The sequence below is a fragment of the Ziziphus jujuba genome, chromosome 9 (assembly GCF_031755915.1).
Source record: "Ziziphus jujuba cultivar Dongzao chromosome 9, ASM3175591v1".
NCBI classification, from domain to species: Eukaryota; Viridiplantae; Streptophyta; class Magnoliopsida; order Rosales; family Rhamnaceae; genus Ziziphus; species Ziziphus jujuba.
Window position 1 is genome coordinate 1,982,999 of NC_083387.1, and position 56,722 is coordinate 2,039,720.

Sequence of the window (56,722 nt, forward strand, 5' to 3'; positions counted from 1 at the left end):
AACTGCTTATTCTTGTTGTATTTTCCTTTTGATGATCCTTTTCAGATGGCAGAGGACCTGTCAACCCAGAAGGCTTACGGTACTACAACAATCTTATTAATGAACTGGTCGACCATGGTTAGACCCAAGTTTCAACTTCAAATTAACAATTTAAGCTAAATTTGTTTTCTTAATTAGCATTTTTAAGCAAATTCTCACTTCCATAGCAAGAAACTGTATTGCTTTCTCGATTACTAAACAAAACATGTCTATATATATTTGTTCCATCTTCATTGAGCAGGAATCCAACCACATGTTGCATTATTCAATTATGATCTTCCACAGGCACTTGAAGATGAGTATGGAGGGTGGATTAGTCGAAAAGTTGTGTATGCATATGCCTAAATTTCTTCTTCTTTTTCTTTTTTCTTTTTTCTTTTCTTTTTTCTTTTTTTTGTTTTTTTTTTTGTTGTTTTTTTGTTTTTGGGTATACATATTAATCATTGCTTAGGTGTTCTGGTCCAAATATGAATTAGATGAGCTGTTTATATGTGAATTAATGCAGGAAAGACTTCATTGTTTATGCGGATGTGTGCTTCAGAGAGTTTGGGGATAGAGTGCAGTATTGGAGTACAGTAAATGAGCCTAATGTACTTGCTCAGGGAGGTTATGATACAGGAATTGTGCCACCACAACGATGTTCTCCTCCATTTGGAAGGCTTAACTGCACAAGAGGCAATTCCACAACCGAGCCATACATAGCAGTTCATCATATCTTGTTGGCTCATGCATCAACTGTAAGGTTGTATAGGAAAAAATATCAGGTATTTTTGATATTTTTCACATCAAATTAAAATTTTAGCTTTATGGTTTTTCATATAAGATTTTTTTGCAAATTCAAAAGCATATGGTCTTATGACTATTCAGTGTTGTTTTAAAATTCACCATTAGTTCTGGCCGACATAATAAAGAAACTAGTACTATAAGCAAGCAAAAAGAAATGTTATGGGACTAATTTGTTATGGAACAGGAAAAGCAACATGGATTTATCGGGCTATGCATCTATGCCCTTTGGTATAAGCCCTTCACAGACTCTAAGGAAGACATCATTGCAACTCGACGAGCCTACGATTTCCTTTATGGCTGGTGAATGTTATGTCTGAGTCTTCTTCTATGTTTTTGTATATATATTTTGTAGTAATCGTGTCTCAAAACAAAACTGCTATGCTTATCAGAAGTAAAAATAGCTTAACCCTTGAAATGATCATATCTGCAACTTTACTGCAGGGTTCTTGATCCTCTGGTGTTTGGAGATTATCCCCAGATAATGAAGGAAAATGCAGGTTCAAGAATTCCAGCGTTCACAAAAGCCGAGTCTAAAATTGTTAAGGGTTCATTTGACTTCATAGGAATTATACATTACCTCACTGCGTCTATCAAAGACAACTCTCGCAGCTTGGCTGAAGAACATAGAGATTACACTGCAGACGCAGCAGTGACAATAGCTGGTACTACTTGTATTAGAAGATACTCAAGTTTATTTTACCTTGACTTTAACCGAGCTGACAAAGTCATTAATGATTAATGTCCATCCCTAGCTTAACTTTTCGTTTTTGGTTTTGGCTGCAGGGAATTTTAGTTTGACAGACTTTGAGGTAAGAGTTGGAAAATTGACCATCTTGTCATATTTTATATTGATGAGTTGGACGATAACTGTATGGCTAAATATAAGGTTGCTATCTCAGATTCCTATTACTCCATGGGCTCTGGAAGGAGTGCTGGATTATTTGAAACAAGTTTATGGAAATCCACCAGTGTATATTTACGAGAATGGTCTCTCTTTTCTTTCTTTTCTTTTTTTTTTTTTTCTTTTTTTTTTTTTCTCTCAAAGTGGAAGTTATTCAGAATTCAATAATCTTATTAGAATAGTTCATATTACAATGAATAATAACATGGCAATGTGTTTTCAGGTCAGCGAAACCAACGCAATTCATCGTTAGAGGACACACCGAGGGTGGAATATATGAAAGCGTATATAGGTGGTTTGTTGAATGCTTTGAGGTAAAAAATACATATGCCCTGGCCTCATCTATAAAATACATTTTTTTTCCAAGCGCTTAATTGGTTTTCTCTTGTTTTGGTTTTAAGGAATGGATCAAACACAAGAGGGTATTTCACATGGTCTTTCTTGGACGTGTTTGAGTTATTGGATGGGTATGAATCCGGGTATGGGTTATACTATGTTGATTTGGACGATCCAAACTTGAAAAGATACCCCAAGCTCTCGTCCCACTGGTATTCTAACTTCTTAAAGGGCAAAAGCGCTGGTTCAGAAGGACTTAATGAATTTGATAGGAATCCAGAAACAGTCTCCTTTGATTAAGTTGAATTTAATATAAAAACAGAGTGACTATGGAAACAAGAATTCAGAGCTAGTCACCTAATTATGAACAATAATAATGATAGTGGTGATGTTAATTTTGTTTATTTATATGGTGATTAGTGATTTCAAACATGCTTGCTTGAAATTCGTATATGGTGGTCACATAAGGTACCATCTCGTTGGCTTAAAAGAACAATGACAATATGTTTTTGATTAGATGAATGATGATGACCAAGCAAATCCTCCTCCCCCTTCTTCTTCTTCTTCTTCTTCTTCTTCCCTTCTCTCTCTCTCTCTCTCTCTCTCTTAAAGGTTTTACCAAATAACCAGTACAACCTTATTAATATAAGGTATTACCAAATAATATTGACAAAAAATAAAATAGTGTTACCAAATAAAGTTATTTGACCATCAGTTTATCTTTCTCTTTGTTGCCGTCTACGTTGTTTTTTCTAGGGGTGGGCAAAAACCGACCTGACCCGACAAAACCGACCAAACCGAAGAATTTGGGTCGGTTTGGGTTGGTTTTTATTGTTTAGTCGGTTTGGGTCGGGTTATACATATTTAAATGTTAGATTTTCGGTTCGGGTTACGGGTTGGAAGGAATTTTAACCCACCCAACCCGAACCGAACCGTTTCATAACCAAAGAGCCATTTTGCAAAAATTATTTTCATTAAATTATTTCTATGAAATTTTGTAAGCCATTGATCTCTCACCATCTAATTACCACTGTTGGATTTCAAGATGAAAACACAATACACAACAGTGACAGCACTCAACAGAACACAATCTCAGATTCTCACAAAACGAAATTGAAGCCCTAGCATTCGCGTCGCCAATCGCCACTCGCAGGCAACATCCTCCGGCCAGCCACCACCCGATTGAACTCCCAAGCAACGCCACCACTCGTCACCCTCCCAAGTCCCAAGCTCTGCAGGTAAAAATCATTATATTTCTTATTATTATTATAGTGATTATTGATTGATTGAAATTGAAAGGAAATCTTTCATAATTTTATTTTATTTCGAGTTAGCAACTTCTATTTTATTTTTTTTTCGTTCCTTTCTGCTTCCCTTCGGATTGGAAAATTAAATAGATCTTTGCATCTCACACAATTCAAATCTTGTAACACTCAACACTTTCACGAGGCTCACTCTACATCCTAATTACACAAACACTGAAACACCTATGCACAAATTAAACAATTTTCCGGGAAATTGCAATCATCCTTCACAACCCAATTAAGCTAAAAACCCAGAAATGAAAGCAATGAAACACAGAAAACAAAGAGACAGAGACAGAAAGAGATTGACTTAGCTGAAGCAGACAAACGGAGTCTGGGCTCCACGGGACTCGGAGAAGCTCCTCTCATCTCAATCAATACAGCAACAAGATGAGAATGGCACCATCTGATTCTGATTTAGAGAAAAAACAAACACAAGCAGAAAAACAGAAAAATAGTATTTTTATTACTTTCTGGAAACACCAAAAAAAAAAAAAAAAAACAGATTCAGAGAAAGCAAATACAGAGAACTGAAAATGAAAAGTAGAAAATACCCAGTTGCTGTGATCTATTTAAAAGAGTGAGTAGCGGAGCTTTTGCTGGCTTAAAAAGAGTTAAAGACTGCCATAGAAGGCAGTTAATTCATTACTTTTTCATGCTCTTGTCTAAAACCCGGTAATCCAATAAAATATTGAGTATTGACTCAGACTAGTCAAATTTCCTCTTAAAAGATAGTCAAATTTCACTTTTTTTCTTTTCGGTGATGTTTAAGTTTATTCTTTTCTTGTGTAATGGTGTAGGTGCATAATGATTTGGTTGGGGATAAGTGATATAAAAAAGAACAATGATTAAGAAAACTAAGTGGAAACTTTTTGGGTTATGTATAATTTCTTTATCAAATAATAGTAATTTTGAATCTAGAACTTTAAAAATATTTAAAAATTAATTTCTTTGTTGAACAATCTGTCATTGCCAATTTGATTCTTGCTCTTAATGGTTAAAAATGCATACTTGTACTCAATTATGTCATTTGCATGAATGATGGAAAATAAATATTATTTTTTTATTTCAATTCATTTATATTTATGCCCTAAAATCTTGTGCAAATCAGAGTGTTTATATTGTTGTTTGTTTGATTCAAATGGCTTATTTTGTTGAATGGTGGACTTGGCAGTATCTGTCCAATTATTATATAAATTCATCATAATAATGTTCATAATTATGTACAAGCTAAACTTAAAGTACAAGCTGCATATATATATATATATATATATTTTTATTTATATATTTATATATAATTATATATGAGGTTCTTTTCCTCAAGTCACTCAAAATTATTTATGCATAACTAAAACTTTTTGTCTTGATAAATATGAATAAAAACCTTAACCTGCATTTTTTGTTCACAATCGCAGAATATATTGGAAGAAAGCTACTTCTTCAGTCACCTTCAAGGACCAAACAGCTTGCCTGAATCACCTGTTGGACAGGCTTCTCAAACTCTCAGCAGTCAGCACTAATTTGGGCAGTGAATCTAATACCTCTCCAAATGGTAGAACAGATTATGGAATGCTGTTTTTTCTAATCAGTCTTAACACCAGGAGTTTGGATGGAAGAAGTGTATTTTTTTTCTGTTTTTTCTAATTAGTATTGCAATTTTATTTTTTTTATTTTGCTTTGTGGTCTAATATATTTTTTTCCCCTGTTTTGTAGATAAAATCAAACAGCCTATCGTGACTTGCATAAATCGAATAGCATTCCTTTTCTTTGTTTAATTCCAAGATCACAAACAATTGTGTGATTGTCTATTATTTGGAGGTAAGTTACTTAGCCTTTTTCTCGTTATTTTTGCATGTGGGAAGGTCAAAAATTGCTTTTGGAAAGTGTAGTGAAGCATAGGCTGTGAAATTGTTTGCTGTGAAGTTTGGAGATTGTGAAGTGATGTGTGACTTGATTGCTGTGAAGTTGTTAATATAACCTGGCCTGCTGATTTTGACAGCTATATGTATATATATTTGTATATATATATATATATACATATATGTATATGTTTATTTTGTTTTTAATAGGTTCTAGATGGATGAAGGCCACAATGATTTGTATGATATTAATGAATTGGAAGAGTATTTAAATGAATCAGATAAAGCTGAATCTCAACCTTCACAGTTGGATAAACCTTATAAAACGCAAAAGAGAAAACCTTCTAGGGCTCCATCTTGGGTTTGGGAACATTTTGAAAAAATTCCAGATTATGATCCAAATAATCCTAGGTGCAAATGTAAACATTGTGGGGTAGATTATGCATGTAATACCAAGAGATGTGGAACTAGTACATTGCGAAACCATTTGATGAACCAATGCAAAAAATATCCTAATAGGATGGAGGATAAAAAGCAACAAGTTCTTTCATTTGAAAGTGGTAGTAGCAATTTGGTCTCTATGAGTACAACATTTAGTAAAGAGGCATGTAGGCTTGCATGTGCAGAAATGATCATCATGGACGAGTTACCATTTAGCCACGTTGAAGGAGAAGGGTTTAGAAAGTTTTGTAATGCTTTGAACCCTAAGTTTGAACCGCCATCTCGTAGAACAATTTCTAGAGATGTGTTTCAGTTGTACTTAGATGAGAAAAAAATTTTGAAGAGTGTGTTTTCATTGAGGAAGCAAAGGGTTTGTCTTACGACCGACACATGGACTTCCATTCAAAATAACAATTACATGACTCTTACCGCTCATTTCATTGATGATGATTGGAAGTTGCATAAGAGAATTTTAAATTTTTGTATTGTGCAAAATCATAAGGGTGAGACAATTGGTAAGGTTATAGAAAATTGTTTGATTGAATGGGGTATTGAAAGGGTTTTCACAATAACGGTTGATAATGCTTCTTCAAATGATGTGGCTGTTAATTTTTTGAAAGAAAAATTAAATTATTGGAAAGGAAATGTTTTGGATGGTGAGTTTTTACATGTTCGTTGTGCTGCACATATTGTAAATTTAATTGTGACATTTGGATTAAAGGAAATCCATGATAGTATTGCTGGAATTCGTAATGCTATTAGATATGTTCGATCATCTCCTTCAAGGTTAAACAAATTTAAAGAATGTGTAGAGAATGAGAAAATTGAATATAAAGAAACCGTGGTTTTGGATGTGTCTACTAGGTGGAATTCCACCTATTTGATGTTGAACTCGGCTTTGAAGTATCAAAAAGGTTTTGATAGGATGATAGATGCTGATGGACATTATCTTAGATATTTTGAGGAAGATGAAGTAGGAAGGAAGAGAGCCGGACCACCTCTAATTAAAGATTGGGATAGTGCAAGGGTTTTTGTGAAATTTCTTGCTACTTTTTATGAAGTTACCTTAAAGTTTAGTGCCTCTTTGACTGTTACTTCTAATATATGTTTTCATGAATTGAGTTTGATGTATAATGCACTTGTTGAATGGAGTAATAGTCAAAATCATTTGATGGCCGATATGGCAAAGAAAATGTTGATAAAGTTTGACAAATATTGGGGTTCACTTGGAAATGTCAACAAGTTGTTGCTTATTGCCATTGTGCTTGATCCACGATATAAGCTGGAATATGTATCATATCTTTTTGAGGATGCTTATGAAAGTGGTATGGTTGAATCTTTGACTAGGGATGTAAAAGATACTTTAGTTAACCTTTACAACTTCTATAAGGAAATTGATTCTATGAATGGGAGTTCTAAAGTATCAAATTCAAATGATGGTCAATCAATGCAAGCACAACAAAGTGGGATGATGATGGATTCATTGGATGATGGAAGCATAGATGATCGTCGGCGTTTGAAAGAATCACAATTTAAAAAAAGAAAAATGGAAAAAAATGAATTGGAAATAAAGAATGAGGTTGATAAATTTTTGTTTGATCCATGTGAGGATGTGGAGAGTGAGAAATTTGATATTTTGGCTTGGTGGAAAAATAATTGGACAAAATATCGAATTTTATCTCAAATTGCAAGAGATGTATACGCCATTCCAGTTTCTACAGTAGCATCCGAATCTGCTTTTAGTACCGGAGGGCGTATTCTTGATGCATTCAGAAGTTCATTGGGTCCAAAAATGGTGGAGGCTTTGATTTGTTCTCAAAATTGGTTGCAATCAAAGCCTATGACGTATGATTATAGAGTTGAAATACCAATAGAAGATGTCGCATATTATGATTCTATTGAATCGGGTAAGAATTTTTTTTATTATTATTATTTGTAATTTTATTTTTATTATCTATTTTAGAGTTTTTAGAATTTTTTAGTAATATTTACAACTTCGTTTAGCTTACTAATTAATCTAATATCATATTTTAATTTGTTTAGGAGCATCTTGGGTTACAAAACAAAGTTTACCTCCACCTAATTGATATATGATTACTTGGTAAGTTTGTTGTTAATTCCAAATCATCAATTATCTTTTACGTTAGATAATATTTTAGTAATACACTTAAACTTAATGTTTATTGATTGCTAATGCTTTACATTTAATGCTTAATGTTTAATGTTTATTTATAATTTTAATGTTTGTTGAAGGATGAATGGAATTTGGTTTATTGAGGTAGTGAGCTTGTGGTTGCTGCTGGTGGCTTTTCATGCAATGGAGAATGTGGAAGAAAACAATATTTAAACTAATTTTTATTTTTATGGATTATTAGTTTATTTAATTATAAGTTTATTTTAAAATTTTAGATTTCAAATATGGGTTGTATTTTATTTTGTAGCTAATAATGGTTGTAGACTTGTTATATACTTTATTTGTTGATGTATGGTTTATAATTGGGTGGTGGTAGTAGTAGATTTGTATTATAGTTGTATGATTATGTGTTGTATTATTTAATATGTTTGATGCTTAATAATTAACTTATTTGGTATTTTTGTTTAGGTGGATGGATGTATGTTAAAATTATTTAATTTAAAGAATAATTTGAAAAGAATATCTAATTTAAAATATAGATTGATGATTAAAAAGGTGTAAAATTTTTTTTATACAATTTTGGTCCAAAAAATACCAAATTCGAAATATATATATATATATATATATACAATTTGGGCCGAGGCCCAACACGAAGCCCAGACCGGCCCAACCCGCAAACCCAACCCAAACCGATCAAGTATGGTCGGTTCGGTTCGGTTCGGTTTTTGTATTGGGTTCGGTTCGGTTCGGTTATGTAACCAACCCAAACCGAATTGGTCGGTTAGGTTTAAAAAAACCCCAAAAACCGAACCAATCCGCACCGAGCCCACCCCTAGTTTTTTCTATATAATCCAAATTCAAAACAATACTTATAATCTTAAATTTAGTAAATTGAGGTAGCTGAAAGTATATATTTGTTTTGTTAATTTGGATCGTATTCCAACAAAAAGCCACAAATTGTTATCAGCCACAAATACAAAAATGATAATTAGTTATAACATAATATATATATGTGTGTGTGTGATGTCCATCACACAGCTACATAATAAGGTATTTGAATTTGGGCACGGAAAATACTATTACAAAAAGCTCTATAGACAAAGAACTCTCCTCCCAATCTCCATTGAAATGTCAAACCACTGGTTCTTGAAACTTACTATGATAAGTTTAGCAGGAGTAGGACTTTGCCGTGGTGGTAAATATAACAGGGATGACTTTCCAGCAAACTTTGTTTTTGGTTCTGGGACTTCTGCATATCAGGTTATTATTTCAAATTAAACCTTAATTTTGACCAACATATATTATCTCCAATTCTTGCTCGATTTTGGTGATGAGTTATTACAGGAAGATGTGCAACTCATGGTGGATACAGGGCTGGATGCTTTTAAATTTTCCATCTCATGGTCAAGACTTATTCCAAGTAGTATAGCTATACCAAGCCATCTGATACATATATAGCTTTTTGTATGCATGTCTTCTTTTTTATGCTTTGATACTTGATGTTATTTTTCAGAAGGAAGAGGACCAGTCAATCCAAAGGGTTTGCAATATTGCAATATTACAACTAATCTCCCATGGTTAAAACCAAATTTGCCTAGTAACTACATCTTATAGCTAGAAATTTTATTAACATTTCAATAGATATAATTTATTCTCCCATACCTGAAAATAGTGCTTCTAAAATACAGCTACATATTTTACTGGATGAGCAGGAATTCAACCACATATTACGTTACATCATAACGATCTTCCACAGACGCTTGATGACGAGTATGGTGGACGGGCCAATCACAAGATTGTGTATGTTCACTGAAAGGACTATATCATCGTTTTCTTTTCTTTATCTCCTTTTCTAAAATAAGTTGTAATTTTCATTATCTTTTACTGTGTATGAAAGTGGTAAAAAAAACTCTGGAGTTAATTGCCTATGCGAATGGAGGGGAGACTTCATAGCATATGCAGATGTGTGCTTTAGAGAATTTGGTGATAGGGTTTTGTATTGGACTACTGTAAATGAGGCTAATGTGTTTGCCTATGGAGGTTATGATGTAGGGGTTACACCACCCCAGAGATGTTCTCCTCCATTTGAATCACTGAACTGCACCAGAGGCAACTCCACATTAGAACCTCACCTAGTAGCTCATAATATCTTGCTGGCTCATGCATCAACCGTAAGCTTGTATAGGCAAAATATCAGGTAAAATACATATTTTCTACGTGCTAGTTTAATTAATATTGTCTATGCTACTCAATACTATGCTAATATCTTGATTTGAATGATTAAGAAAAACAAGCTTGTTGTCCTATATCCATGTTGATAAGGGCAATGTGGTGTCTGCTTATTAGTCCTTCTAGGTAGAAATTTGGAAACAAACGATTGTTGAGTTTGTGATGCAGAATAAGCAGCATGGATTCATCGGTTTTATTCTCTATACCTTCGCAACTATTCCTGTGACAGATTCTAAAGAAGACAAGATTGAAGTTCAGAGGCTCAATGATTTCTATTTTGGATGGTTGATAACAACTTTTTTTTCTTTCTCCCTTCTTATCTCAATTATATAATATTCATCTCAAATCTGTTTTGTAAGTTTAGACTCCTTGATTATCATGTAAACCAGGTTCAAACCTAATCAAATAGTTGTATTCAGTTTCTTAAACAATAATTTGTTTAATCAGGTCAATTGGAATCCCAAATTTCCATTCTCTTTGGTTGCTTTTATATTAATTTGGATTTTCTTTACTCTGTTTCTTTTCTTCCTTTTGATCAACTTGATGGGAATATTACATTACAGATTCTTAGATCCCCTGGTGTTTGGAGACTATCCCGAAACCATGAAAAGAAATGCAGGCTCAAGACTCGCAGCTTTCACAAATTATGAGTACAAACTGATAAAGGGTTCATTTGACTTCGTAGGGGTGTTATATTACAGCAATGCAACAGGAGAAGACAACCCTGAGAGTCTCGAGGTGCAACCACGAGATTTTAGTGCAGATGTTGCAGCAACCATAAACTGTATGCTTCATTTTCTTACACTTAAAAGTTTTACCATATAATATTGTTTAGATCTTCTCTACTAACAACTTGAGTTTTATGATTTGGGAAATGTTTGAGAAATTTTCTAGATCCGGGCTCATCAACATCTCCAGTAAGATTTGAAATTTGATTTTATTTTTGCTAGCTGGCTACTTGTATTAGTTGATGACACTACTGCTAATATTAACAATATCTCTTTCTTTATTTTTATTTTATTTTATTTGATTCAATTTTCTATTGCACCATGGGGTCTGAGAAGCTTGCTAGAGTATATCAAGGAAGTTTATGGCAACCCTTCCATATACATCTATGAAAATGGTCTGTTCTTCCTTCTACTACATTATATACAGAGTAGATCCATACTGGGTTTTGTTTATCCAAATTGATCTTTTAATAAAATTAATTTAATATATTTTCTAAGAAATGGATCAAATACGAGAGGGTATTTTGCATGGTCCTTCCTAGATATAGTGGAGTTGTTTGGTGGGAATGAGGTGAGCTTTGGCCTATACTATGTTGATTTGGATGATCCAGACTTGAAAAGATATCCCAAGCTCTCTGCAATTTGGTACTCTAATTTCTTGAAGGGGAAGAAACTTCTCTTTAGATGCAGCAGTAAATGAAGTCGCAAAGCCATACTATCTTTCTCATTCACTCATCTAAAATACGTATGTGGCAACATAATGTGATGACTCATTTCACTCATTTTTCTTCCACTTCTTAAATTTTTCTTAAAAAATATCAAATATTATAAATGTTAGATTTTAAATTTAAAAATTTAATTCTTATTATTTTGCCTCTAAAGGATAGAAGCTTTTTATTAAAAAAAATTTTAATTAGAGAATAAATAAACAGATTTAGTTTGAAGCTTTTTTTTTTTTTTTTTTTTTAAAAAAAGAGAAAGATTTAGCTCTATTTTTCAAATTGTTAATATGTTTAGAAAAAAGCAAATGGAACTTCGTACGCAATAGTTAATCTCTAGCTCGTGTCATTAGTTAAATACTAATTAACTTAATTAGGAACATCACAAACACAGAGTCTAGTCGGCTTGTTGCCAGAACTCGGAACTAAGTCTAATTTATCCAACCAAGAAATTAAAAAATATTCTTAGTTGGGTTTTTGCATTCCTAATTAATTACATATGGTACTCTACCAATTAACCTTCAGATTTCAAATCCAAAAGCAACTCCTGCATGTAGTCAGAAAAAATAATAATAAATAAGAAGATAAAAAAATTAAAAAAAAAAAAAAAAAGGGCCAGTCCTGCATGCAATTTAACAGGTTGTCCTTGCGGCGAGGAACAGAAAATGTTCCATAATTAAATATGCCTGCATAATAAAGTCCACGACAGACAAGAGTGCATTTCCTAAAACAACACGTACATACATATAAAATAGCAATGATTGATGATAATTTAGATTTTCTGATTCAAGTTTGGTACTAAAATTCTTCCTTCTTTAAAAAAAATAAATAACAATTAAAATAAAATAACATAAAACCAACCAAAAAAAAAAAAAAAAACCAATAATCACGTTCGCATGAATGCACCCTATTCATTGCACGATTGAAAACTTTAGTCTAAGCGATTTTCAAGCTTTATGGCTCATACAAATGAACAAAAAAACCAAAAAAAAAAAAAAAAAACTGATCATTATAGATACAATTTGTGACATTAATATATTTCAGCTTTTTTTTTTTTTTTTTTGGTTATATCCTTACAGGATCTCTCTTTTCAAATTATTTTTACTCTATTGTTAAATAAAGTTGACTTAATTATTAAATTATTTATGTCTATAATTGATTAGTTGTGAATTTAAAACATCAAAATAAAAGATAAAACTATTGTAAATAAAAAAAAAAAATTATCTTTACCTTGTCGTTACCAATTGGCTTTTCGATGTATAAAGGGCAACCATTTTTAATTCTAAAAAAAAAATGTTAAAAAACCAATCACTTTGTGACGAATATATAACACTGAAACACTGCAACTAATATATTTAGTAAAAAAAGAAAAAGAACCTACTAATGCCACCTCATAACCCCAGCATACCAACTCAACAATATGTTGTTATAACAGATGTCTGACCAAAGATGTCTATAAATTTATGATCGTGCGACATGTCATGCTGACATTACTGCTACGTTTTATTTTTAATTTTTTCATCTTTTTTATCATTTATAATATTTCTCCATTCTTCTAAGAGTTATGAATCCAAAACATTCCATTTATATGTGTGAGTGATTTGGTAATGGAGTCAACATTACTTTAACTGTTGCATTTTACTCGTGTTGCAAGTTGTAACAGGTAGATAGATTCTTCTAAGTACAGACAGATATTCTTCTTTTTTTTTTTTGGTTTCTTTTTTCTTTGTTACTTCTCTAAGTCACATACACAGACTCTCTTTCCCATCTCCATCAGAATGTCAAGCCCCTCGTTCTTGCAGCTTCTTGTGGTAAGTTTAGCAATAGCAGGAGGAATAGTAGGAGTCTGCAATGGTGGTAAATATAGCAGAGATGACTTTCCGACTAACTTCATTTTTGGTTCCGGAACCTCTGCTTATCAGGTGTATTTATTTACTCTAATACTATTATATTTAACATCTTGATTATCTGAGAAATTAAGACTGAAATGTTTATAACATGAAAGGTGGAGGGAGCAGCAATGGAAGATGGGAGAACACCAAGCATCTGGGATACCTTCACTCATGCTGGTCTCTGTTTACTTCAGCTAGCTAGCTTCATGAGTGTTAATGAAAAATGATTAATTACTCTTAATTACATTAACAAACTTATTAATGCGAGAAATGGGTCAGAGAATTAAAAGACTAAAAAAAAAAACTTTCCTATTTGGGATTTCAGGCGGTGCCGGGGGAGCCACTGGAGACATAGCTTGTGATCACTATCATAAATATAAGGTATTTCAATGTACATGAATGAATAAAGATAATGACATTGATATTTTTAAACATAAAATATAAAATATATATATTTATATAAATAAAGTTTAATTTGCAACTAATACTGCAGGAGGATGTACAACTCATGGCTAACATAGGCCTGGAGGCCTATAGATTTTCCATTTCATGGTCAAGACTCATCCCAAGTATGTTAGCTTATCATTAGCTCATATAATTTGTAACACAATAAAAAATAGAACACAAACTATCGATTGATTGTTCTGGTTACATTTTCCATGATGTTATCTTCAAATTTTCCAGATGGAAGAGGTCCTGTCAGCCCAAAGGGCTTACAATTCTACAACAGTCTTATCAATGAACTGCTCAGTCATGGTTGAATTCCACCTTAATCAAAGCTAAAATATATAGTTTGTTTAATCAATTAGCATTTTTCTTTAAAGTACTTTTTAATATCACTAACCAAAAGTTGCCTGTATATACACAATATTTGTGTCGTTGTTTCTTCATGGAGCAGGAATTCAACCACATGTTGCATTATTCAATTTTGATCTACCACAGGCACTTGAAGATAAGTATGGAGGATGGATTAGACGAAAAATTGTGTAATGTGCCTAAATTTATTCAACTTTTTGATCTTCCACTTGTTGCATTGTTCTTGAGTATAGTTCCCAGTCCATTAATGGTAAATTATATGTGGATCTGTGTCACAGGAAAGACTTCACTGTGTATGCAGATGTGTGCTTCAGAGAGTTTGGTGATAGAGTTCAGTATTGGAGTACTGTGAATGAGCCAAATGTGTATGCTCTGGGAGGTTATGATGCAGGAGATACACCGCCTCAACGATGCTCGCCTCCGTTTGGAAAGGTAAACTGCACCAGAGGCAATTCCTCTACCGAACCATACTTAGCAGCTCATCATATCTTGTTGGCTCATGCATCGGCTGTAAGATTGTATAGGGAAAAATATCAGGTATTCTTCAACTCAGAATCATATACTTTTAATTATGAGAAAACTAACTAGTATAATGGAACATTTTAATTTGCCATGAAACAGGAAAAGCAACGTGGATTTATAGGGCTATGCATCTATGCGTTTTTGTACATTCCTCTTACAGACTCAAAAGAAGATGCCTTGGCAACTCAACGTGCCAATGATTTCCTTATTGGCTGGTAATTAAACTACGTCTCTGTCTTAGCCATCATCTTTGGTTTTTTCTATATTGCTGTACCTTAACGTCTCTGATTTTTTTTTTTTTTTTTTTCCAAAAAAAGGGATACTTGTTACTTATTACAAGTTCTACTATATCTTTTAGCAGGTTAAAGTGCCAACTATTATTCCATTTGATGATATTGTCCAACATTTTAGCTATGTGATTTTTGGTGAATGAACATATATATAGCTTATGTATTGACTATCATTTTTATTGCAGGTTTCTTGATCCACTGGTGTTCGGAGAGTATCCCCGAATAATGAAGGAAAATGCAGGCTCCAGAATTCCAAGATTCACAAAAGCAGAGTCCAAAATAGTTAAGGGTGCATTTGATTTTATAGGAGTAAATCATTATATGGCTATGCATGTTGGTGACAACTCTAGCAACATGGCATTAGAACATAGAGACTACTTAGCAGACTCAGCAACAACACCAGTTGGTACGCGAATTACATATATGATATTACAATTATAGTAATAAAAGTACCTTTCCACTTTGCAATGAATATACAACTTTTCTTTTTTTGGCAGATACAAAACGTTTGATGAGCTTGGAGGTAAGAGTTAGAAAAATTGATTGCGATATCAAGTTTACATTGGTCAGTTGTTCAGTTCAGTGTATGGCTAATGAATTAGCATTGTTGATTCAGGTTTTCATTACACCTTGGACTCTAGAAGGAGTGCTCAAGTATTTGAAGGAAGTTTATGGGAATCCACCTATATTTATTTATGAGAATGGTCTTTTTCACTTTCTCTTTCTGTATTTTGTATGAGAATTCAATCATGAAATCAACATGACTTTATTCTCCTCTGAAAGGAAAAAAGTATAAGTAAGATGGCATGGCTTTTTTCAGGTCAACGAATGCTACACAATTCATCACTAGAGGATACACCGAGGGTGAAATATATGGAAGCTTATATCGAAGGTCTGTTGAACGCATTGAGGTATGCATTCATTTTGCTTTGTCTAAACTTAGACACTCATTTTGTCAGATTACAAAGCTTTGAGTTGGTGAATTTTTCATTTTTGTTATATTTTTGAATGTTTTGAATAGGAGTGGATCGGACACAAGAGGGTATTTCACATGGTCATTCTTAGATGCATTTGAGCTACTTGATGGCTATAAGTCCAGCTATGGGTTACACTACGTTGATATGGAGGATCCAGAAATGAAAAGATACCCAAAACTCTCCGCTCATTGGTATTCTGACTTCTTAAAGGGTAAAACCGTTGGTTCAGGATCAAAAGGACTTGTATCAGTTACTCCCAAGTTGGTCTCCTTCCAGTAATTAAGTTTAGTGTATAATGTAAAAGTATTGTGGTGGTATTTTGTTGAAAGACTTCAGAAAAACAGAGTCCATCTTCTTTTTGCTATGGAAACCAAAGTTCAGAGCTGAGTGTTATTTCTATATATTGACTTTAAATAAATAAGATTCAACAATGAGATTTTAAATTAGTGCGTTCAGTCTTACTAATTTTGCCCAAAATATTGGGATATTTTTTTAACTTGGTAAATACTCGTATAAATAATATAAATCCTAATTAGGAAAATTAAAAAAAACAGAGTCAACTCTGCTTGTTGCTTTGGGATTTCTTCGGTAATGTCTATAAGTCTGTATCTGACTTTATACCATGCTTATAGCACATATATTTTGAGCTTTTTTGAAGATCAGAGGAGGAATACTAGCTTGTAGGTTTTCAATCTTTGATAGCTTTGAACCGAATATTTTATTCTACTTCCTTATCGTGTTTGTCGTTAAAAGGCGCTTCTTGTTTTAAAAATTTAAGCCAGTTGTTTCCTAACTCCCAAAAAACAAAAAACAAAAAAAAAAAAAATGAATGATAAAAAAACCAACAGTAGCGTCGTCACAAATATATTAATTCTTTTCTTTAATAGCGATTTCCACACCCACAAATAAACTAATACTAAAATATGGAGATCTTCCACTTTCAGATACAAAGAAAAACTCACCCAAAAAAAAAAAAAAAAAAAGAAAAAAAAAAGAGCTAATCTTGAAGAAAAAACCTCCACAGGCACAAACTCACCTCCCCATCTGCATCAATGTCAAACTTTTTGTTCATCCAGCTGCTTTTGATAAGCTTGGCAGGACTTGGAGTCTGCAATGGCGAAAAATACAGCAGGGATGATTTTCCGCCTAACTTCGTTTTTGGTTCAGGAACCTCTGCTTACCAGGTATATTTTTAACCAAAAAATAATTTAATACTTTTAATTATATACTAGAATTAGATAAAGAAGACTGAAATGCGTATGATTATGGAAGGTGGAGGGAGCAACAAACGAAGATGGCAGAACGCCAAGCATCTGGGATACATTCGCTCATGCTGGTCTCTGTTTTTTTTTTCTTTCTTCATATTTCTTTTACATCAATATTTGATATATATATATATATATATTTTGGGGAGCTCATTAATCATCCAGTTCTGATTCGCTGTTGCTGATTTATTTCTTTTTTACCTTTTTCATATGTTATAATTATAAATGGTTGATGAAATGATTTATTAGTTTTAATTACTTGATTAATGAAGTTGTTTGATACAACAAATGGTCAACTTTCCCATTTTGGTTTTACAGGTCGTGCAGGCGGAGCCACCGGAGACATAGCTTGCGATCACTATAATAAATATAAGGTATTACCATGTAATTGATCTGTAAAATTCACAGACAAAAAAGAAAAAAAGTCAACCTTTTGATCCATCTAATCATACTGCAGGAGGATGTAAAACTCATGGCGGATATGGGCCTGGAGGCCTATAGATTTTCCATTTCATGGTCAAGACTCATCCCAAGTATGTTAATTTATCATTAACATTCATATTATTAACATAATGAAATTAAAAACACAAACGATATCAATTGGTTGTTGTTCCTGCTATATTTTTTCATGATGTTACTCTTTCAATTTTCCAGATGGAAGAGGTCCTGTCAATCCAAAGGGTTTACAATTCTACAACAATCTCATCAATGAACTGCTCAGCTATGGTTTAAACCCAGACTTCCACCTTGAATGAAGCTTAAATACTTTGCTTAATCAATTAGCATTTTCTGTTAAATAATTCTTCAATTGTAAAGTGGAAAACAGCACTTTAGAATCACTAACCAAAAACTACCTACTCGTGGTTGTTTTTTCTTCATGGAACAGGAATCCAACCACATGTTTCATTATTCAATTTTGATCTTCCACAAGCACTTGAAGATGAGTATGGAGGATGGGTTAGTCAAAAAATTGTGTATACACCTATACCTCTCTTTTCTAGTTTTATATATTAGTCATTGCTCAGGTAAATTTCGAGTCCAAATGCTAAATTAGGTGGAACTGTTTATATGTGAATATTGCAGGAGAGACTTCACAGTGTATGCGGATGTGTGCTTCAGAGAGTTTGGTGATAGAGTCCAGTATTGGAGTACAGTGAATGAGCCAAATGTGTATCTCATAGGAGGTTATGACGCAGGCGACACACCACCTCAAAGATGTTCTCCTCCGTTTGGAAAGATAAACTGCACCAGAGGCAATTCCTCTATCGAACCATATATGGCAGCTCATCATATCTTGTTGGCTCATGCATCAACTGTAAAGTTGTATAGGAAAAATTATCAGGTATTCTTGAACTTTTCCAATCAAGCCTGTTAAATTATTCTTGTATCTGTTTTTTATGGAACTCAACATTGTATAGTTTCAGTTATGAGAAAACTAACTGGTATTCTATAATGGAGAAAGGAAAATATTTGAGTTAATTTGTTATGAAACAGGAAAAGCAACATGGATTTATAGGGCTATGCATATATACGTTTTTTTACATTCCTTTCACAGACTCGAAAGAAGATGCCTTGGCAACTCAACGTGCCAATGATTTCCTTATTGGCTGGTAAACTACATCCCTAAGCCATCTTCTTTGATATGTTGTATATGGTTTTACTTGTTTTAATGTACGTCAAATTTTGTCCAACAAGGGATACTTATTTGTTAGCAGTTGAAACTCCAATTTTGATTCCATTTGTTGATATAATTTTATATTGTAGTACTGTATGTCTGATAAAATGAACACTTATAAATAAAGCTTTAGCTTCTTCTTCTTCCTTTTTTTTAATGCAGGTTTCTTGATCCATTGATATTTGGGGACTATCCACGTATAATGAAGGAAAATGCGGGTTCAAGAATTCCAAGCTTCACAAAAGCAGAGTCCAAACTGGTTAAGGGTGCATTTGATTTTATAGGAGTAATACATTATATGGCTATTCATGTCAGTGACAAATCTAGCAACTTGGCATTGAAACATAGAGACTACAATGCAGACTCAGCCACAACGCTAGTTGGTAAGCAAATTCACATTTATAATATTACAATTATAGCTGCTTGCTATAGATTTATTCTGAATCTTTCCACTTCTCAATGGGATATATAACTAGCTCATTTTTGGTTTTGGCAGATATAGATCTTTTGACGAGCTTGGAGGTGAGAGTTAGAAAAATTTATTGGCATGACAGGTTCACATTGGTCAGTTCAGTGTATGGCTAATGAATTAGCATTGTTGATTCAGGTTTCTATTACACCTTGGACTCTAGAAGGAGTGCTGGAGTATTTGAAACAAGTCTATGGGAATCCACCTATATTTATTTATGAGAATGGTCTTTCTCACTCCCTCTTTTTGTATTCTGTATTTGAATTCATTAATGTGGCTTTAATCTACTCTGAAAGCAACAAATAATATATAAAGATAGCATGATTATTTTCAGGTCAACGAATGCTACACAATTCATCAGTAGAGGACACACCAAGGGTGAAATACATGGAAGCTTATATTGAGGGCGTGTTGAATGCAATGAGGTATGCACTCTATGTCTTTGATTTGTCGACTAACTTAGACACCCATTTGTGACATTACAAACCGTTTAATTAGTTGCTCAATTTTCAATTTTGGTATTCTTAATGTTTTGAAAGGAATGGATCAAACACAAGAGGGTATTTCACATGGTCATTTTTAGATGCGTTCGAGTTATTTGATGCCTTTGAGTCCAGCTTTGGTTTATACTACGTTGATATAGAGGATCCTGACTTGAAAAGATACCCCAAACTCTCTGCTCATTGGTATTCTGACTTCTTAAAGGGTAAAACTGTTGGTTCAGATCCAGAAGGACTAGGTGAATTTGATAGAAATGTATTGTTTACTTCCAAGTGAGTCTCTATACGGCAAGTTGGTGTATGCTGTATAGTATTGTAAAAATAACAAGCTGGTACTTTTGTGATATATACGGTTCGATTGTGTACTAAAATAACAGAGTAGTTTAGCATTAGTTTCATCTTTATGGATTGAAAATTAGAAAATAAGGATGTATAACAAGTTGGAAAATTCATGTTGCCAAGAAATTTGATTGGTGGAGGAATTTCTGCAAAACAGACAGAGAAAAAAAGAGCCTCGTGATCATTGTTGACAGTTCAAGCATGTAATTATATTTTGCATTGTTTGGTCAATTTGTCTGGTGCCGTATTATTTCAGCTTGTCCTATTTTTTTCTTTTCAAAGTTTTCTTTTGGGATGACGTAAAGAAGAAAAAATTTCCATATTCGTTGTCATAATACACTCTAGCTGCATAAAAAAAGATAAACCCTGTAAGATAAAAGGATTTGAAAAGTCAATAACATTACCAACCAAAATGAAAATAACGTTGAAAAAAAAATTGAAGATTTTGATATTATTGTCTTCTTCAATGGAGATTATTCAAAGAAGTGCAACTGATGGATCAATGACCAATCGACTTTGTTCAATGAATTCAAGATCATCTTACAAGTTCTGATATGTCCAAATCTGAACCAATAAAAGATCCATTTTTTTTTTTTTTATTCGTGTGGCATGGCTGACATATACAACGAAAATTTGTCTTATAAAGGCCTTCACCATGGACGACCCAATTTGAGAATTGCTTTTCTTGATCTTGAAATGGATCGGAAAATTGGGCTATTCTAAGATCAGCCGGAGAGAGGAGAGAAATCAAACCAAACTAAGATTTGATTTGTTGTCTTCTAGCTATCTGACATACAAACACGTTAATCATTATTTATTAAGCACTCAGAATCCGCCATCAGAGCACATTGGTATGCAATTCACAAGCTATCTTTTGGTTAGAACACTTTGATATATGTTAATATATTAATATTAATATATTAATATACATATAATTATTTAATTAATTAACATATTAATATAACATAAAAATGGATAAGTAAACTTTTAAAAAGGTTAAGTTATATTTAAATGTAAATTAATTAAATAATAATATGATATATATATATATATATTTAGTATATATATTAATAAATTAAACCGTGTCTATAATATTAATACTAACATTTAAACCTCTATTGATTTTTGATTAATTTTATTATTTTTACAAAAAATAATATATTTAAATGTAAAATAAAAAAATTGAAAAAAAAAAGGCCTAAGCAGCCCAAAATTCCAGGACCAGCCTGAGTTTTATATAAGAGAGTTTGTGCGGTGAGGGCTGCGTTTTGCTGTATCCTTTATGTAATAAAAACAGAAAACTGCCAGCTTGTTCACATTGGGAACACCAAATTCACCAAAGTATACCACAAGTTCAAAAAAGGTATTATATATATCTGTTAAACACTACCAATGATTAATTTTTTTTTTTTTAATTTTTTGTGATAAACAAAACAAAGTTATTTGACCATTATGGAGTATTTATTGTTTTCTCCTAGACAACTTATTGCCGTCTCAGTTGATACTTCTTTTTATCAAATCGATAAAACATTTCAAATCACCGAATGATTGAAAAAACAAAAAACAAAAAAATCGGTATGACATTTTTTTATGATTATAAATTTCATTTGCATGAGATAAGTGTAAAATGTATATTTTTATTCGTTTGGATCTTATGTTCCAAATTCCAACATATACCTGAAATGTTTTCAGCAGCACAAATATAATAATAATAAAAATTATTAATAATATATGGTATTGCTGACAATCCCACAGCAAACAAGTTGTTTCAAATTGAGCACAACAAATATTGTATATTATTTATATATAAGAAGCTCCAGATGAGATCCTAACACTTCTGCCCCAAGCTCCACCCAAATGTCAAACCCTTGGTTCCTCAAACTTGTTGGGATAAGTTTAGCACTAGTTGTGGAAATTTGCAGTGGTGACAAATATAGCAGGAATGACTTTCCGTCTGACTTTGTTTTTGGTTCTGGCACCTCTGCTTATCAGGTTAGTTCAAATCCCAAGTTATACATACATATATATATATATATATACACCGATATACAGATGTGTATATATGTATATAAGAAAGAAAGAGAAGACTGATATGTATAAGTGAATTTAAGGTGGAGGGAGCAGCAAACGAAGATGGAAGAACACCAAGCATTTGGGATACCTTCGCTCATGCTGGTCTCTCTGTTTTTATTTTCCTTTCATTTTCTTCCTTTTCATTTTACAATTTACTAACCAGTTTATTGTTAATTGTGATTTTCTCGCCAATTAGTATTTTTTATTTTTTATCCTTTTCCCATTTGCATTGTTATAACCTATTACATGGTTAGGTGTTGAAGAAAAATGATTAGTTTACTTTGTTAATTTCAAACAAAAGTATCGAAATTGAAGCTCCAATATATAGTACTTAAATTTCTAATGCTAAACCTCTCAGGGAATGTGCACGGAGCGACCGGGGATGTAGCTTGTGATCAATATCATAAGTATAAGGTATTTCCTTTGTATATATGATCAGGACCAGGTCAATCAGTCCTCTTTGTCTTTGTGGTTGTATGGTAATGGAAAAAACCAATAAAATATATTATATTCCATGGTATTTCCAACATACAAAAACTTTGATGGCTTTTTGATGCGACAACTACAGGAAGATGTTCAGCTCATGGCAGATATAGGCCTGGAAGCCTATAGATTTTCCATCTCATGGTCAAGACTCATCCCAAGTATGTTTCACTTAACACTAAACTCTTTTTTTATTTTTTCTTTTTTCTTTTTTTTTCTTTTTTATTTTTTAACAAAAAGTAAGAGATAACACAAAGAAACTATAATTGATTATTCTTGTTATATATGTTTTCCTTTGATGTTCCTTTTTCAGATGGCAGAGGACCTGTCAACCCAAAGGGACTGCAATACTACAACAATCTGATTAATGAACTTCTCAGCCATGGTTAACCCCAAATTTCCATCCCAAACTAAACAAGTGAAAAGTAGTTTGCTTAATTAGATAGCAATCTTATGCAAATTTTCACTTTCAAAGCCAGAAAGTATACAACTTTTCCGTTCTCTAAACCAAAAGATGCCCTCTTTATCTCTTCCTTATGCAGGAATCCAACCGCATGTTGCATTATCTAATTATGATCTTCCACAGACACTTGAAGATGAGTATGGAGGATGGATTAGTCGGGAAATTGTGTACGTATATGCCTCAACCTTTTTTTTTTTTTTTTTTTCTGGTTTTATTTGCTAATCAATGATTCAATATTGATCATAAATAGGGGCAAACTGTCCATTTGAGAATGCAGGAAAGACTTCAGCGTATACGCTGATGTGTGCTTTAGAGAGTTTGGGGATAGGGTCAAGTATTGGAGTACAGTGAATGAACCAAATGTGTTTGGCCAGGGAAGTTATGACTTTGGATTTCTGCCACCTCAACGATGTTCTCCTCCATTTGGAATGTTTAACTGCACAAGAGGCAATTCCTCAACTGAGCCATACATTGCAGTTCATCATATCTTGTTGGCTCATGCATCAGCTGTTAATCTCTATAGAAAAAAGTATCAGGTGTGCTTTGTATGTTTGTTTGGTCGAATTATGCTCTAATATATGTATATGTACAAATCGTTTTATATATATGGAATTCAGAAGCATATGGTGTTGTTACTCGTTATGCGTATGAGGAGGCAAATTTGTAATGAAACAGGAAAAGCAAAATGGATATGTAGGCCTCTGCATCTATTCGTTTTGGTATATTCCATACACAGACTCCAAGGAAGATGCCATTGCAACACAAAGAGCCAATGATTTCCTTCTTGGCTGGTAAACTATATCTTCTATGTCTTCTTTCACATCTTGTATATATATATATATATATATTCTTACATATCAATTCTGTTGCAGGGTTCTTGATCCCCTAGTGTACGGAGACTATCCCCAAATCATGAAGAAAAATGCAGGCTCAAGAATCCCAGCCTTCACTAAAGCCGAGGCCAAACTGGTTAAGGGTTCGTTTGACTTCATAGGAGTAATACATTACTCCTCTATATACGTTAAAGACAACCCCAACGGTTTGGTGGTACAACAGAGAGACTACACCGCAGACGCAGCAGTGACCTTCATTGGTATATATATTTTGAATTTACATCTTTTGTATTTACAAATAATTACAAACTTACTAACAAGTTTCCACCAAGCAATGAGAATTCATAACCCGCTCATTTTATTTTGTTTTTGGCTGCAGGACTATCGATCATGACAGAATTTAAGGTGAGAGTTTGAAACTTGATTAGATAGGGGCATTTTCAGTCATCAGTTCGGCCATAATTAGTGTTGTTCAATCACAGGTCTCTATTACTCCTTGGGCCCTAGAAGGAGTGCTGGGGTACTTAAAACAAGCTTATGGAAATCCACCAGTTTTCGTTTACGAAAATGGTCATTCTATTTTACTTTTTCTTTAATTTGCAATATAACTCTATCTTGAAATTAACAAGGCTTTTTAATCCTCTAAAAAGTAACAAACACTTAAAAGAGAGCATACCTTTTTCAGGTCTGAGAACACCACACAATTCATCGTTAGAAGACACACCAAGGGTGAAATACATGGAAGCATATCTAGAAGGTGTGCTCAATGCTTTGAGGTAAGCAATTCATAATCATACGCCCTGGCTTTATCTAACACAAACCCATTTGAGATACAAGCAATTCAATTGCTTTCCATATTTCAATTCTTCTTTTATATGTTTATTTTGAAAAGGAATGGATCAAACACAAGGGGATATTTTACATGGTCGTTGTTGGATGTGTTCGAGTTATTTGATGGCTATGATGCCGGCTATGGTTTATACTACGTTGACATGGAGGATCCAAACCTGAAAAGATATCCCAAGCTCTCTGCCCATTGGTACTCAGACTTCTTGAAGGGTAAAACAGTTGGTTCAGATCCAGAACGAGTTGGCGAGTTGAATCAGAATTATATCAGTTACTCCTAATAATAAGTCAGTAAGTCTTTGTTGGTGGCAGTGTTTTGCTTAGATATAACACAAATAAAGTAGAGTATGCTTGTTTGATATTGGGAAGCAGAATTAGTTCAAAAACAAGTACAATTGAGAATAAGGATATATACGGCATGAGAGATAATGTCGTAAAAGAGATTGCATATATGATATGATATATAGGAAAGTTGAGTGACAGTGAACTGAGCAGAGTAAAAAAGCCTCACCGCCTCAGCTAAAAATGATTTTTTTTAAACAAATTAATTGCCTCCTTCAATGTTAATGTTTTTTTTTTTTTTAATACAATATTAAATATTACATAAGTATATAATTTCACATGGTTCATCCTTTCCCAGCTCATCTAAAAATGATTAATTAATTCTCAGTCTTATCTGGAAAATTAATAAACAGAAATTGTTGCGAAGCCATATCGGGCCAATGGATATTCTGTTCTGTCCCACCAATGAAGCACTAACTTGTCACTATTAAATATTAAATCTAATTATTTGACCCTTGATAACTTTTCATCAACGAAAGCTTTCATTAATTTAGGATTATCAACACTATATGTAGATGTTGAAAAATTTGACCAATGGTGACACACATATGCCATTTGGTCATTTAAATGATTGTTCAAAAGGATTTTCTTTTTTTCTTTTTTTTTTACATGAAAATTTTAGAATAAAAAATTAATACATAATTATATGTTGCTTATTAATAATATGTTGCCTACTAATACTGGATACTTCTATTACATTACAATTTTAATAATTTTTTTAATATTCTTACAATATCCATTGATAAAATATCTTAAACGCCTCAGTCTTCTTCTCTACCATGGAATTTGCATCCTTTGCCATCTCAATCCTTAGCATCCTTTGACGGGAAGAGCAAAATAAATTTCTTTTTTGCCATGGATTTTGGGAGCAAAAGAAATTATTCTGACTCTTACTTTCTCAACCTTGGGAACTGTTGAAATTTCCAAAAATAAAAAATCCCAAAAATCTGTGGGACGAAAAAGATAAAACTGAAGCAGTTGTAAGCATCAAACCCTTGAACTGGGCTTTGGATACTGCCCTTAATTTTGCTTTGGGCAAGATTGAATATGGGAGAAGTGATGCCCTGGATGTAGTGAAGCAGTTGTCTTCGTCAAAGGAACCGTGTGTGGTCCTCTGGGAAACAATTCCTTAGTTCTAAGATAGAAATTTAAAGATCGTTATTGAAAGATCAAATGGTATGCTAGGGAGGCTAACAAGTTGGTGGATATGCTGGCTAAGTTTTGCGTTCTTAATTTGCAGAAAGATTTGTGCTTTTTTTTTTTTTTTTTAAATGCATAGGTGAGCTTCCTCCAATGATTTATGATATTTTGGCTATCGCTGAAGCGAGAGGTTGTGGCCTCCTTTTAATCCCCAATGAGGTTGTTTTTGGTTATTTAACCTAAATGTTTCTAACCACACAAAAAAATAACAAAAAATAAAACAAAAAAACAAAAACAAAAAAACAAAAGCAAAAACAAAAAACTTTTAATTTATTAAGGATATTTAGGAAAACTCAGGTTGCAGTGTATTTAGATTTTTAGTTTAATTTATTAATGGTAAAATAGATATAATTTATTGATGTATGTAATAAAAATATATTTCAATTTAAATATATATAAAAGATAATGTATTTAATAATTTTATAATTTTTACTGAACAATAATATTATTTGTCATATAACAAAACTCATATAAATATATAAATATAGAGCAATCAGTATATCATTCTTAAATATTACATACAATCATTCACCTTTACTTTTTCTTTTTTTAAGTTGCTTAATTTCTTACAAGTAACACACGTCTACTACACATGCCATTCACCTTCCCCAATAAATGAAAAAATAAAATTATATCATAACTATTTGGTTTTTGGACTTTTTTTAATCATTATAATAATTCATCCCTTATTTTAGTGTTTTTAGTATTATAAATTTATAATCTCGTTGAATAAGTTTACCAATTAAGCTACTATCAGTTTCACTATTTAGAATTTGGACTCCAGTATTGTGATGTGACTAATAACATAGAAATAAAAGATTCTATCTCAAGCAACATTTGAAAAATGAACGGCATCTAGATCTTGGGAAGTCAGGCGTGCAGCACCAATTTCAATAGTGGGACACAGTTGAAAGATAAACTGTATAGATTGCAGTGTATATATATTATTGCAATTCAATGTATGTATATGGTAGTTGGTAGGTCAGTGGCAGAAAAATGAGGAAGCCATACTTGTTGCTTGTTTTTATTCTAAATCAAACCCTATGGATATTGAGTGTCGATGCATTTAGCAGACAGGATTTCCCTCCAGGCTTTGTTTTTGGTGCAGGCACTTCGGCTAATCAGGTTATTATTGTTATTTTATTTTTTTCTTTTTCTAATTTTCTTGTTCCAAATAGAGCAAAACTGTGTAAGCCAAAATTAGTGGATATTAATTGTTAAATAATAATGTATATGTCAATGCCATGGAAGGTGGAAGGTGCAGCAAACGAAGATGGGAGGACTCCTAGCATCTGGGATAGCTCTTTTTCCACCATTGGTTAGTTTCTTCCTTTATCCTTCTTGTCACTGATCCTATACTGAGGCTGGTTATTCTAAACAAATTAAGCCAATCAATTATAATTGCCATTTAAATAATAACATCAAACTATTCCATGATTTCTCGTGGGTTTGAAACCTCTCTGTTTTTCACACAATTTCAGGAGAAGGATCTGGAGGCAACACGGAAGTAGCTTGTGATCAGTATCACAAATATAAGGTGCAGTCAAATATATATATATATATATATATATATAATTGAAATTAATTTCATTTGAATAAGGGGTGTTTTATTTGATTAAGGTTGATTATAACTGTAAGGTTTTCTATTATATGTTCTTTTCTGTGAAATACTATCTGCTAGCTTGATTATCTGAACAGGAAACCCATCTTCAAGAGAAATTTAGTCTTACTGTAAAACTAAACTAGAATTTTACAGGAAGATGTCCAACTCATGGTGGATACAGGTCTCGATGCTTATAAATTTTCCATCTCATGGTCAAGACTTATTCCAAGTATAACCACCAAGCTCAGCTTCTTATTTGTTCATAACTTATAATTTGCATGAATACATATGAATATATGTCATATTAATTTTTTCATGCTATAATGTTGACATTCTCTCAGATGGAAGAGGACCAGTCAATCCAAAGGGTTTGCAATATTACAACAATCTCATTAATGAACTAATCAGCCATGGTTGGGGCCTATTTTTCCTCATTAGTAAATAGATTTTTATTTAGCAGTTGACCAAATAGATTTGATAATTAATTGCCTTATGCATTGTATGACCAGGGATCCAACCACATATTACACTACACCATAACGATCTTCCACTGGCGCTTCAAGATGAGTACGGTGGATGGATTAGTCACAAGATTGTGTATGTTTTATTGCAATCATCCTTTTTCATTAAATTAAGATATTTGCGTAACATCAACTTCCTAAGTATAACCACATATGTGGGAATGCAGGGAAGACTTCACTGCATATGCAGATGTGTGCTTCAGAGAGTTTGGAGACAGAGTTTTGTACTGGAGTACAGTGAATGAGGCTAATATGTTTAGCTATGGAGGTTATGACGTAGCGTCAATGCCGCCTTTTCGATGCTCTCCTCCATTTGGATTAATGAACTGCTCTGCAGGCAATTCCACGACTGAACCTTACATGGTAGCTCATAACATCTTGTTGGCCCATGCATCAACTGTTAAACTGTACAGGCTTAAATATCAGGTAATTTCTTGTCCTGTTTCCATCTCAATATGAGCAAATTAAATCCCTCAAGATTCTCTGGCTTTTATCTCTGCTTGCCAATTCTTGAAGTTAGATCTCATTATTAAGTATTGACTTTCCTGTGTATGATACGCTTGAGCTACTTGGCACAATAGAAGTTTTGAACAAAATAGATACCATTTATTTGTTAATGCAGAATAAGCAGCATGGATTCATTGGTTTTATTCTCTATACCTTCGCTATTGATCCTGTGATAAAATCCAAAGAAGAAGAGACTGCAATTCAAAGAGTTTGTGATTTCTATTTTGGATGGTTGGTAACATATCCAAGAACTTTGCTTTCCACTTCCCATCTCATCTTTATGAATATCCCATTTTGGAATTAATAACTGGCAGTCCTTAGTGTAATTTCATATTTCCTTTTGAATTTCTTAGTGAGCATAACTGACTATTGCAGGTTTCTACACCCGCTGGTGTACGGAGATTATCCTGAAATCATGAAGAGAAATGCAGGATCACGAATTCCAGCATTCACAAATTATGAATCCAAACTGATTAAAGGTTCATTTGATTTTGTTGGGGTGTTATATTACAGCTATCTAACCATAAAAGACAACCCTGACAGTCTCAAAATGCAGTTAAGAGATTTTGATGCAGATATGGCTGCAATCTTAAACTGTATGAGCCTGTTTTACACTTTGCTTCATTACTTAAAAAGTTCCTTTATAACCGTACCACTTTAAATTTTCAGCTTATTGTTTTTGATCTACTAACATTAATTCAATTTCTATGATTTGGAAACTCTTGGAAAAATCTGATAGATCTTGGCCTAATAACATCATCGGTAAGGATTGAAATGTGGAGTTAACTAATTTGTTGCTAGTTGGTTTAATTAGTTGATGATGAGTAATGCTAATTAACCAACTTATCTTTTTTTTTTTTTTTGACTTTTAATGGTCTCAGTTCCCTGTTGAACCATGGGGTCTGACAAGCGTTCTAGAGTATATCAAGAAAGCTTATGGCAACCCTCCTGTATATATTTATGAAAATGGTCTGTGCCCTATGTACACTAAATAATTCTGTTTCTTTTTTTTTTCTCTCCTTGTGCAATGGATTGAATAGTCAATGACCTATAATTGGGCTTATTATATTCAAAATCATTTAGTTTGCAAAATTGCATTTCCTCTTTGTGTTTTTCCTTTGTGACTAATCTGTGGAAGTTGTATTTATTGGCATCTAATAATTAGGTCAGCGAACGTTACGTAATTCATCATTGGAAGACATTACAAGGGTAAACTACTTGCAGGGACACATTGGAGGAGTGTTGGAAGCCTTGAGGTATCTGCTATATGAAAATCTCCTAATTTTTCTTTCACAAATAATTAAGTCTATTAATTAAGTTAATTAGTGTTTGACTTAATGAACATATCCTGCTTTTTTTTTTTGCCCTTTTTGTGGGTTCTATTTTGAAATATTTTTTTATATTAAATATTTTGAAAGACATGGATCAAATACAAGAGGGTATTTCGCATGGTCCTTCCTGGATGTGCTGGAGTTATTTGGTGGCTACAACTTAAGCTTCGGTCTATACTATGTTGATATGGATGATCCAAATCTTAAAAGATACCCCAAGCAATCTGCACTTTGGTATTCTAGTTTCTTGAAGGGAGAAAACATCACTGGTTTGGATGAAGTGGAAAAAGTATCATCACTTTCTTATGCTCAGTCTTCTAAATGATTGGTTACAACTTTCATAATTTATACAATATTTTATAGGATGACCATGGTGGTGGTAATTTTGTATTTGGCACACCTGCAGTATGTTGTATTTACTAATTTATTTAATGGTTAATTGCATTTTGTTATTTTAAATTCTCAAAATTGTGATATTTAGGTTTTTAATTTTAAATTGTGACATATCAATCATAAAATTTTTAAATTGTTGCAAATGGATCTTACCCGCACTTTGGACTGTTAAATGTTATTGCATGTGAGACTCACGCGACTCATTACTGTGCATGAAACGTAGTATCTTTTGTAATTCTTTGTTTGATGTTTTGTTAAAATTAAAATTTTCTTTTAAAAAAAAAAAAAAAAACATCAAATCTAATCCTAAACCAAACAAACAGAAACTTTACAGCATTAATCTGTTTATTAAAAATAAAAAATTTGCCATATCAAACTAGCAAATAATTTTTTTAAAAAAATCATCTATACAAAATTTATATCATACTGAGATAGCATTAAAAAAATAAAAAATGTCTAACAAATTTTGAGAGATTTGGTAGACAATATAAATTATGAATTCAATTTCTTTTCCGCTCCTTTCCTATCATTGTTTTACACCCCTATTTTTCTCTTCTCTCTTTTTTTTCATCTCCTTTTCTAATATATTAATTCATTCTATTTAAAATTCTAAATCCCTTAAAAAAGAATTTTAAATACATATTATATTTTTATATAATACCTTCTTCTAAATCCTGTATCACATAAGCTTCCATAAACATAATCATTGGAGATGGGAATCCAAATCAAACACAGCAACCATGCTTTCCTCATCCTTAATGCTTATCCTTTCTTTTTCGACAGCTCCTCTTCTCTTTCTTGTCCTCTCTCTCTCTCTCTCTCTCTCTCTCTCTCTCTCTCTCTCTCTCTCTGCAACTCTCTATATCTCCAAATTTTTTTAATCTCTTTCTCTCTCTGGCTTAATTTCTCTATCTAAGGAATCGTGGGTAGTGGGTGATTTCTTCATAAAAATGCTCGAGTAGAAGAGGACAAGCCCGCAAGGTGTGAGGATTAGAGCAGAGAGAGAGAGGTGTTGCTCTTTTGGGATAATAACTGGAAGGAGGCGTCTCATGCTACTTGCCCACTAACCTTGTCATCTGGGTAAGTTTACTGTTGATTATTTCTTTGAACCCCAGCAATAAAAATTCAAAATAATAAGTAAAATAATATATATATATATATATACACTATAATAATAAAATATTGAATCAGCAAATCCAAATTTACCGTCACAAATCTCGCCGATTTCTCGTCATCCCTTTTTTCTCTCTTCTCTACCTCTTCCTTTTTTTCTCTGTTTCTTTTTTTTTTTTTTTTTTTTTGCCCTTTTCTTATTAGTAATGGTTATTTGAAAGACCTTGTTTTTTTCTTTAATTCATTTTTCATTTTTTTATTTATTATATATTTATTTATGAATAAAGTTAACTGGGTTGTAGTGGTGGGTGGCAGTGATGGAGTGGTGTTCTATTCTGGAAAGTGAAGTGGAACTCAAAATGCTGATAAAAAAAAACTTGAAAAAAAAAAAAAATCAGAAAAACAGAATCACGTGAGTTTCACGAGCACCTGCTAACAGCCCGTTTGCCCAAATCATGAACGGGACCAATTTGCATTAATTTTAAAACTTAAAGGTTTAAATAGCACAATTTTAATCGTTGAAGATCCAAATTACACAACCTTAAAAATTGGGTAGCAAAGCCTTTTATTTTATTGGGTTTACTTACCAGCAAATTCTATATATTTTTAGGCTTTTAGGAAATAAAACATAATTATATTATATGGTATATCTAAAAAATAAATAGGCAAAATAAGATGATTAGTGTGCTATAGACATTGCAGGTTATGATCAAATTCGTAGCGATAGTATATTTTTACACTGCTATACATTCTTTTTTTTGTTTTTTTTCCTTTTTTTTTTTGATGAACATTCTCATGATTATGATGATGTTGTTTGAAAACAATACTACATGAGACATTTTATATATATGCGCACGTGATCCATCTTTTCTCCTCTCATGTCAAATCTCATCACTTTACACATTGATTAACTAATATACGCAAATTGCTGCAAAGCAATATCTTGCTCTGTCCAACCAATTAAGCGCAAAGTAATCATAAAAGTATGTAATTATTCGACCTTAATTAGTTCATTAATGAAACCAACAAATATTTACTATTTCATCTTTTGTGCGCACGGATAATTAATATCTTCTTCTTGCCATGTTATATTTTCTACAGCAAAGCTATGCGTTTCAAACACGACTTCTTTGAATATAACTTAGGGGAGGAGACTTTGAAGTATATAAAAATATAAAATATAATACGGCCAAAATACATTAAACCCCATTTGGACTAATATATACATCATATTAATATTATAATAGTGTAACATAAGCAATTACCTCAGCAGCTATATACTATTCCAATATTCCAGTGTATATACCAAAAATTAAATATACTATTCCAGTAATATTCCTTTTAGACAAACAATATATATAAAAATTAAGTCAAATCCCATGTGGAAAATAATACAAAACAACAGTACAAAAAAAATGTAATACAAAAGAAAAGTTTGTCTCTCAAACAATAATTAAAAGAAAACTATGTCTGCCGAATAACTTTTGTAGAACAAAAAACAAAATAATAATAATAATCATTTAAAATTATTGACATCTTTTCCAATGGTGAGAGAGAAGAAAATAATTATGCAGCTTGAAAAAGATAAATCACTATTGACTATATTGACTGTGTATTCGATGTGTATTTATCGCAGTTAGATCAAAAAACTCTCTCTCTCTCTCTCTCTCTAAATCATAATTAGTAGCGATCAGCAGAAAGGAAAATGTCGAGAGTCTGTTTGTTGCTTGCTTTTGTGCTAAATACCAGCGTTGGGGTCTTAACGGTTGAGGCTTTTAGCAGACAAGATTTCCCTACTGGCTTTGTCTTTGGCGCTGGAACCTCAGCTAATCAGGTCCACTTATATTTTTTGTTTTATATATAAATAATATATATATATATATATGATAATTTTTCATTAGGATACCTGATGAAACTACGGACTCATATATATCATTTTAAATATATGTATTTTTTTAAAAATAAAATCTCATGATAAGAGCTGGACTGTATATATATATATAAATACGTACATGCAAGAAGCCATAGAATTAATTAATGATGTTTATGTTAAATATATTATTCCATGGAAGGTGGAAGGAGCAGCAAACGAAGATGGGAGGACTCCCAGCATTTGGGATAGTTCTTTTGCTCCTAGTGGTTAGTCATTTCTTCTTTATGAGCAGAGCAGCCTGCCAGTTTATATATAAATTGATTGTAAAGAAAAGTAATTTGTTAAAAGAAAATATTAAGATTTAATTATCAACTGGTCCTGAATTTTGGTTCACTACTTTAACTAAGTGGAAGATTAGCTTTTCTATATCTGGTGGAGTATGTAACACTTAAGACCTCTATTTATTAAGACTAACATGGGTTATTAATGTTTGGACTTTGGACATCGATGCACAATTTCAGGAGGAATTACACCAATACCTCCGGATCAGTATTACAAATATAAGGTGCATTCACTGTGTCTTAATATATTCAACAATCATTTCTTGACTATATTTAGTAGATATGATTGACAGAAAATAAACAGAGTTTTAGGCCAATTCTCTGAAATAGATAGGCTATTGATTTAGTCAATTCAACGTTGTGTGATTTATGATCTATCCTGTTCACTAAAGTAGTAGTCATGGAATCACAGGAAGATGTACAACTCATGGCGGATACGGGCATCGATGCCTATAGATTTTCTATCTCATGGTCAAGACTAATTCCAAGTGTGACTTTCAATTTCTCTGACTGTTATTATTCAGTAGCACATAGCTTTTCCTTTAATGCTGTAATGTTGAATATGTTAAATATGTGTACGTATGTGCTTTCAGATGGAAGAGGACCTGTCAATCCAAAGGGTTTGCAATATTACAACAATCTCATAAATGAACTAATAAGCCATGGTTTGGATCCTAATTATCCCTGTAAATAAATGTCTTATATTTTATAGTCCCCCAACCAGTTGACAGTGCCATACACTTTCATTGTGCCTTGGATATGATGAGCAGGAATCCAACCACATGTAACATTACACCATAACGATCTTCCACTGGCACTTGAGGACGAGTACGGTGGTTGGGTGAATCACAGGATTGTGTATGTTTACTGACTGGAATTAACTCTCATCCTTTTTTCAATATTATAGATTGTGTAATTAGACATCACCTGCCAATATATGTTGATACATGTGGGAGTGCAGGAAAGACTTCATGGCATATGCAGATGTGTGTTTCAGAGAGTTTGGAGACAGGGTTTTGTATTGGAGTACTGTGAACGAGGCTAATATGTTCAGCACTGGAGGTTATGACATGGGGGCTATGGCACCGTTTCGATGTTCTCCTCCATTTGGAATCAAAAACTGCTCCAGAGGCAACTCCTCAACTGAACCTTACATGGTAGCTCATAATATCTTGTTGGCCCATGCATCGACTGCAAAATTGTATAGGCTTAAATATCAGGTACATTTCTAATTGGTCAGCAGGAACAATTTATATTATAATACATATAGTGGCTAGAAATTAAAAATACAGTAATTATTACTAATGCAGAATAAGCAGCATGGATTAATTGGATTCATTATCTTTACCTACGCCATTGAACGTGTTACAGAATCCAAAGAAGAAGATTTTGTTATTCAGAGAGTAAACGATTTCAATTTTGGATGGTTGGAAACTTGACAAACTCAATCCTTCTTCGTTGAATTGAGTCCTTGTGAGTAAATGTCTTAGCTACGAGGTTAAACATTTCATTATAATAATATTGCAGGTTGCTACATCCCCTGGTTTTTGGAGACTATCCAGTAATCATGAAAAGAAATGCAGGCTCCAGAATTCCAACATTCACAAATTACCAATCCGAACTGGTTAAAGGTTCATTTGACTTCATTGGGATATTACATTACTCTTATTCAAACGTAAAAGACAACCCTGACAGTCTCACCATGCAACTAAGGGATTTCTATGCAGATATGGCAGCAACCGTAAACTGTACGATGGATTTGCATATTAGTTACTACTTTTTTTTTTTGAAAGTATATATTATATATGTATATACGTGTATATATTGCTTAACAATAATGCTAGAGATACCAAAATGTTCACCAAACTTATTTATTAAATAATATGGTAATATTAAATGATTTATTTTTTTATTTTATCTAGCTATTTAAGGATTCGTTTTTTTATATTTAAGTTATATGAATATATTACTAATAATATTTTAACACATCTTAATTGGTATATAAATTTGATGAACATTTTGATACATATAGCATTACGAATTGTTTGAGTGTTCTCTACTAACAATTTGATTTTGATGGTGTGGCAACTGTTTGAAATATTTTTCAGATCATATGACCAAAGAACCGTTGCCGTTGGTAAGAATTGAAATATGGAGTTTAACATATTTCTTGGATTAGTTTGCACAGGGCACTACTTTTGCTACTAGTTAACCAACCATTTTTTTTTTTTTTTTTTTTTTTGATGAATCAGCTTCCCATTGCACCATGGGGTCTTAGAAGGGTGCTGGAGTATATTAAGGAAGTTTATGGCAATCCTCCTATATACATTTATGAAAATGGTCTTTTCATTTTATATATATATATATATTTGCTTTTCTTTTTTTCTTTTTTTTTTTTTTCTTTTTTTTTTGGTTTTTGAGAATTGAGATTATTATTGTAATTAATGTAGTTTGCATGGGCATGTGTTATTAGGTCAGGGATTGACGCTTAATTCAGATTCAGCATTAGATGACATTCCAAGGATTGACTATTTGCGTGAACACATTGGAGCACTCCTTGAAGCCTTGAGGTAACTTGGGATTTTTATTGATGTTATTAGGGTTAATTTTCTTGCTTGCTATATAGAATTTGCTATTGTTTATTGATGTTATTAGGGTTAATTTTCTTGCTTGCTATATAGAATTTGCTATAGTTTCTGATTACATTATGAGTCTATAAGTCACTAACTTAATTTCGTTGTCATATTTTTAAAGAAATGGATCAAACACAAGAGGGTATTTTGTATGGTCCTTCATCGATTTGCTGGAGTTATTTAGAAAACCCAACAAGTTCAGCTTTGGTCTATACCACGTTGATTTGGATGATCCAGATCTTAAAAGATATCCCAAGAAATCTGCGTTATGGTATTCTAATTTCTTAAAGGGAGGAAACATCACTGCTTTAGATGTAGTGCCAAAACTATCCTCTGTTTGAGTTTGTACTAATTCATCTGTGAGGCAGAGAGAAAATCTCCAATTCCGAAGTGAGGTTGAAGATAAATATGACCATGATTCAACATACCATGTGCAGAGATGAATGAAAGAAAATTTCAGAGATATATATATATATATATATATATCATATATATATATATATATATATATTTTCTTTTTCTTTTTTTTGGCAGAGAATGTTCATAATTCCATGGGATCAATACTTGTATTGATGTGCAGCGTGACAGCTGTAACATGCAAATTGCATCTAAGTCTGAAAATATATGACATGATTTTGCTTAATTATCGAGACACATGTGATGACAATCCAAATATTGAATTCTGTGGGTGGATAAGGGATAAAACAGTCTGGTATGGGTCCATTTACCTACCACCTGATTGTTTTAACAGGAAAACTAAAGAAAATTTACATACAAGAACATCCATATATAACACTTCGTTCCAATCATACAAATTCGTACGAGTTTCCAGCAAAGCAGGATGGATTGGATTGATAATCGTTTACAAAGGGATAGTATGATAACCATTATTCTAAGACCATGATCTATGCCATAAGTTGCTATGCCTGTTTGCAGAATCAGACCCAGTATTAGTATGACGAGATGAACCCCAACCTGATGAGTCCCAGTCCACCTGTACAGTGGGAAAATGAGATGGACGCTCCCTTCTCCATGCATGGAACTGGCTTGGAAAAGGATTCTCTGCTTCATGTAAGTTCATTTCTGATGAACGTGCAGGAGGATACATATAAAAACCGGCATTAACATCAGGCTGTGGAGGTGCTGAAACCATAGACGGCAAAACAGCAGGACCCTCGAATCTCCTGACACTAGGAATGATTGGCGATGGCACACCAGGTGCTACGCGATGTTGTTGTTGATGATGATGGAATGCTTGCATCCTATCATGAGGTCTGGCAATGGTGTCTGGAGGTTGAGGAACCACAGACATCACAAATGAGCTCCCCACTCTAGGAGCAGACCTATTAAGGGCAGAGAGTATTCACTATTTAGATAACATGATAGAATTTTAAGAGATAAAATACTCATTAAGAATAGCTATAGAACATTGATTTTCAGTCATTTTGCAACGGGATATCTCTTGATTTTATAGAGCTGATGTTTAAACAACAATAAAGGGCGTCCAAAAGAATCCAACAGTTTTTAAGAACTTATCTAACATGTTTAATGTCACAAAGCATCTTAAATAAAAATGTGAAACAAAAATACAAATCAACTATTAACTGTCACAATAAGAAGAATGAAGCAATTTCCATGTTTCTTCATACACCATGAAAAGAAAACAAGAAAATAAAGCTAAAGATAATTACACTTCTCTGAGCTTAGATTGCTTACCCATGACCAAAACGAATTAGATGTGATCTGGACCTTTCTACAGCATCAGATTCACCAGGTCTCATTGCTGCCGATGGATTTGAAGCTGGATTTGCATTGTTAATATGAATGGCGGATAGAGAAACAGGAGGGGAATGGTGACCCCAACTTTGGTATTGGATACTAATAGAAGGAAAAGTCTGGGGGTTAAATATCTCATTTTGTCCAGTTAAGCCATTCCAAGGATTATTTAAGTTAGGATTATCAACATTATCGTTAGATCTCGATGATGCAAGTGGAACTGGTCTTAAGTATGTAACATATGATTGAGGAACAGATGGTGCAGTACTCTGATCTGCAAACATGGCATGATGACCCTGCAGGTTAGGATCTGCATAAAGAAATTTCTTTCTCACAGTCACAAGAGCAACTAAAAATCTATATCATGAAATAGATTAACAGCAGAACACTTACATGTGGTCGGTGGCGATTCCACTTCCCTGAAATAAAGCATCAACATGTCAGACACAGCAACAAGTATTAACAGGAGGAGAGGAAGGAGAGAGTGGCCTAAGTCAACTGAAAAGGAAATTTTATACTAAACAACAATCATAACTGTAAAAATTTTATCATCAGAACCTGGATCTACGTTGAAATTTCTGAAAAAACGGTTAGCATGCATATTCCCAAAAGATGAATACACATATATAGTTGCAACAAAAGGCACAAAATTCCATAATAGTAATCTTGCTTACTCAAAAGATGAATGAATTTGTGCCAATTCACCAAACGGACACCAGTGAATTCTAAATGGCTGCAAAAGGCAAAGAATTAAATCAAATCACAGGACAGACTGTTTGACAGATCAAAACCATCGGACAATTATTCTAAATTATAAAAAGTAAAATCAACACTATGCATCCCAAAGATGAAAGCCAACCCTAATGTGCGTTAGCTTCAAAACTTATTTCAACAGTACCAAGTTAGAAATCGGGATGACTGATGGAAATATTTGGTCCTACATAATTTAAAACTTAGCCAAGGCTGGGTTTGGAAGCATGCAAGATATATTGAGCCCAACTTCCTCAATTTTGCTAAATAGGATCAAGCCTAGTGTAGTTTTGCAATGGCACTAAGTTAACCATTAATAAAGCTTTTACAAAAACCCAAATTCACCGACCATATAAAAACCAAAAAACTTGATGGTACAGAGAGAAAGAGAGTCATTTAGAATGTCAATGTGAGGATTAGATGAACAAACTGAAAATATAGTTTCACAACATTGAATCATGAACCACACCATTTCAGTATAACTTAGGTCATATGGATCCTCATCAGGGATCCAGTCATCTAAGCTCTCAGGAAATGATTGGGTAGACCCATTTGCATATAACCATTGGCCTTTCTCAACTTTCCGGCAATTTGGACACTGCATCACTCCCTTCACATTAAATGCTGAACCAATGCAATCTGCAATATGCATTAAAGGAATGCACATCATTGAAATGCATATATCATCGTTGCAAAAATGCTAATGAATGATGCAAATGGATAGATTAACATGCAAGCACATTCAAGGCAATGGAATGAAAATAAAAGGGGGGAATGAGAACAGAAACAGCTTTGACATGAAACATTGACTGATTGCAGATGCATATGTATATACATGTATGTAAAATAGACAAGTCCTATTAAATGTCAAACCTGACCAAACTTTATAGCAATAGGAATCATAAACTTTCATTCAAACTAATGAAATTGAAGCATAATTGTGAGGGAAATCACTAAAGGCAAGCTAAAAGATGTGAGAACTGGGAATTATGAAAAAGATATCAAAAACTGCAAATAACAAGTTCATCCACTACGTGAAATTAGGCCTGTTCTTTAAATTCTTATTAGTGTTCTGAGGTTATTTATCTATGCAACAAATAAAAAGAACAGAAGACATAAAATGCAGAAATTATCATGAAGCAACAGCAGTATATGCACTACTAGAAGGACGTTACGTTGGTCCAGCCATCAACAAGATCATGCAATTGGTGATGTCATCAACCAGGTATTTTGACATGAAGTCTCAGCGTATTGTCTCTAATAAAGGGGGATTGTGATGGGATTTTGAAAATATGCATTGCTATTTAGTGAAGTTAACAAACCACACCACACCTTTGACAGCTGTAGTGTGGTTGTTAGGTTTTGAGACAAGTTAAATTGAGTTGATGTGAGATTTTGTTTCTTACTCCCCAGATAAAAGCTGTTATTAACCTAGTATATTTACGATTACAAAGTCAAAACGTCCACCTTGTTACTTTTTTCCTTCTAATGACCAAGTACAACAAATGATTTTCTATAAATTTTGCTTTCAAGAGCCATAGCAGCAAAATAGAACTATATTTCTCGATGCGGACATGCATGTTCAACACGAAAAGATGTTTCTTTCGCAAAGGAAAAAAAAAATTTTTAAAAAAGCGCATGTCTTCGAAAGAGTATAAAAAGAACAATGGTTGTAATCAAATATAACTTGCGAAGTCAATCTATATTATCCAAACAAATTCCTTTCATAACACTAACCCAACAGCCAAAATTTCATAAATATCACCAAAATGAATTATGATTTTCATACCAATAGCGGCCATGAAATTAATGAGAAAGACATACCCAGATGGAACTCATGGCCGCATTGCAGCTTAGCCCTCGATCTGCCTCCATTATAGGAAACCAAATCAAAACAAATCGAGCATGAAACCCCCCAAGAACCAGAAGACGGAGGCTGCTCCAAACCCTCCACATCACCACCATTACCATCATCCATCAGATGATGATGATGAACACTGTGTCCTTCCGACGAGCCCACCATTCCCTCCTCCAATCAAAACCCACCAGTTGGAACTCACCCAGAAGTAAGTGTCTCCTCCTGCAACTCTTTCTCTCTATCTCTCGCTGAGTTTCTCTCTCCGACCTGTCGGATTTCGCGGCTGACCTTACATGGACTGAATTGGAATATAAGATTAAGTTAGCCTTAACATTTTTGTTGGACTATGTTTTCAACTGCCCGTATCATACACATTCAGGTTTGGATAAGTGTAAAAATAAATAAATAAATAAATAAAAATAAAAATAAAAATAAAAAATGAAGGTGATGTCAAGTAAGCTATCAATTATTTCCCCCAAAAAAAAAAACAAAGTAAGCTATCAATTTTCTTTAATATTTATTATTATTATTATTTTGGTAGACTTCTTGAATTTAAAATAAAGCTCGTTAATCTGTTGGAAAATAAAAAATCAGGCTCCCTGATCAGACTGATCCCAATGGGCCCCAGGCCTGTGTCTATGAAAAACTTGCCCATACAAATACTAAAATGAAAATAAGCCAATCTAGCTGATAGTGTTCCAAAAAAGTATAACGCATGGCAAAGCGGCAAGATTAAGTTTTTAAATTTTATAAACTTAGAAATAAAAAAATATTTTATAATTATATTATTATTTTAATTAATATAAGGTTATTAAATAAATAAAATAATTTATATTTTAAATATCAAAATATATATAAACCTATATTATTTTTGTATGTGCAATAAATATAAATTAGTATATAATTAATCATAATAGATTTATAAAAATTCATATTTTTTAAATTTTCAACAATAAATTAGTTTTAAAACATATATATTACAAACCTACAAATACCTAATAATTTCTAGATTAATACATGTTACAAACCTACAAATACCTAATAATTTCTAAATTAATACATACTTTAGTTATTACCATAATCTATCTCTTGTTTAATTCTTTATTGGATTCCAATTCAATATCTACATCTTTCATCCAACTAATCTTCTGTGCCATCCGATACAAATCATTTTCCTCGGACTTCTTAATTTCAACTTGAGTATTTCTAGAACCCTTTTTTAGGTGATAGTATATCATTCTCCATCTCATCATCATTTTCATCATCATTACAACTTTCGACAATCTATGATTGTGCATTACTAGCATCACTTGCTAGTAGAGTCTCTAATTTATTATTTTTTTTTTCTTATTCATCATTTTCATTTTTTTATTTAAGAAAAAAACTTAATTTTAAAAAAGTTTCCATTCTTTAATAATGTATTTTTTTTTAAATTTCTTATAAATTGTTTTTTATTATTTTAAAAAAAAAAATTGACAAAAAAGGTTCGCACCATTTAGCACTAAGCACGCATTAGGCGGTCAATACAGTGTTAACCACTTTTTTTTAAACTTTGCTACTATGCAAAGCACTATCTAAAAGTATCACACCTAGACGCATCTAGACGACTCCTTTTTCCATCTTTTAGAACACTAAGAAAAAGTCTAGTTTTATATATTTAATCTCTATAGTTATTTTTAAATACTATACATTGTGATGATAAAAAAATAAAAACAAAAATAAAAATACTATACCTAGCGATGATAAAAAAAATAAATAAATAAAAAATACAAATACTATACCTAGTAATTTCTTGTTCATATAAACTTTTAATATTTCTATCAATCTAATTGTTTTTTTTCTTTGTTTTGTTTTTTATGAACATGTAACCCATTTTATGAACAAAGTAACTTGTATTAGATCCATATCTTTACCAAAAAATTTTGTTCAACCCCTGCATTTGATTAAAGAAATCAATCTTGGCTTCCTTTGGTTTTGGTTAAGTAGTTTACTTAGAAGAAAAAATTAAATTTAAATAAATTTTAATTTATTTTTTATACAGAATATCACATCACTAGTGATCTGATCACTGATGACAAATAACAAGATTCTTTATACAAATGATTAAATGAGTATAATAGATGTTGCATTTATATTCAAGTCAAATTAAAGATTAGTAAAAACCTTTTGGAGATAAGAGGAGCACTCCCCTAACATTTACCAAATTTCTAGTCCGTTACCGTAAATTTGAACTTTACATCAAGATTAAACTAATTTCTTAAAATTTTAATTTTTTTCAGTTGAAGTTCTTAAGTCAAAACTTAGTTTTAATTGATTTAAATAAAAATGCAGAGACTTTTCTTTTGTTTAATAAAAATGCAGAGACTTTTCTTTTGTTTATATATATATATATATATACTTCTCAAAGAAATTTAGATAAAATAAAAAAGTATTAAGTAGTAAAAATCAAATAAAATAGAAGAGGGAGACAAAAATATATATTAGAGAGTAAGAGTGAGTAACTAAAATTAATTTCAATATAAAATTAAGGACCAAAATATAAATTATCTATTACAGGATGTGAGTGATGATCAAAATATATTTATATATATGCATATAAACACATCCATAGAATGAGGCTCTATCCTACAGCTTAACTTATATATATATATATATATATATATAGATATTGCTGAACAGCCTCCGTGTGCGTGTGTGTGTGTGTGTGTGTGTGTGTGTGTGTGTGTGTGTGTGATATATATATATATATATGTGTGTGTGTGTGTGTGTGTGTTTATGTATATATTAAAGGGTGTGAGCAGGCATGTAAAAATATATATTAGAGAATAAGAGTGAGGAACTATAATTAATTTCAATATAAAATTACGGACCAAAATATAGATGATCTATTACAGGATGTGAGTGATGATCAAAACATATATATACATATATATACACATCCATGAAATGAGGCTCTATCCTACAGCTTAACTTGTATATAAGAAATAAATAAAAAAAATCAGTCGCCACACACATCGTCATTTTTGCATTTTAATTTAATCACTGCAACCCAATGTTACACGTGTAGGATCAAATCAGTTTCCTAGCAGTTGATGCCCAATTGATATAAGAGCATCCCTTACACCATAAACTTCTTTATTGCAACATCAACAACAATACCTTCAAAATTCAAATCGTCTCCAAAAAATCAAAATTTTCAAAGGAAACCAGTTTATTATTTTATACACAGAGTAGAGTTTTCAAATCGATGTGTGTAAGGCGGCAGGCAAACAACACAACAAAGAAGAGGAACATTTTCAACTTGGAAAATTACAAATTTTTATTTGGATTCACTGGTTTGGATCTCTCTCAGTGTTTGATTTTGGGCCTCTTCACGATCATGACGGAGCAGTGAGCATGATGAGCACAGTAGTCACTCACGCTGCCCAAAACCGCCCTGCACCCATCAAATTCAATATTAATTTCTTCCAACCCAAAACTAGATTCTAATTTTCCAATGAAATTTCTCTGGGATGTTATGGAAATAAATCAATAACTTGCATGTCCACGTTTCACATTTCCCAACATAATAGCAAAAAAGATATAAACTCATTTACGAGGTTAAGAGGTATAAAAATTGGAGAAAAATGGTTGATTTCAGTTCACAGAAAAAAGATTATATAATGGGATAGAGTAGAGGTGAGAAAAACCTTTTGATAGCTCCATAACCATGGCTACCAACTATCAAGACTGATGCGTGGTGCTTTTCAACAGCCTCACACAGAACATTCCTGGGATCTCCTTCCACCGCCTCCAACAAAACATCATCCACCTGCAACAACCCATCACAACAATTCAATCACACTGCCCAAAACACATTTAAAAAAAAAAAAAAAAAAAGGTAAAAAAAATTGTTTCCAATTTCCAGTACAAAACATTGAAAATTTATTTAGGATAAAATGCAGGATCAATCTGTCCCCGTTTTCATAAACAGTTGTAAAAGCTGTTTTCGGCACTAAAAAGCTTCCTACTTCGTTTCTTAAATACTAGAAAGCAACGAAACTGACTTTATTGTATATCATAAACATCATTTACAACATGTATATATATATATATATATATACATATATATAAATATAATTTTGCTATATATATAAAATTTATTCTATTAAAAGATAGGCCTGCAGCATTGCTGTATAAATAATATAAATAAAAGCAACAAAAGTAAAAATCAGAACGGCAGAGAGAATTGCGAAATTGAATACCGATTTACTGTGGCAGAGTTCCTTAGCGTTCTCAAGAACTCGAGCAGCGATCCTCTTCAGATCCTTATCCACATACGGCAAAACATCCGCAGCTCCTACAGTCAATATACAGATTCTCTGTGAGATCAGTCATATCAATTCAACCTATGATGATTTGATTGGGGATTAGGTGTTGTGAAGAGCGTAGAGTACCAGGTCCTGCGAGACCGACGGCAGAGGTTGGAGTGGGTTTGGCATGGACGATTACGAGCTTGAAGGGTTTGATTGTGGAAAAAGGAGCGAAGAAGTGGTCCAGAGTCCATTCCAGAGCATACCTGCTCTGTTCGCTTTCGTCGACTCCCACAATCATCACTTGCTTCTCTATACCTTCCGCCATTGTTGTTGTTGTTGCCACTTCCTCCGAAGCTTTGTTTTGATCGATCGCTCTTGATTCCTTCCCAAACTGCTTACAATCCAGAAAAAACAAAGAAGCTTCTAGACTAATCGTTTTATACTTGTTTCCCTTTAGAGAGAATATATACGACGTCGTAGATGTCAAGCATGTTGCCACGTTGCGACGAATAGCTGGATGATTTGTTTGCTGGGTGAGTTTGTTCCTTTTTTCTTTTTTCGTCCAATTATCGTAGCATTTGGGATTATCCGAAGGAACTTCTTTTTGATTTTGAATTGTCTCGTCAGCGTGTCATTTTAATACACGCAGAAATCGATCGGAATTTGTTCTTTCCAAAAGGGCAAATAGATAACAATTCGGTAATTTTATTTTTTGTGTTGTGCATTTGATCCTTTTCAACTTATAGTCAATGTCAATAAATGACCTTTGGAACCACTAAGTATAGTTTGGCGGTTACAACGTGGGAAGGTGTAACTCGCCAGGTGGATTTCTAATTCCGTTGGCAAAGCCATTAATTAATTCGCCAATTCAAGGCGAAAATATACAAATGTCATTTTCATCAATTATATTATACGCTCAAAATTACTGTTCACATTATTTCAAAAAAAATATACATTTATATATTGTTCACATTTTCTAATTGGATCCACTGAAATTGGTCTATACTAGACTCTAGAGCCCGTCCAAAACATATCATACTATTGCAGTCAATCATTTTCTTGTACTTTGTGCAACGAAAAAGAGAAAGATTATTTTGTTTTTATTTACATTTGTTTTTATTAATTAAAAATATATTTACTGATATCTAAAATAGGATAATAAGTTTAGGGGCTCGCATGTGGATCCTCCATATCTCATCTAGAGAAGGCCCAACACTTCACGGATCCTTGCTGCATTACATCTATATCAAACAAATTTTTCCTCCTTATTAAAAATCATTTTTAATCATGTCAAGGCAAAAAATAATAATAACACTTGAGTACCAGATTAAGCCTCTGATGTGTCTTATTTTTTAGAATAAAACATTAATTAATTATCATAAATTTTTTCATTTAAAAAAATAAGTGTTTAGTTATAAATCAATAAGTGATCTTGGTCAAAAAATGATTTTTTTAAATCAAAATAAAAAAGAAAATTTTTAAAAAAAAATTAGAAGTTATATATTGAACTTATAGGGAAGCTTAAAAGAGTATTAAATGAACACTTCGTAAATGACAACTAAACATTTATTAATTTTTCAATATAAAATTTTTTTTCTGTAAACTATTGCAAAAAACTTTATGATTAATTTTTTTTTTTTAACATAAACTATATAAATAGGAAGGGAAGTATATAAAAACTAGTCCCGGAATTCCAATCAAATCTGAATAGAAAAAAATATATAAATACAAGCCTCGTTATTTGTGGTTCAAATAAAAAAAAAAAATGGAATCTGGTGATAAAATTGAGCACCTCTCATGTGAAAGATCTTCGGAAATCAATATGTTAGTGTCACAGTGCTAAATTAGAGCATCGCTTTCCGTTAACGCATGTTTAGGAAAACAGCTCCCATTAACCATCACCGAATGGTGCATTGTGCAACAAACACACCAAATAGATGGATCAAAATTGGGCCCCCTAATGGCCCAAAACAAGTTTGAATACAGCCCATAGTGTATAGCGACGCACACTGGAGTTTGTTTCGCTTCCCCTACCCAAACTCTACCCAAGAGAAGAGATTGATATTTCTTTACATAATTTATGCATATAAATTTTCATTTAGACAGCCCTTAGATTTTGCCATAAAACAGCAAGACAACTTTAGTCCATCAAATTTTGAACCCAAAAAAAAAAAAATATATATATATATATATATATACTTTTGTCCATCAAATGTGACAAGTTGGAAATCATGGCTTTCTTCTCAAAATGGACAAGACAGGCATTTTATACCCTTATAACATGTTGCCGACAATACTAACCAATCACCGAATGCAATGCGACATAGTTTGTTGGTCACCACGTATGATGGTCTTGGTTTTTGCTTTGATGTGCTTAAACAGGATAACTTTATATCCCTACTTATCTTTTTTTTTTTTTTTTTTTTTTTTTGGGTTAATTTGGGTTTACTTTGAGTTGGCCTTCCTTTACTTCTCTTCCATTATTATGATGATCTTACGGCCATTCATTTGGAATAATTAAAGTCATTCCAACTTGTTAACATCAAAACAAATATTTTATGGCCAAATGAAATGGTGGACACGAACACTGCAAAAAATTAACCTTTTTAGTAAATAAAAAATTGCATGTAATGATGGATCAGGTGGCAAGTGGGAGGTTGCAATACCAGTAACACGGTACCTGGCACATACAACAAAACCTTGGTAATTACTGTATGCTTTGCTTTATCTCTAATATTAAAAGGAACAGCAGTACTACATCTACTAGATGCTTTAGCAAAATGTTTTTTTCAAATGATACGGTAAAAATGAACTGTTACTACATTATTAGTTAAATAAATAAAACAATGAATGAACTTTAAAAGAATAAATATAATTAAATACAAATCAATAACATAATACCACAAAATTTGGTAACTAATTGATAACCTAATTTTATTGTAAATTGAATAGTATAGCACATAGTAAAATACCAGTAAAAAAGAAAAAAAAAAAAAACTGTCTATGTAACTCTTTTATACTTTCTTAGGGATGAATATTACTACAATACTACATATATATATATATATATAATATTCTCCTATAAAATAATTATAACAATTGAGAGTATGAATGAGCTTTTAAGCGGTGGACAACACAAAGTGGTACTGTCCAAGTTCCACCCAAAGATACTTGTGATATTTTAACATCCCTAACAGTAGTACTCCAATCCCTGTGAGAAATCTCAACAAAATTTTTGAGATAGTGGTGTTGTCCGTCTCTATTGATCATGAGCAATTTGAAGTAATACGCGGATGAACTTTATGTATAGCATAGATAATTGGTCAATAAATTTGAAGGTCTTTGTTCCTCATAATTATATACATGGAGGTTTTCTTTATTTGGTTCACTTTCTTTAAATTATTTAATTCAGCATCTCATAAAACCTGCTCTTCAGCTACCACCACCACTGAATTGCACAATTTTCTGCCTATACCATCCCCCCCAAAAAAAATAATAATAATAGATATATGTAAATAATTTGGTACGAAGCACTTACGTCTTTTTCATACTAGATCATTATCTTCATTTCACGTAAAGCATAAAAAGTCGTATATGGATTCCTTTTCCTTACGAAGACAGACCACTTCAACAATGTTATGAACTTTTGGCTGGTGACTCCATAAAAGGCAAAAAAGTGGCGTTTGTTGTGGGGAGTGGGATTCTTGTGTTTCCTTCGTAACTATTGGTTGGCGGCATTTATTATATTAATTTTATTATCGTGAATTCCATTTTTTACATTTTTAAAAGTTAAAAATTATTTTTATAAAACAAACACTCTCTCACATAAATCTCTCGGAAGCTGCAGATTCTATTTTAGTTTAACAAAGTTTATCCAAATATATATATATATATATATATCTTACATATATTTGAAGGGAAAAATGAATTAAAGAGGTGTAAAATTTTGGTTTTGTTTGGTTTAGGACGGGCCCAGAAAAAGCAATGGAGGGATTAGTTTCGTAAACGATAAGCCAATAATACGTGTGGGTGTGGCCGTGTGGGATTATCCAGTCATAAAGTTAATTTTTTTATTTTTTTATTTTTATTTTTAATTTTTTGGGTTATGGTTGGAGTGTGGAAACTAATTAGTAATACAGAAAATCATTAGCCACCAAACCGTTTGCAATTTGCGAATCAATTTAGTGTACGCCATCGTGTCTACGTTTTTCTGGTTTATCGCTTCTGGCCCACGTCACCACCAAAAAGCTGTCTTCCACTTCCTTCTTTCAGGTGCTAAACCATGTCCTTTACGCGTGGAAGATTTCTGACGCTGTCTCAATTTATCGTTTGAGAATCTCGTCTCGTGAATGCACGTTTCCTCTTCCTTTTTCTGGGCCTCGCCGGCATTTTATTTTATTTTTTTCGTTTTTATCCTTCTGAAATTAAAACTCAAATTGTTGTGCTGAGTATTTAATGCAAAAAAACCATTTTGAATCACAAACACCGACTTTTTGCTTGTTTTGTGGTGTCAACGGTAAGCTGAGTTTAATTTTCATAGTTGACTCAATGGATAAATTCATAGATTACACAATTTTACATTATTTTGTATTTAATTCTCGTCACTTTTTTGTGAGGAAGATATTGCTATTTTTTTTTAAAAATAACTATGATCAACTTGTGGCGCATGATGTTTTTTGTGAATTAATAAATGTCATCATTTTTTTATTTTTTTGGGGAAAATAAATGGCATCATCAAGTTAGGATAATAATTGTTTGATGGAAAACAACACATATGATTTTATGTTCCTAAGTTCGCAAACAAGCTATAATAATGTAACCTCCCGGCTGACTGGCTAGCCAAGTGTCACGTTCCGCGAAAAAGGACTTCCCGATAGCGAAGCAAGTTGGGAACCTGCTATCGCGCTTTGGCAATTTGAAGATCATATCAAGAGGTTTCATGAAGCAAGCTCGACGAGGACGTCGACGGCATAGGTGGGGGAGAATGTCACGGTTGAAGCATTTCATCAAACACTTGGTGAGCATTCTCTCCATTTTGGGCCTTACAATCCATCTTGGGCCTTATAATCCACTTTGGGCCTATTTTGGGCCTTACAATGGGCCAAGCACCTAGAGTAGTGTAGAATTCTCTAGAACCTTGTGGAGAACTCTAGGTCAAGCCATGTACATATCCATTCTAGATGCTTCTTTAGATATTTTATGTAAAGTAGGTGGGAAAGTAGGTGGGAAGGATCTAGACACCCATTCTCCACCGTAGAATTAAAGCAATTATAGCCGTAGGATTAAGCTTTGTATGCCTATAAATAGGTGGAGGCCTCATTTGGCCAAACCATCCAAGAAATCTCATCTATACTTGTAAAGCTCTCTTTCAAGTAATATACTTTCATTCTCCCAAACTCTCTTTGTGCTCTAGCTTTCTTTGCTTAGCTTTCTCTTTTAGTGGGCAAAAGACTTACTTAGTTGCAACAAAGGGTCGGAATAGCAACTAAGGCCGCACGGCTTGAAGGGTAAACAAACAAGTCCGTGACACAAGGCAGTCCTGAGTATATCTTTTTCATTGTATTGGAGATCTGTTTTTCTCTCTGAATTTTTACGGCTTGTTAGTGCTGATGCTTGCCTTTCTTTTGAATGAAAATTCATTTTTGTCCCCAAAAAAAAAAAAAAAAAAATAGAACAAGTGATGCTACTCAATTTAAATGTTCAATTATAAGTTATCCATGATATTTAAATTGGAAAAAAGTATATACAATGTTTTTGGTTAAAATATATATATATATATATATAGTTTTTTTTTTGGGCAATAAAAAAAGTATATTGAAATTATATGGTTTAAGTTCGTGCAAAAGAAGTATATATTGTGTTTTAAGTTTGAGGTTGTAGGTTTCAAAAAAATAAATAAAGTTTGAGGTTTTCAAGCATAAATTTATTAATACATAAGCAGATAATGGTCCTGATTTCTTTAATTCAAAATTTTTTTTTAAAAAAATAATGATTGAGATGGTTGAACGTTTAGCGATCATTAAATAACTATCCTATTGCTCCTTTACTTATTTATTTGTTTATTTTTGGTTGCTTTTGTACGAATTCATAGGTTATGATATGGGTGTCATATATTAACTCGGTCAATATCTTTCCCAATTTGAGTGTCCCATAGAAGCTAGCTTGATTAAGAAGCAGCACTTGATGTGGGTATTTACATCTCAATCGGCACAAAAATATCCTCAAAATCATGGATAAATTAAAAAAAAAAAAAAAAAAAAAGGAATCATTTTTTGTTTTCATTATCATTTATGATAATTTCTCCCACCCCTAATGTCTCTTACCATGACTTGCAAAACAACAAGCAAATTTATTTTGTAACTTTTAAAATTACATGCATAAATATTATTGTGTATATATATATATTTTTTTTTAAATGCATTCATTTATCTTTAATATGGCGGTGTTCATAGTATTTTGTTTTCTACATAAACTTACATTTGCTTTCCTGCATTTTTTTACTTTTCCCAAAAAAGCAGGACAATTATACAGCAAAAACAAAACAAAACTTTATTAATCAAATTAAGTTACACGTAAATATTTATATTTATATTTATACATATACATATACATATATATATATATATTTATTCCATTTTATTTTATTTACAAAATACCGTGGGGCGGTGATTGAGAAAGCGAGTGGCCCAGTTGGTTAAAGCTGCGGAGAAATTTCGGAGAAGTTGACTTTTTCATGCGGATTCAGTATCTGATATGTCCCTCTGCATACGTTTTGCTGATAGTAGAAACCGTTATAACATTACAAGTCAGATGGAAACATTATAAACACAGAGAGTCCGATAAAAGCCCAGGAGAAAAAAAGCCTTTGCTTTTTAGCTTTTGCCTTTGCCTTAGCTAAGCGTGTCATACAGATAAACATCAGCGCATTCAAATATACTTTGTTCACTTTCACAGTTCATCGCGGACCCAACTCAGATTCTTCACTATTTATATCTTCTCTCCACTCTCTATCTCTCTCCCCTTCTTTTTCATATTTTAGATTTTAGAGAGAGAGATTGCGAATTGGGATAGTTTCTAAATGTTTTTGATGAAAGATGAAGTTCTGCAAGAAATACCAGGAGTATATGGAACACCAGGAGAAAAAACTACCTGGGGTTGGCTTCAAGAAACTCAAGAAGATCTTGAAGAAGTGTAGGAAAGATTTTCAATCCCAGAAGGACATTAATGGGGTCCATAACGTTCAAATCTGCCCTGACCATTGCCCAGGTGACTAAGAACAACAATATCCCATTTTTCCCATTTGTAATTCTTTCATGAACTTGGTTTGATTTTGCCGGAATTTTCATTAAGGTGGCTGAACTGTCCTGCTTCTTCATGTCTTTTATACGCAATCTTTTGTTGCAAAACCCATTACGCTCTGTTATCCTTTTTAGTCATATTCATTGATTTTCTTACAATTTTTTAAATCAGCTGTGTAAATTTAGACCCCCCAGTGGCCTTTACTCGCTGTTGGATGAGCCTTTGATCTCCTTCTTTGTCTCTCAAATTGTTGTGTTCATTTTCTTTTCCTAGAACATATAAAAAATCGATAGTGCCGACTATGTGTTTGTTTCTTCTCTGAAACTATGTGGTTAAAGGTTTCTGATTGGCCGGCAGAGGAACATAAATGGGTTGTCTAGTATGTCCAAGTATCTCTGCTACAAACTTGTATGCTAATTTTATTTATTTTTTTGTGTTGTACGTATGCTTGAAGTTATTGATGAGTATGAGAAGCTAGTATAAATTGATTGAAAAGCCACAATGTTCTGCTGGACTGGACTTGTTTATAACAATATAGTTTTAATTTTGATTTTTGTAGTGTGTGATGGATCCTTCTTCCCTTCGCTTCTCAAGGAAATGTCTGATGTAGTAGGCTGCTTTAATGAGCGGGCACAGAAATTGCTTGAGCTTCATTTGGCTTCTGGCTTTAGAAAGTATGTTATTTGGTTTAAAGGCAAGCTACAGGGAAACCAGAACCATGTTGCCTTGATTCAAGAAGGCAAGGACCTGGTTACTTATGCGCTCATCAACGCAATTGCTATTCGTAAAATCCTAAAAAAATATGATAAGGTATGTTTTTGATGATCCAGGAAAATGAATATGCACCAGTTTTGGTTAATGTTGCTTTGTGCTTTTAAGTTCGTTTGAGCTTATTTTGGAGATGCAAGCAGATTCATTACTCCAAGCAAGGGCAGGCCTTCAAGTCACAAGCTCAAAGCATGCACATTGAAATCCTCCAGAGTCCTTGGCTCTGTGAACTTATGGCTTTCCACATCAATTTGAAGGAAACCAAGGTGAAGTCAAGGAAGGCACCTGCACTTTTTGAGGGATGTTCTCTTGCGCTCAAAGATGGGAAGCCATCTCTCACCTGTGAGCTTTTTGATTCCGTCAAGCTTGATGTTGACTTGACTTGTTCTATATGTTTGGTAAGTTTCCAGATTTTAATCATTTTCATGATTCCCCACCTGATTCAGCTAACAATTAATTGATAGTAAATAACCAAATTTTGTAAATGTTCAATGCAGGGTATATAACTGTGTAAGGGTTCAATTGAATATAAGATGGCTCTTCTTGAAACTGATATTTTGTTGAAAGACACTAACTAATCTTAGTGCTATGAGTTTTCATCAAGACCTCATGTGAAAATGTATTGAATTAGCTGGGGAATTATCATTGAGGCCTTCTTATCGATCAGTTTCTGTTATTCTTTTGGCAACAGGATACAGTTTTTGATCCAGTTGCTCTGACATGTGGCCACATATTCTGCTACATGTGTGCCTGCTCAGCTGCATCAGTGACTATTGTGGATGGACTGAAGGCCACCGAGCCTAAAGAAAAATGCCCTTTATGCCGCGCGGTAATCAATTGGTCTTTCTTTTTTTGGTTTTTCTACTCAAGTGTTGGTAGCCATGTTAGTTATCCATTCAAATGGCAAAGGGCTATGACCTCTGGTATGCATTCACAGTGAAACAAGTAAACGCCAAAATCTCCAACCATATATCAAAATATGAAATTTGGCAATTCAAAACAATACATCTGCTCCACCGTGGCTCCACAAGAGACTGGACTGTCTTTGTTCTGTCTTTGGTGATAATTAGGACCAGGATAGTTATACGCGTGCGTCACTACGAATCAATATGGTGCAGGAAATGTGAGTTTGTAATTTCATTCGCTTAATTTCTGCAGGCAAGAGTTTATGAAGGTGCGGTGCACTTGGAAGAGCTTAGCATTCTATTGAGTCGAAGGTAAGTTTCTCTCCACCACTCCACCAAGAATAAGGATGTTTCACCTTTCACTTAATTCTCATTGTTGCTCACCTTTCTTTGACTGATGGTGCTGACTGAAAGGAATTGATAAATGATTTATCGGGTAAAGATTAAATTCAATATTATTTTGAACAGTTGCCATGAGTACTGGGAGCAGAGGCTTCAGACAGAAAGAGTGGAGAGGATTCGACAAGCAAAGGAGCATTGGGAATCACAGTGTCGAGCTTTCGTCGGTGTTTAATCTCACCATTTTTTTCAATTTGATATCCATTGAGAAAGTTGTTTCTGGATATTTGTATGCTTATTGTACATTGCTCTATTTAATATTTTATTCAGCGCAAGTTCTGTACATATGGTTTGTGTAGGTTGCAATAATGATAATAATAATAAGAGAATTTACCTGGCTGTCGGTTCCCAACATGAGATAAACAATTGTTTTCGTGGCATCCCAAAGCCATATGCACCTGCAGAATGTTTTCGTGGTATATTATGTGGATTATTTCATTCGACATCAGCAATTAGAGGTATTCATATCGACACCTTTGCCTCCTGCAGCTTGTGGGGCTCCTGATGATCTTGATAATGAAAATAGCTACACCCTTGTGCCTGAAAACTGAACCACCTGATCTCACTCATTATAATCACTCATTATAAAAGTCAGGGCTTATACGTACAGTGAATATGGTGTGGTGGAATCATGGGTTAAGCCTGTTAATATCAAAATTTTTTTTACAATCTTGGGTCCACCTAGCTCTACAAAAGATCTTTTATTAAAATTTTGACAAGTGGCTGATAGAATTTTCAAATTGCCAAATCATCTTTAAAAACATTTTCCATTAAAGTTTTCATTCCATTTTTGCTAATTGCAAAATCATCTTTGAAAAAATTTCCATAAGTGAATTGATTCCATTTTTGCTCCTCAAAAATTTCTTTTTGTTACAATATTTTCCCGAAATTTAATCTTCTAATGTTTTCTATTTTTACCATTAAGAAAAAAAAAAATTTCAGTTCAATATTTTGATTTTTTATTTTATTTTTGTGACAGTAACTCTCCCTTACTCTTTTCAAAAATAAAAAAAATAAAAATCATAGCTACCCTGTTAGAAAGAATTTGAAAATATTTGTCAATCACTCGTCAAAATTTAAGTAGAGATCATTATAGAGCTAGATGGTCCCAAGACCGTGAGATTTTTCTTCTCTGGAACAACTCCGAGGTGTTTATTGGAGACGATAGAAGAGATAACAAACAAACAACCCAAAGTTTAATAAAGATCGGGTTCTACAATCGATATGGACTTAGACGAGGAAAACGCGGGTCTTTGGCTTTGAAGAAACTCTAGCTTCTTTCCTTAACTAGCTTTATTCTTTGGTTTTTAGTTTATGGGATATGCATTTCTTCTTCTGTTAGCTTAAGTAGGCATTCAATTATTATATGCTTTTGTTAGTATATCTTAAGTCTGAAGGCTATAGGATGATAGACTAGTTTATCCACCTTACATAGCTACATCTTTGGGTTCTCGTGGCTGACATATTAACATAAACAAAAATGATAAAATTTTTATTCTAATAATACAATAAATTAATAATCCCTCTATTTTGCCGGAGAAAATTATAATTACCATTGAACAAATCTTAAGAAAATCAATGTCATCCAGAATAAAATGAAACTTGACAAGGCCCTTTCTTAATCAACCTCAAAGTTACACTTCCTAAACTGTCATACAGAAGTAAATGTTTGACTCCCAAATTACATTCATGACTTAACTTTGCAAGATAATCTGCCACAGAGTTACAGTCCCTAAACACCTGTTTAATAGCAAAAAAATAAAAAAATAAAAAAATAAAAAATAAAAACTAGCTGGAAAGATGGAATATCTTTTGGTGAATTAATTTGAAAGGTTGAAGTTGAACTCTTGTTTAAAAATGGAAACAGAAACTTTCAAATCCTTGATCAGAGAAACG

At 32.8% G+C, this 56,722-nt stretch overlaps 10 protein-coding genes and 1 long non-coding RNA gene across 24 annotated transcripts in view; 8 read left to right on the forward strand and 3 right to left on the reverse strand.

Annotated features, from left to right (window-relative positions):
- Nucleotides 1-2,492, forward strand: part of LOC125418103 (beta-glucosidase 11) — a 3,437-nt gene extending 945 nt beyond the window's left edge. The window contains exons 5-13 of the mRNA XM_016036387.4: nucleotides 46-117; nucleotides 281-368; nucleotides 545-803; nucleotides 1,010-1,125; nucleotides 1,267-1,487; nucleotides 1,609-1,634; nucleotides 1,725-1,812; nucleotides 1,950-2,040; nucleotides 2,128-2,492. Of these exons, the coding sequence (XP_015891873.1) occupies nucleotides 46-117; nucleotides 281-368; nucleotides 545-803; nucleotides 1,010-1,125; nucleotides 1,267-1,487; nucleotides 1,609-1,634; nucleotides 1,725-1,812; nucleotides 1,950-2,040; nucleotides 2,128-2,362 (1,196 nt within the window). The 3' untranslated portion in view covers nucleotides 2,363-2,492. The remainder of the gene's footprint in view (nucleotides 1-45; nucleotides 118-280; nucleotides 369-544; nucleotides 804-1,009; nucleotides 1,126-1,266; nucleotides 1,488-1,608; nucleotides 1,635-1,724; nucleotides 1,813-1,949; nucleotides 2,041-2,127) is intronic.
- Nucleotides 2,493-8,637: 6,145 nt separating this feature from the next.
- On the forward strand, nucleotides 8,638-11,038 carry LOC107426252 (beta-glucosidase 11). Its single transcript, XM_025077689.3, is given in 7 exon segments — nucleotides 8,638-9,060; nucleotides 9,145-9,220; nucleotides 9,314-9,350; nucleotides 9,352-9,377; nucleotides 9,513-9,600; nucleotides 9,698-9,997; nucleotides 10,593-11,038. Coding segments are annotated over 7 exon segments (1,068 nt in total). The 5' UTR covers nucleotides 8,638-8,781; the 3' UTR covers nucleotides 10,855-11,038.
- A 2,110-nt stretch (nucleotides 11,039-13,148) lies between these two features.
- LOC107426253 (beta-glucosidase 11-like) lies at nucleotides 13,149-16,419 on the forward strand. The gene is made up of 13 exons (XM_048480936.2): nucleotides 13,149-13,398; nucleotides 13,482-13,545; nucleotides 13,694-13,749; nucleotides 13,862-13,937; nucleotides 14,053-14,124; nucleotides 14,267-14,354; nucleotides 14,463-14,721; nucleotides 14,806-14,921; nucleotides 15,182-15,402; nucleotides 15,494-15,519; nucleotides 15,613-15,700; nucleotides 15,817-15,907; nucleotides 16,018-16,419. The coding sequence occupies exons 1-13, from the start codon at nucleotides 13,255-13,257 to the stop codon at nucleotides 16,250-16,252; spliced, it is 1,536 nt and encodes a 511-aa protein (XP_048336893.2). The 5' UTR covers nucleotides 13,149-13,254; the 3' UTR covers nucleotides 16,253-16,419.
- Nucleotides 16,420-16,619: 200 nt separating this feature from the next.
- On the forward strand, nucleotides 16,620-20,452 carry LOC132799150 (beta-glucosidase 11-like). Of its 2 annotated transcripts, XM_048480921.2 has the most exons (13): nucleotides 16,620-17,157; nucleotides 17,246-17,309; nucleotides 17,557-17,612; nucleotides 17,696-17,771; nucleotides 17,893-17,964; nucleotides 18,125-18,212; nucleotides 18,322-18,580; nucleotides 18,733-18,848; nucleotides 19,076-19,296; nucleotides 19,410-19,435; nucleotides 19,521-19,608; nucleotides 19,717-19,807; nucleotides 19,922-20,452. In XM_048480921.2, the coding sequence occupies exons 1-13, from the start codon at nucleotides 17,026-17,028 to the stop codon at nucleotides 20,157-20,159; spliced, it is 1,527 nt and encodes a 508-aa protein (XP_048336878.1). In that variant the 5' UTR covers nucleotides 16,620-17,025; the 3' UTR covers nucleotides 20,160-20,452. The 2 variants fall into 2 exon arrangements, with proteins under 2 accessions (XP_048336878.1, XP_060676273.1); XM_060820290.1 differs by lacking the exon at nucleotides 17,246-17,309 and having other exon boundaries at nucleotides 17,031-17,157.
- Nucleotides 20,453-21,429: 977 nt separating this feature from the next.
- LOC107426268 (beta-glucosidase 11) lies at nucleotides 21,430-25,463 on the forward strand. Of its 2 annotated transcripts, XM_060820289.1 has the most exons (14): nucleotides 21,430-21,584; nucleotides 21,977-22,213; nucleotides 22,333-22,396; nucleotides 22,653-22,708; nucleotides 22,863-22,938; nucleotides 23,091-23,162; nucleotides 23,320-23,407; nucleotides 23,518-23,776; nucleotides 23,916-24,031; nucleotides 24,113-24,333; nucleotides 24,453-24,478; nucleotides 24,556-24,643; nucleotides 24,759-24,849; nucleotides 24,966-25,463. In XM_060820289.1, exons 2-14 carry the CDS (start codon nucleotides 22,079-22,081, stop codon nucleotides 25,198-25,200), a joined length of 1,527 nt encoding a protein of 508 aa, XP_060676272.1. In that variant the 5' UTR covers nucleotides 21,430-21,584; nucleotides 21,977-22,078; the 3' UTR covers nucleotides 25,201-25,463. The 2 variants fall into 2 exon arrangements, with proteins under 2 accessions (XP_060676272.1, XP_015891874.2); XM_016036388.4 differs by having other exon boundaries at nucleotides 21,456-22,213.
- A 1,739-nt stretch (nucleotides 25,464-27,202) lies between these two features.
- Nucleotides 27,203-30,875, forward strand: LOC107426300 (beta-glucosidase 11-like). 2 transcript variants are annotated; one of them, XM_016036433.4, is made up of 13 exons: nucleotides 27,209-27,586; nucleotides 27,713-27,779; nucleotides 27,943-27,998; nucleotides 28,218-28,293; nucleotides 28,406-28,477; nucleotides 28,574-28,661; nucleotides 28,753-29,011; nucleotides 29,208-29,323; nucleotides 29,468-29,688; nucleotides 29,832-29,854; nucleotides 29,974-30,061; nucleotides 30,258-30,348; nucleotides 30,511-30,875. In XM_016036433.4, exons 1-13 carry the CDS (start codon nucleotides 27,458-27,460, stop codon nucleotides 30,746-30,748), a joined length of 1,524 nt encoding a protein of 507 aa, XP_015891919.3. In that variant the 5' UTR covers nucleotides 27,209-27,457; the 3' UTR covers nucleotides 30,749-30,875. The 2 variants fall into 2 exon arrangements, with proteins under 2 accessions (XP_060676274.1, XP_015891919.3); XM_060820291.1 differs by lacking the exon at nucleotides 29,832-29,854 and having other exon boundaries at nucleotides 27,203-27,586; nucleotides 29,468-29,741.
- Nucleotides 30,876-31,329: 454 nt separating this feature from the next.
- On the forward strand, nucleotides 31,330-37,237 carry LOC107426359 (beta-glucosidase 11-like). 9 transcript variants are annotated; one of them, XM_048480929.2, is made up of 14 exons: nucleotides 31,331-31,896; nucleotides 33,679-33,763; nucleotides 34,002-34,068; nucleotides 34,324-34,367; nucleotides 34,556-34,614; nucleotides 34,737-34,808; nucleotides 34,914-35,001; nucleotides 35,105-35,363; nucleotides 35,454-35,569; nucleotides 35,671-35,891; nucleotides 36,252-36,280; nucleotides 36,396-36,483; nucleotides 36,617-36,713; nucleotides 36,898-37,237. In XM_048480929.2, exons 3-14 carry the CDS (start codon nucleotides 34,024-34,026, stop codon nucleotides 37,115-37,117), a joined length of 1,338 nt encoding a protein of 445 aa, XP_048336886.1. In that variant the 5' UTR covers nucleotides 31,331-31,896; nucleotides 33,679-33,763; nucleotides 34,002-34,023; the 3' UTR covers nucleotides 37,118-37,237. The 9 variants fall into 9 exon arrangements, with proteins under 9 accessions (XP_048336887.1, XP_048336886.1, XP_048336890.2 ...); XM_048480924.2 differs by having other exon boundaries at nucleotides 31,337-31,896; nucleotides 32,245-33,763; nucleotides 34,556-34,631; XM_048480922.2 differs by having other exon boundaries at nucleotides 31,337-31,896; nucleotides 33,566-33,763; nucleotides 34,556-34,631.
- LOC125424164 (uncharacterized) lies at nucleotides 31,622-32,225 on the reverse strand. The gene is made up of 2 exons (XR_007243050.2): nucleotides 32,023-32,225; nucleotides 31,622-31,918 (listed from the first exon to the last, which is right to left on the reverse strand). It is a non-coding gene; the product is annotated as an uncharacterized LOC125424164 (long non-coding RNA).
- Nucleotides 37,238-37,434: 197 nt separating the features above from the next.
- Nucleotides 37,435-41,647, reverse strand: LOC107426358 (E3 ubiquitin-protein ligase RFI2). 2 transcript variants are annotated; one of them, XM_016036510.4, is made up of 6 exons: nucleotides 41,127-41,647; nucleotides 39,772-39,941; nucleotides 39,227-39,285; nucleotides 38,946-38,971; nucleotides 38,493-38,826; nucleotides 37,435-38,119 (listed from the first exon to the last, which is right to left on the reverse strand). In XM_016036510.4, the coding sequence occupies exons 1-6, from the start codon at nucleotides 41,323-41,325 to the stop codon at nucleotides 37,669-37,671; spliced, it is 1,239 nt and encodes a 412-aa protein (XP_015891996.3). In that variant the 5' UTR covers nucleotides 41,326-41,647; the 3' UTR covers nucleotides 37,435-37,668. The 2 variants fall into 2 exon arrangements, with proteins under 2 accessions (XP_015891996.3, XP_015891995.3); XM_016036509.4 differs by having other exon boundaries at nucleotides 38,493-38,862; nucleotides 41,127-41,643.
- Nucleotides 41,648-44,172: 2,525 nt separating this feature from the next.
- Nucleotides 44,173-45,929, reverse strand: LOC107426284 (universal stress protein PHOS34). Its single transcript, XM_016036411.4, has 4 exons — nucleotides 45,597-45,929; nucleotides 45,405-45,499; nucleotides 44,850-44,971; nucleotides 44,173-44,596 (listed from the first exon to the last, which is right to left on the reverse strand). Exons 1-4 carry the CDS (start codon nucleotides 45,778-45,780, stop codon nucleotides 44,509-44,511), a joined length of 489 nt encoding a protein of 162 aa, XP_015891897.1. The 5' UTR covers nucleotides 45,781-45,929; the 3' UTR covers nucleotides 44,173-44,508.
- A 6,241-nt stretch (nucleotides 45,930-52,170) lies between these two features.
- LOC107426277 (probable E3 ubiquitin-protein ligase BAH1-like 1) lies at nucleotides 52,171-55,165 on the forward strand. 2 transcript variants are annotated; one of them, XM_016036403.4, is made up of 6 exons: nucleotides 52,175-52,721; nucleotides 53,314-53,564; nucleotides 53,666-53,920; nucleotides 54,214-54,351; nucleotides 54,681-54,739; nucleotides 54,896-55,165. In XM_016036403.4, the coding sequence occupies exons 1-6, from the start codon at nucleotides 52,550-52,552 to the stop codon at nucleotides 54,999-55,001; spliced, it is 981 nt and encodes a 326-aa protein (XP_015891889.2). In that variant the 5' UTR covers nucleotides 52,175-52,549; the 3' UTR covers nucleotides 55,002-55,165. The 2 variants fall into 2 exon arrangements, with proteins under 2 accessions (XP_048336785.2, XP_015891889.2); XM_048480828.2 differs by lacking the exons at nucleotides 54,214-54,351; nucleotides 54,681-54,739; nucleotides 54,896-55,165 and adding an exon at nucleotides 54,020-54,202 and having other exon boundaries at nucleotides 52,171-52,721.
- Nucleotides 55,166-56,722: the final 1,557 nt, after the last annotated feature.

What these genes read in the sequence shown, in the direction of transcription:
- LOC107426284 (XM_016036411.4), bottom strand. Translation starts at nt 45,780, where the DNA reads ATGGCGGAAGGTATAGAGAAGCAAGTGATGATTGTGGGAGTCGACGAA. An exon ending in CGTCGGTCTCGCAGGACCTG is followed by an intron (nt 45,500 to 45,596) that starts GTACTCTACGCT and finishes TATTGACTGTAG; the next exon opens with GAGCTGCGGATGTTTTGCCG. An exon ending in AACTCTGCCACAGTAAATCG is followed by an intron (nt 44,972 to 45,404) that starts GTATTCAATTTC and finishes GGGTTGTTGCAG; the next exon opens with GTGGATGATGTTTTGTTGGA.
- LOC107426277 (XM_016036403.4), top strand. Translation starts at nt 52,550, where the DNA reads ATGAAGTTCTGCAAGAAATACCAGGAGTATATGGAACACCAGGAGAAA. An exon ending in AATGCCCTTTATGCCGCGCG is followed by an intron (nt 54,352 to 54,680) that starts GTAATCAATTGG and finishes TAATTTCTGCAG; the next exon opens with GCAAGAGTTTATGAAGGTGC. An exon ending in AGCATTCTATTGAGTCGAAG is followed by an intron (nt 54,740 to 54,895) that starts GTAAGTTTCTCT and finishes TATTTTGAACAG; the next exon opens with TTGCCATGAGTACTGGGAGC.
- LOC107426358 (XM_016036509.4), bottom strand. Translation starts at nt 41,325, where the DNA reads ATGGTGGGCTCGTCGGAAGGACACAGTGTTCATCATCATCATCTGATG. An exon ending in CGGCCATGAGTTCCATCTGG is followed by an intron (nt 39,942 to 41,126) that starts GTATGTCTTTCT and finishes TGCATATTGCAG; the next exon opens with ATTGCATTGGTTCAGCATTT. An exon ending in CTAATTCGTTTTGGTCATGG is followed by an intron (nt 38,120 to 38,492) that starts GTAAGCAATCTA and finishes TGCCCTTAATAG; the next exon opens with GTCTGCTCCTAGAGTGGGGA.
- LOC132799150 (XM_048480921.2), top strand. Translation starts at nt 17,026, where the DNA reads ATGTCAAACTTTTTGTTCATCCAGCTGCTTTTGATAAGCTTGGCAGGA. An exon ending in CAATGAACTGCTCAGCTATG is followed by an intron (nt 17,965 to 18,124) that starts GTTTAAACCCAG and finishes TTCATGGAACAG; the next exon opens with GAATCCAACCACATGTTTCA. An exon ending in CTCAGCCACAACGCTAGTTG is followed by an intron (nt 19,297 to 19,409) that starts GTAAGCAAATTC and finishes TGGTTTTGGCAG; the next exon opens with ATATAGATCTTTTGACGAGC.
- LOC107426359 (XM_048480924.2), top strand. Translation starts at nt 33,635, where the DNA reads ATGTCGAGAGTCTGTTTGTTGCTTGCTTTTGTGCTAAATACCAGCGTT. An exon ending in CTGGAACCTCAGCTAATCAG is followed by an intron (nt 33,764 to 34,001) that starts GTCCACTTATAT and finishes ATTCCATGGAAG; the next exon opens with GTGGAAGGAGCAGCAAACGA. An exon ending in ATCAGTATTACAAATATAAG is followed by an intron (nt 34,368 to 34,555) that starts GTGCATTCACTG and finishes ATGGAATCACAG; the next exon opens with GAAGATGTACAACTCATGGC.
- LOC107426300 (XM_060820291.1), top strand. Translation starts at nt 27,458, where the DNA reads ATGAGGAAGCCATACTTGTTGCTTGTTTTTATTCTAAATCAAACCCTA. An exon ending in TAGCTCTTTTTCCACCATTG is followed by an intron (nt 27,780 to 27,942) that starts GTTAGTTTCTTC and finishes ACACAATTTCAG; the next exon opens with GAGAAGGATCTGGAGGCAAC. An exon ending in TAAAAAGTTCCTTTATAACC is followed by an intron (nt 29,742 to 29,973) that starts GTACCACTTTAA and finishes TAATGGTCTCAG; the next exon opens with TTCCCTGTTGAACCATGGGG.
- LOC107426253 (XM_048480936.2), top strand. Translation starts at nt 13,255, where the DNA reads ATGTCAAGCCCCTCGTTCTTGCAGCTTCTTGTGGTAAGTTTAGCAATA. An exon ending in CTCAGCAACAACACCAGTTG is followed by an intron (nt 15,403 to 15,493) that starts GTACGCGAATTA and finishes TTTTTTTGGCAG; the next exon opens with ATACAAAACGTTTGATGAGC. An exon ending in TATATTTATTTATGAGAATG is followed by an intron (nt 15,701 to 15,816) that starts GTCTTTTTCACT and finishes GGCTTTTTTCAG; the next exon opens with GTCAACGAATGCTACACAAT.
- LOC107426268 (XM_060820289.1), top strand. Translation starts at nt 22,079, where the DNA reads ATGTCAAACCCTTGGTTCCTCAAACTTGTTGGGATAAGTTTAGCACTA. An exon ending in TAATGAACTTCTCAGCCATG is followed by an intron (nt 23,163 to 23,319) that starts GTTAACCCCAAA and finishes TTCCTTATGCAG; the next exon opens with GAATCCAACCGCATGTTGCA. An exon ending in AATGATTTCCTTCTTGGCTG is followed by an intron (nt 24,032 to 24,112) that starts GTAAACTATATC and finishes ATTCTGTTGCAG; the next exon opens with GGTTCTTGATCCCCTAGTGT.